The sequence below is a fragment of the Ricinus communis genome, chromosome 9 (genome assembly GCF_019578655.1).
Source record: "Ricinus communis isolate WT05 ecotype wild-type chromosome 9, ASM1957865v1, whole genome shotgun sequence".
Classification (NCBI taxonomy): Eukaryota; Viridiplantae; Streptophyta; class Magnoliopsida; order Malpighiales; family Euphorbiaceae; genus Ricinus; species Ricinus communis.
In genome coordinates, this window is record NC_063264.1 from 15,374,756 (window position 1) to 15,446,844 (window position 72,089).

Sequence of the window (72,089 nt, forward strand, 5' to 3'; positions counted from 1 at the left end):
AATTAGAATATAAAATTCTATTTAAATTAAAATATGCAACTAAACATCAAACTGAACTTTTAGATATCATAATTTTATGGAGTGTTTGTTTTTAGCACCGGTCCTTTTAAATTGTAGGAGAAATAAAAGTATGCATTAATTTCCAATATCAAACAAAATATGAATTATGTTATGATAATATTAAAGTATTTAAATTTTATTGGGTATTTATCATTATATATATAGATAAATTTTCTTATTTAAATAGAACTTTATCTCTGTAATCTTTTACATTTATGAATAGGTTTATAATTAATAGAATAATACACATACAGAAAAATTACTTTCTCTTCTCTTTTTATTTTTCTTGCTCTTATTCTTTATTTTATAATACTCTTTATTCTTGTTCTTTATGTTACAACATGTTATCAGCATGATTGTTTAAAACAAGAATCAAGGTAGAGCTATTTTTTCTTTTCATATTTCAAAAAACAAATTGTGTGAGGCTATACTCTATCTTTATTGAATTCATTATTAAGTTTACAAGGACCCATTTTGGTAGTCCTAATAAGTATAGAGTATTAATTTCTTTTATTTTGGTTTTGTGACTTTTGAGTTTTTACTAAATTTCTTTATTTTAGCCAAATACTAGTTTATGTTGCAATTATAATTTTATCTGCATACTTCATCGGATTATTATTTTATTTTATTTATTATATGGTATAAATTAATATTAATTAATTTTAATTCTTGAAGAACTAGTATTATATATAGTCTTTGAAGAACTTATATTATAAATTTTAGTTCCTGAAGAACTTGTATTATAAATTTTAATTCCTAAAGAACTAGTATTATAAAATTTTAGTTCCTCAAGAACTAAATGAAGAACTAATTAAATAAATAACTAATGTATAAATTTCTAAAGAGTTTTGACCCTAAATTCTTGAAGAACTAAGTATCTTGAAATCTAGTATCCCAACTTATTTAAAGAATTAATATTTTTATGTTTTTAAAGAATTAAATATGTTAGTTTATAAGAGATTGATACTAATTGACATGTTATTTATTTTTTTTATATAGAAAGGTAAATGTAATATTCAGTATTTTTTTAAAAATAATAATAATAATAATAATAATAATAATAATAATAATATAAAAAAAATAAAGAAAATTTCATTTCCTTCTTTTTCTTTCCCCTCCCTTTCCTTCCCCCCTCTCCCTCTTCCTTTCCTTTCTCTCTTCCTTTTCCTTCCCTCCCTCTCGCCGATTATCTCTCATCCCTCCCCTCCTGCGCGCCGTTCGGGCTGTCGACACTGCCGCCAGCTCCCTTTCCCTTTCGCCGCCAACGCCAACTGAAGAGTAAAAGGTTTTCATCGTCGTTCGGCCTCTTGCCGAAGTCCTTTCGGCAAACCAATGCTGGAAACGGACTCCCCACCTCCGAAAACCCCGGAAGTGACCTTCCTTGCCATGAAATTCCCCGCCAGCAACCCCGGGAAGCATCACCGGAGCAGCACCTTTCTGGCCGGAATTCTTGTATTTTCAAACTCCATGCAACTCAAGCTTCGCATAGGCGCTTTCGGATTCAAATTCCGACACCAATGGTAGGACCAGCTTCCGGACCCCGGTGCTTCTCGGACACCCGAAATATTACAATTTCGACTCGGTATAATTTTATTTAGACTCTAAAAATTATATTGTAATTTTAGAAAAATATTGTGGCTATTAATTAAATGTGATGGATAATTTAAAAATTAATTGAATTTTAATTAATTGTGTTGTGGTGTGTTACAGAGTCGGGATAAATAATGAAGTTCTAGTGGCCCGACTACTGTTATTTAATCACAGTATATTTGATGTGTCTTTGGCAGGTACTGGACCCATTTTACGGGGGGTAAATGTCCGTAATTTAGGGAAAGTTATGCAGAATTTTCGACAAATTTCTCGAGTCTCAATTAATTTTAGGCAGTCTAATTTAAGGGTCTAGGCCTAGGAAAAATTTAAGAATATCTATTAATTGAGTGTTTTCATGAATAAATAATTCATTCTTCCTGCGAGCTCCACCCGAGGCATAGGAGCGGACTGCGGAGCGCGTCAGAACTATGAATTAAAGTCATATAATCACTGCACTATTGTCATGTCTAAATTTAATATGATGCTTTAGTAATTTATGCTTAATATGATTATTAGTATCGCATTATAAATAATTTCATTTAATTATTAATTCCTAAGAATAATTTTAATATTATTATTAGTAAAATTATCTCGTTATTTTGATATCATAATTAATATTACATTAATGCAATTATTATTATTTCTATACACAAATTGCATGTTTGCTTTCCCCGAATTTCTAAATTTTTATTTCAGTATGTGTTGAATGATTATGTTAGACTATGATTAATATATATGTGTTATGATTGTGACATTTAGATGAGGCTATAGTAGAACATACCACCTGATAGGTTACATTAGGACCGCATGCGCACCGGTAATAATCAGAGACAGGTAACGAGGTTATTTTGGATTTTTACCTATGTCGAGTATAACTCTCTGGGTTGTGAAAGTTAACTGCCGGAGAAAGGTTTCTAGTCGAGCAATGCTCTCTGGAGCCGGCTTAGTTGGGAATCAAGTGTTCAGGTTGGATGTAAGGACCCTAGTCGAGCTTCGCTCTCTGGGTGCCAGACCTATTGGAATAAGAGAGCTGAAAGGCTGCTAGTAATTGGTGTTAGGGTTCTACTGAGCCACTCGTCCCATAAGTGTTGAAATGTATTTTATTTTTAAATTATGGTATGACTCATATTTGATGTATAATGGCATGTTATACTGAGATAATAAATATTATTTTATTGAGAGACTGCAATAGTCACAAGATTATTTGATTTTAACTCACTTCCGAGACTAACAGTCTCAGTTTTATTTTTTAGGTGACAGTTAAAGTTCTTCGCCGTCCTGCATTGTGACAGTCCGACTTCTTTCTTCGTCGAACTTATTGTAAATAATCTGTACTTTCATATTTTTAGTTATTTTATACTCTAGATCTTCCACAGTAGAGTACTTTTAATTTGTTATAATTATTCTGGTCCATGATGGACGTGGGATGTTATAAAGACCAGTTAGAATTATTTATGGCATGTCAGTCATGATTAATATGATATTTTATAAGTATTTTATTGAATTATCGGTCAGTAAGGCTTACTACGGGATTCGATGGCCTTAAGCCTACCCATTCCCTAGTACCGGTCACGGTCCCACATATCGGGTCGTGACAAAGTTGGTATCAGAGCTTAGGTTTAGTTTTCCTTCGATCTTGTTTAGCTTCCTTAACTATTGCAGAAATTAGGAAATCAAGTTTGTCCTTGTGTGTTTTGTTGATTCTAGTATTTGTGCTATACGTTAAAGAGTCTGTTGGGTTTAATAACTTATTGTTTATTTTTCAGCTCTTGCCATGCCGAGAACTCGAGCGACTACAGCTGCAGCATCGGCCCAAGAAGGCCAAGATGAGTTTTCTGCTTAGACGACCCCTCTGGCCCCAGCCTGTGGTACTAGGAGGCGAGGTAGGCCTCGAGCAGCAGCCCAACCAGATCAGGGTGAGACTCAGGAGGCACACGGTGCTGGTGAAATCCCAATGGAGGCATTATGCAGAGGGCCTTAGATCAGTTATTGGTCTTCCAGTAATAGCAGGCTGCCTAGGGTTCAGGAAGCCATGCTAGTGGGTCCGGTATCAAGAATCCGGATGATGTTTCCATATCTGAGTACACTAAATTGAGACCCATGGAGTTCGATGGGACAACTGGGGACCCTCTGGACTTCTTGGACGAGGTCGAGAAAAGGACATCCGACTTGCATTGTTCTGACAGGAGGACCATCGAGATGGTTGGATTTTCTTTGAAAGAAATAGCATCTTAGTGGTTCAGAGACTATATCCGCCCCTTTCTAGATGGATTATCGTGGAAGTAGTTCAGAGACAGGTTTGAGGAGTGCTTTATCCCTTTTAGCATGAGGAAACAGTATAGAGAGAGATTTGAAAGGCTAATTAAGGGAGACCTGTCAGTGGCTGAATACACCAGACAATTTGTATAGTTGAGTAAGTATGCACCCTATGCTGTAGGGACCGAAGAGCAGAAGAACAATAAGTACATTTTAGGACTCGGTTGAGAGTTTGTCTCCTTGGTTCAGTCTAGGAGGAGCAGCTTCTTAGAAGTGACTGATATGGCAAGACAAATGGAGATGATCCTGCGAGGGTTTGGTCAGGGGACTGATGATGGTAGGAAAAAGAATACTGTGATTGAGGGTCATGGAGGCTACTCCGGGGTGCCGACCGTACGGGCCAACAAAGAAGCCACCATATCCATAGAAGGGGTAGACACAATCGGAAGGGTAGCATAGGATTCAGACCTAGTCAGGGCTTCAGTGGTAATGGGCAGAGTTTAGGCTACAGCAGCTCTAGTTCTGGGGCCAGCACCTATTAGATGTGTGGCAGGTCACATCAAGAACCGTGCCTAGCTTTCAGCGGAGCCTATTTTAGGTGTGGCAAGATGGGTCATATGGCACGAGTGTCTCCTTGCTACTTCAGTCGGCCAACTTTTCCCCAGGGCTCGTCCACCAGTGCAAGCCGACCATCTTTTCCTGTAGCTTTGGGATATTTTTAGGGTGGATCCCAGATTGTCAACCAGCAGGGCCGTGGTTTTGGAGGTAGATCTGCAGGAGGCTGATCTAGGGGCAGAGTTCAAAGTCAAGCTTCAGGCTCTTAGCAATAAGGCCGTGGGCAAGCGAAAGTGTTCACCTTCACTCCTCAAGATGCGCGAGCCTCAAATGCTATGGTGTCAGGTACTATTCCTGTCTGCTATTCTGAAGGTAGAGTTTTATTAGACCTTGGGGCTGCCCATTCTTTTGTATTGCCTAGTTTTGCTTTAAGATTAGATGTCCAGCCCGTTAGACTTAAAGTTCCAATGTCGGTCACTACACCATTAAGTGATGCCTTAGAGACCAATGTCGTGTTTCCATCGTGTCCGGTATCTGTTGAGGGTTGAGATTTGGTTGTTAACCTAATTCTGTTTAATGTATTGGATTTTGACGTGATTTTGGGAATGGACTAGTTGGCTATGCATTTCACCATGTTGGACTACTGGGAGAAACAAGCAACTTTTTGAATCCCTAGAGACTCAGAGTTCTATTTTAAAGGTCAGTAGGTACCTACTCCATCGAATCTCATGTCAGCTATTACAGCTAGGCGGATGCTTCATCGTGGATGTTAGGCATATCTGGCTTTGGTCAAGGATACCTTAGCAGTAAAAGGTTGCGTCGAGGACGTTCAGGTAGTTAGCGAGTTTCCTGATATATTTCTAGAAGAACTACCAGGATTACCGTCCAATAGAGAGATAAAATTCTACATCAACGTGGTATCGGGTACAACACCTATTTCTTTGCCGCCCTACCGAATGGCACCAGCTGAGTTAAAAGAGTTAAAGAAGTAGTTGCAGGACCTCCTGGATAAGGGTTTTATTAGACCCAGTACGTCTCCATGAGGTGCTCATGTTCTGTTCGTGAAGAAGACAGATGGTACTTTGCGCCTCTGTATCGATTACTAGCAATTGAATAAAGCGATGATTCATAACCGGTATCCGCTTCCTCGCATCGAAGACCTATTCGATCAGCTTCAAGGAGCCATATGTTTCTCCAAGATTGATTTGCGATCGCGGTATCACCAGTTGAGGATCTGTGGTGAAGACGTGCCAAAGACGATGTTCAAAACGTGTTATGGGCATTATGAGTTTTTGGTGATGTCGTTTGGACTTACTAATACTCCTATGGGTTTCATGGATCTGATGCATCGAGTGTTCATGCGGTTTCTGGATCGTTTTGTCATTATATTCATTGATAACATCTTGGTGTACTCTAGAAGCGATGATGAGCATGCATTGCATCTGAGGATGGTACTTCAGACATTGAGGGAGCATCAGTGTATGCTAAGTTCTCCAAGTACAAGTTTTGGTTAGAAAGCGTTGCTTTTCTAGGGCACGTTGTGTCTAGAGAGGGTATTCAGGTAGACTCCAAGAAAGTGGAGGTAGTGACTGACTGGTAGAGACCGACCATGGTGACTGAAGTGCGTAGCTTTCTAGGATTGGCAGGCTACTACCGTCGATTCGTGTAGACTTTTCGAGGATAGCAACACCTTTGACTAAGCTGACTCAGAAGAATGCTAAGTTCCTGTGGACTGACGCGAAAGAAGCTTTCAGAAGCTGAAAGACTATTTGACTTCAGCTCCGGTGTTGACCTTACCCTTTGGGACTGGTGGATTCATGATGTATTGCGACGCTTCCGGAGTGGATTTAGGTTGCATCCTGATGCAAAATAGAAAGGTAGTAGCTTATGCATCTTGGCAGTTGAAGAAGCATGAACAGAATTACCCGACCCACAATTTGGAGATGGTAGCAGTAATTTGTGCTTTGAAGATCTGAAGGCACTATCTCTATGGTGAGACGTGCGAGATATATACGGATCATAAAAGCTTAAAGTATATTTTCCAATAGAAGGAATTGAATATGAGGTAGAGAAGATGGTCAGAGCTTCTAAAAAGACTATGATTGTAATATTCTCTATCATCCAGGTAAGGCGAATGTTGTGGCAGATGCTTTGAGCAGGAAGTTAGTAGGTAGTCTTGCTCATATCAATGTAGAGAAGAGATTCTGACTAGAGAGTTGCATGAACTGTACGACCAAGGGCTTCAGATGGAGATATTGGAATTGAGAGCATTGTTAGCACATTTCAAGGTTAGGTCTGTACTTGTCGACAGAATCAGGATAACTCAGGATCGGGACCCGCAGTTATAGAAAATCTTAGAAGAAGTGCAACAGGGTCGAGCTAATGATTTTATTATAGATGATGATGGTACCCTCAGGATAGGCTCTAGGCTATGTGTTCCCAATGTGGATAATCTCAGAAAGGAGAATTTAGAAGAAGCTCACTGTATAGCTTACAGTGTGCATCCGGGCTCCATCAAGATGTATCATGCTTTGAAAGAAAATTGTTGGTAGAGTGGGATGAAGAGAGATGTGGCAGAGTTTGTCTCCAAATGTCTGACGTGTCAGCAGGTTAAGCTGGAGCATCAGAAGCCGTCAAGGTTATTGCAACCGCTTCCCATAACATAGTGGAAATGGGAAAGGATTACTATGGATTTTGTATCGGGTTTACCCGAGACTTCTGCTGGTTATGATTCTATCTGGGTACTTATAGACCGATTGACTAAGTCAGCGCACTTCCTTCTGATGAATTTTACTTATTCTGTGGTTAAGTATGCATGAGTGTATATCGAGAGGATTGTCAGTCTTCACGGGTTTCAATTTTCATAGTGTCTGACAGAGGACCGCAGTTCACTTTGAGGTTTTGGAAAAAGCTATAAGAAGAGCTTGGTACCAGATTGGACTTCAGTACAACTTTTCACCCCCAGATGGATGGACAATCCGAGAGGACTATTCAGACTTTAGAGAATATGCTTTGGATGTGCGTGATAAATTTTTGTGGTCAATAGGATTGGTATCTACTGTTGATTGAATTCGCATATAACAACAGCTATCATGCAAGCATTTAGATGGCACCTTATGAGGCCTTGTACGACCGAAAGTGCAAATCTCCTGTGTGTTGGGAAGAGGTTGGCGAATGAAAGTTAGTAGGACCAGAGTTGGTTCATATCACTTCAGTAAAGGTTCCTATTATTCACAAAAGGTTAAAGACAACTTTCAGTAGGCAGAAAAGTTATGCGGATCCGAAGCGGAAGCACGTGGAGTTCAGTGTTGGGGAATATGTGTTCTTGAAGGTGTTATGTCTATAGATAGCTTTTCTTATATAAATAGAACTCTATCTTTGTAACTTTATACACCTATAAATAGATGTTACAATCAATAGAATAATACACATACATACATACACATATACACATATAGAAAAATTATTCTCTCTTCTCTCTTTATTTTCTTTGTTCTTATTCTTTATTTTACAATGATCTTTATTCTTATTCTTTATTTTACAACTAATTATATAATGTAGTTGTCTTTTCAGGGACATAATAATAGGTAGATTATTAATTTGAAATTAATTAATAGCTTACCGTGTATTAGACTGTTGTTATTATTTTAATTATAAAACTAAATCTATAAATAAAAGTTAACAAAATTTTTTATATTAAATACTTATATATAGTATTTTAAAAATAATAAAATAGATATTTTAAATATCTTAAATATTCTTTTAATTATTTTAATATTTTAAAATTAATAATATAAAAATATTATTTTAGAAATATTTATTAATTTATTTTAATAATATAAAATTAATACTATTAATATAATTGATATTATTATTTTTAAATTTAAAAATTAATATATAATTATAACTAAAGATTAATTTATGAGTGAATATAATTTAAATAAATATTACTTTTTAGAATCGAGTCATTATCTAATTTGAAGACTAATATATTAGTTAATATAATATTAAAATTTAATTAATATGCTATTTTTAAAATAGAATTAAAATTATTATTCAATTAGATAATTAATGTATTAGTTAATATAACATTAGAATATAATTAATATGCTATTTTTAGAATTAAAATCATTGTTTAATTAACTCATTAATTAATAAATTAATAAAAATTTATAAAATTATATATAAACTTTATTCTATGTGTCAAAAATAAATACATATGTTAAAATAAAAATTTTAGGTGTCAAATAAATATACATATTAAAAGAATTTATCTTTTAATATATATATATATGTTATTAAAACTTCTTATCGAATAAAATATTACTTATTTTTAAAATTCTAATTAAAATTTTTAAAATTTTGATCGTATAATTTTAAATTAAAAATATATAGTAAATATTATTTGTCATGTTCAACTTGTATACAAAAATATCCTGATGCAAAAGATAAGAGAGTTTTGAATAAAAGTATTGCTACGAAGTCATGCATGATTAATTAATAATAAATAAGATAAAAAAAAAGTAGAAAAATTAAAAGCTAATTAATATATATTTTAATTTATGCATGGGTTAAAATTTAAAAGACTATTTTTAATGAAGTCAGTGCTTAGCTAATGCTCTCAGTTGCTTTCATTATATCAACATCTTCCCAAAATTTCTTTCAAAAAGAGAAAAAAGCTATTAATTTTCTTTTACATAAGAAAAGAAATAATAATTTAACAACACTACATTTCTCTCTCTTTCTGCATGTCCATGTCTCCGACCATCAATAATTCCACGCAAACCAGACATCTTTAGTTTCTAATAACACGATGACGTTAACGTGTTTCACACATAATTTGTTTATTATAATAAATACATTTATTAAATATAATATAATATTAATTATAATTAATAATTAGAAAAGTAATTTTTATAAAATAATTATTTAATAATATATTTTAAGAAATAAAAAATAACTACTTTCAAATGATAAAAAAATAATTTTGTTCTTTCTTCAACCTATAAAAATGTATTTATTTGACTATTTCTGAGCATATATCAAAAAGAAATAAAAACTGGATGAGAAATAGTGTTAAAACTGGATAATAAAAGTGCATGAGTTCATTAAGTTAATTTTAAATGTATGAATTTATTAAGTGAATATTAATAGTCTGTTTGATTAAAAATTCTATGAAATCATATTATTAAATTATTATAATCATTTTTACTATATAATTTGTAATGATTGAGATTTAAATAAAAATATTTAGTATTATATTATAACTAAAATATATATTTATTAAAATTTATAATTTCAAAGTAAAACAATTGAATATTAATTTTGATGAAAAATGTTTAAATCAATAAATAAAAAATATCTTTCACCTTTAGTTATAATTTAGAATGCGTAAAAAAAATGCACTATTTTTTCAAGACAAAAAATGAGTAACTTTTAATTTTAAAAATAATATCAATTTAATTAAAATAATCCCATCTATAAGAATATATATTATTACTTGTTGAGGCATTATCAAAAAAAGTCTATCACATGTTTCTTAATAAATTTATCTGTCTCTCTGTTTATAATTCTTTAACATAAAAGAAATTCTTAGCCCTTATAAATACATGCCAATGGTGTAAAAAGAAAATCGCGGAATATAGTACCATACAAATTGGACTGGTTTACTGGTTCTTTTACTAAAAAACATACAAAAACAAAATAACACATCATTGTTTCACTTGGTCCAAAAGTAAGCAATTAACAAGATTTTCAAATTTAATTCAAGTTTTCAGAGTAACTAAAATAAAGGTTAAAAAGCATCGACTAGAATTGTCCAACCATTTATTTCAATGGATAAGTGAGTAATGATATTATGAAAGTAAGTATGTATTGATTGTATAAAAATGAATGTACCTGACATGTTACCTCACAGTCTTTATATAGAGATTAAAGGTCTCCTAGTCCTACAAGGAGTAGGATTTTATAAATATCTTCCAATTCTATTAGCATTAGTCTTCTTAGTCATATAACAAAATCCTAGGTCGGGTCGAATTTCTCAACTAGAGCTCAACTATGATTTGGTTTTTAAGACTTCTTGTTATACTTGGGTTTGACTTAGTCAACTCAATGTTTTTTGACTGTGACAATTCGGCATGCAATGCTCGGTTATCATTAGATGCTCAACCTACTCTTGTTTGCTCAACCTACTTTTGTCTGCTCGGTCTATTCTTTCATGGTCGATCTATTTTTTCATACTGGGACTATGTTTTGGTCAGTTATCATTAGCCCCACCCTCTAGTGAGAGAGAAGTTATGCTTGATAATTAGTAACTTCTTGAATAATCTTGATATTAAGGAGATTGATTAACAAGCTCCAAAGGATGTATTTCATTAAAGATGAACCCCTTAGAATTCGTTAATCACTTTGGATGAACTAGTATTATGTAGTTCTTGGAGTTTGTTACACATTTGGATGAACTAATCTTATACTCTTTGATGAGCTCGTGTAATTTTACTCTCCAATGAGCTCATGTATTGTTACTCTTCAATTAGCTCACGTATTGTTGCTCTCTACTAATTTCATATATTGTTGCTCTCTACCGAGCTCATGTACTCCACCGAGCTCATGTATTGTTGCGCTCCATCGAGCTCATGTATTGTTGCTCTCCACCGAGCTCATGTATTGTTGCTCTATAATGAGTTCATGTAGTATTGCTCTCTATTAAGCTCGTGTATTTTTGCTCTTCATTAAGCTCATGTATTTTTACTCTCCATCGAGCTCATGTATTGTTTCTTTTTCACTAAACTTATGTATTATTGCTCTCCCATAAACTCATGTATTTCATCTACAATGAGCTTATATACTTTTGCTCTATAATGAACTCGATGTGCTTAGATCGATTATTTTAGGATCAACACTTGTGATGAGCTTGAGACCAACACTTTTTATGTGCTTTGGTGCTCTTTCATGAGCTTTGGAGAACGACACTTTGTTATGTGCCTTGGTGCTTGCTCATGAGCTTTAGAGATCAACACTTTTGTTATATGCCTTGGTGCCCTCTCATGAGCGCTAGAGATCGAAATTTTTTTATGTGCTTTGTTACTCTCTCATAAGCTTTGGAGATCGAAACTTTTGTTATATGCCTTGCTCATCTCTCATAAGCTTTGGAGATTAACACTTTTTTATGTGCTTTGGTGCTCTCTCATAAGCTTTGTAAATTAACACTTTATTATTCGCTTTGGTGCTCTCTTATGAGTTTTGAAGATTGAAACTTTTGTAATATGCCTTGGTGCTCTCTCATGAGCTTTGGAGATTGACACTTTTATGTGCTTTGGTGCTCTCTCATGAGCTTTGAAGATCAACGCTTTTGTTATATTCCTTGGTTCTCTCTCATGCGCTTTGGAGATTGATACTTTTTATGTGCTTTGGTGCTCTTTTATGAGCTTTGGAAATCCACACTATTTTGTGCATTGATGCTTTCTCATGAGCTTTGGAGATAGGTAGTTTTGTTATATGCCTTAGTGCTCTCTCATAAGTTTTAGAGATCGGCATTATGAGCTGCTGACTTTTATACGGGTTTCCATTGCTGGTCTGAGGTCTGCTCTTCGTACTAGGCATGTTCCGAAATGAGACGTTCGGTCAAGGGCCCTAAAGGATTATGAAATGGCCTTAAAACCATCTGGAGAAGGAGTCATTACCCGATAAGATCGGGACAGTTCGAGAGTGAGGATGATGGCTTTGTACCCCTCTCAGAGAGCCTAAGTTTCCCCTCTCCCTTAAATTAGAGATTCTAGGTTTGAAAAGTTAGGTACGAATAGGGAAAGTTTTTGAAAGCATCCTTATCCGCCTAGGCGGTGAAGCCTAGCCTCCACCAGAGTAGATGAGCCTTTGTCGATCCTAATAAAATTATCTTAGCCTAAGTTTACCCTATATTCATTTGATTCATCAACCTTTTTTGTCTTTTTTAGCATGCGAGGTGAGCAACCAAGAATCTACCTAAGCCTGGGGTACTTTGGTACCTCAACTAGTTCTAGAAGGGAGGCACATTGTTGCTTTTACTAATCCCAGTCGGGAGGCACTTTGGTGCTTTAGAATTTTTCTTGGCATGCCATGATGTCCATATTACTTTCAATTTTTATCATCCAAATCTAGGTGACAGATTCATTTTAGCCTTAGCATTTGAGGCAAAAGCATGCGGGATGTAGGAGGCTACTTAATTTGGTACGCTTCCATTTTATTATTTTTGCATGTAGGGTGACACATAATTTGCTAAGTCCAATTTTATCCTTTATTTACATGTGGGGTGATCCTAAGCATGGATTTAGACATACATAGAAGGGGATAGGAGAATAGAACTAGAAAGGGATCAAGGAAAGCAGGGGTAATGAGGGGATACTACATATGCAAACGGCCCTAGTGGCCTTAGTACAAATCACAAATTAAACATAAAAAGTAAACAAGTAAACGCTTGGTCCTCCTCGGGGGCGGACCTACATAGTCTAACTACCATGCATTTATGGGTTAGAATTAAGGCATAATACTATAAAGTAAATAAAATAGATAGGTAATTTAATTAAAGTAGTAGGAATAAAATTAGATAAAAATAAAGCAACAGAATGAAATAATTTAAAAATATTCTCTGTCTCATCACAGAAGGTAACCTCGCACGAGTACAGGTTGAGTTCACGAGAGGTTAGTCCTTCAAGACACAGAAAGGGCTCACAACATCATTTTGGAGCTAATCCATTTGCTAAGGAAGAGAGAGAGTGAACTAGTGCCAGCTTAGGTTAAGCTCGTGCGAGCTCAAACCGTAAACTCTAACCATTATTAATATGATGTCGTTTAAACCTAGGATCTCTGTTTGGGTTCAAATTGTCATTGGATTCGCGTGAGCAGAGGGTGACCTCGCGCATGCTTAGAGCTAGGTCCCTGTAACACACCAAACACAACTCTAAGGGCTAGACGACGTCGATTTAAGGCCCTAGGCTCCCTGACCTCGTGCGAGCTTAATAGTGCAGGTCCCTATGGCCATTAAATGACATTGCTTTAATCAAAACATATAAGCATACAAATGTAACGACAAGCAAGCTGTGGGTGAAGAAGGTTAACCTCGCGCGAGTATAGGTCAAACGCGCGTGAGTCAACCAACCTAGAAGATGATAAAGATTGAAAATTGTAGAGGTTTAATTTTAAATAAAGTTGTTATATATATATATATATATATAATGTATGTGGATAGAAATTAAAAATGATAATGCAAGAGATATGATAAATGAATAACAATAATAAATAAGCAAGGTAAATAAAATAAAAATAAAAATAAGCAAAATTTAGATGTAATGAATGTGGAAATGGAGTTAAGAGTAATTTTTGCCCTCAAGTGGCTACCTTTGTTTTTCTTTGAGAACGAATTAATCTTCCTAAAATTTGAAAAGAAAGCGAAATAACCTTGCTCCAAGAAAGATTTCCCAAAGAAAAGAATTTAATTTTTATGTTTTTTAAAGTGATTTTTCCTTTAACAGTAAATTTTGAAAGCCAAAACAAACTTTTTTCCCCAAAAGCTTTTAATTTTGATACATACTCCCCAAGTCCCAAAAATTCCAACCTTTGACACAAAGTTCCCATTTGTCTTTTTATAGGGTTTGCCAAGTGTTGTCCCCTTATTAGAGGGAAAAATCCCGCCTAAACCTGCTAGCCAACAGATGAGCGACACGTCAGCTAGGAGCTGACCTCTGTCAAGGCTAAGCTTGCCCGAGGTCATAGCGATGACTCGCGCGAGCTCAAGCTGGACATGCAATAGCTTAGGGATGAACAGGCGCAAGGCCAGATGTAGGGCCCATGCCCCCAGGTCAACTATTCAACTCGCTCTCGTACACACTGGGCACAAGCGAGGTCATAGGTCGCACGTTGCCTGAATCGACTCTTGTGAGCTTAGGCTAAGCTTGCATGGGTAAGATCTTCTAGACCCATCACCATTATTTTTATGGTATTTTTGTTCATTTTAATATTTATTATTTTATTATTATTCTTGGGCAATTTTCCTAAGACGTTAGGGTTACGGTTCCTTTTTGTCTTTCCGTTCTACAGCCAACTAAACCTTCTCATCATCAGACTTTATATAACTCTATTCTCTGATTTCTAATGATAACGGTTTGCCACCTGCTTTGAAGGAGGAATACTTAGAAAAACAGTTTTATGAAGCACTTTTAAGAGCGTGAGTTCAATCAAAGCAAGAGTTATGAGAATCGTACATTGATTGTTGTTATGAGAATCGTACATTGATTGTTGTTGTCTTTTGCTGGATGCTTCGGTGCATTGCCGTGGACCTTCGAGAGGCACCGTAGGTGCCATACCAGGGTTTTCCGAAGGGTGCCTCGGGTGTGATCTGATGTGTGCTACTCGTGTTAGCTACAATCTAAGGCAGTGTACCAATCGATGCAGTCTAGCACTAATGGCGAGTATCAAGGTCGTATTCCTCGGGAAAGCCCGAGTTACTTCTTTGTTCTTTGTTATATTAACCTAAAATGGATGATGAATAAATTCTAAACTAACTATTGACTACGAGCTAAGTTCTAAGGGAGATGCAGGAGTAATTGATAAGTGAAATAATCAAGACAAGAAGATAAACCCAAAGAGAATCTAAACTAGTTGGCAATCAAACAAAAGATAAAGGATCGGTGAGTCTAATTATGCTACCCGTGGATGAATTCTTAACCGAATTCGGTTTCTCTCTCGAGATAACCGAATTCCTAAACCAAATAACCTAAAGTTGGAATCTCTCCCTAACGATTGATTCTTAAATTAGCATTAAGCTTTAATCCGCCCCTATTAAGCTTTGTTAATTCTTAATCCGGCTAGTTAATCATCCTTATCTCTAAGCGATTATTAACCAGTTCTTGTTATTCAAAATTCCAATTGCCAAACGGATTTCTCAATCTCATAAAGCAATCTAAACATCACAATTCACAACGTCTCATGAATAATACATAATCTTATTAATACTGAAAACAAGAAGAATACAAAACCAACTCAAACAATCCAACAATATAATATCAAACCAACATAGCAAAGAAATCCCAATGGATTTATTCAATTTAGCTAAACATGTTCATGTTTAAAACAATCTAGGAAATCAATTACAATGAAAGAATAATGAAAATAAAACATGTACACCCTTTTCTCTCGAATTGGATGAACAGCTCCAAATCTGGATCTACACTTTGATTAATCTCCCAAACTACCTCTTGAATTGCTTCCACTACGGTTTTGCACTCGGAACCTTGCGATTCCGGGATTCTTACTCCCCGCAACTCTCTCCCGCACTCAGTATTGTGCAGAAACTGAACCAGCCACTAGGGCTCAATGTCACTCTTTCTCCCCCTCTCTCTTAAGAAAAACTCATTTTTTCTTATATATTTAACTCAGCATGGAAGGTCGTCAAACTATGGATCTCACCAGTAGGGTTTCACCACGGTAGTGTTTCTCCCCGTGTTGTCCACCACGGGTCGTATTTCTCCGTGTTGGCCACCACGGGCCGTCAAGGCCGTGGTGGCTACAAACCGTGCCCAAAGTGCCAATTTCAAGAATCAAAGCCAATGGTTGAGCACAGCCAGAGTCCAGGCCGTGCTCAATGTATGCATTGCGGGCTCTTGTCCGATCTTGATGAATTCTCGTTCGTTTCCGCACGTATTGATCTATAATTACTTAAACAACGATGATGGTCCTATAAATGTTCCTGAAATGCAAAAGAACACAAAACACGGGTGATCTGGGAATAAAAGCACAATAATTGCTAAGAACATACGCAATAATATGCAAGCAAATATGTGTAAAACTATGCTTATAAAATTACCCCACACTTAAGCTATTGCTTGTCCTCAAGCAATTAACAACTCACCTCATAAAACTACAGTTAGCAATTCCTTTCAGTTTATGCCCCTAGTCCACAACAGAGATTATTCAACACATCTCAAAGGATACTCAATCATAAATCAAATTACAAATCATTAACAAAGAATGGAAATAATATTAATGCATGAGTAACTTAAATGATAACTCAACACAAACATCATGAACCAATGCCTCACAGGGATCACTCAAGTCGCTCAAAGTGTATATTAGGTGAATAACAAATCCCTTAAAGCAAATGCACAAGACCCGCTCACCATAAGCTTGCTCATAAATCATATCTTTGCTACTGTGAATAAGTAAATACCAAAATCAAAGGGTCTTTACCAAGGTTGAAATGGGGCTAAGGTAAAGGTACGGAGATTTGGATAGAAGTGTGAAAGTGCTGGAATTCGTGCGATAAACAATAGTATATGCTCAAAGGATTAAATGCCTAAGATCACAAAAAGAATCATTCACTAAAATCCCTACTTCATAGAATAACGCTCGCAAATGCTTTAAATCCAATAAAAAGATAAATAATTAAAGAGATTTGTTTATTATATATTCTTTTTTTTTCTTCTTCTTCTTTTTTTTCTCTTTTTTTTTTTTATAATAATGAACTAGCAGCTTATTAGCGACCGCTGCATACAACTCGAATAAACATAAAGAATAACAAATACAAATTGGATCAAAGGGAGCATTTAAAATATCAAAAAGATTTAGTGAATTTACCAACATAGCAACTAGCATTTTAATCCCACATAAAGTCGAACATATCACAGAAAGAAATTCCAGCATAAGGGTAAAGGAAAGATAAATGTAAAGAATGGTATAATTGAAGTGTATAGGTGTAGATTATGAAGAAAAGGTTAAGGCTCAAAAATTGGCTAACTAATGGAAACATAAGGTGGTAGGCTTTTGGTCAAATGTGGGGAATCCTAAATCGCCCAAATCATCTCATGGTATTCACAATATTCATGTAACTTCAACATGCATTACAAAGCAAGTTCTATGAGCAAAGTTAAGTACAATGCACACTCAAACAAGAAATATAAAGAGCATAAGCATAATGAATGCTCAACTGGCTCAAAATCTCACTTTCGGTGTGGTATTAGGTGCAGTTGGTTCAAACATCATTAATTGAATCATTATTTAAGAAACACATGCATATGATATTATCAACGTTCTAAGTTAAAATTCGACGATTTGAAAACAATTAAATAACACCGGTTTAACCCGGTTGATGTGTAAAACACCATAAATTGTTTTCCAAGGACAATGAACAACAAAGAAAAGTAACTACAATTCTATAAATCAAGTCATCAATCGGCTCAAAATTAGCATACTCAAGTGCATAAAAACACAATGTCCTAACATCTCCTAAAAATACACAACACCTAGCCATAGCAATTAAAAATCCATATGAGAGATTAGGGTTTACCCATAAGCACCCCACACTTAAAGAACACACTGTCCTCGGTGTAAAATGTTATGGATACCTGCATGGAATGCTCAACTAAGAGAACAAAAGCAATACAATCCAAGTGCATGACATGTATGAAAAATAAAGTAAATAAATACAGGAAAAATAAAAAGATCTAGGGGACTACCCCGATCATCCATCGAGGTACGATGTTGTGGAAATTCGGTGCCTCCTGGTAGAATATGAAAATAATAAAATAAAGAAATAAAATCAAAACTGAAAATATGAAAACTAAAACTAATAAAATGTTTCCAAAATAAAAAGGTTAAAAAAAATTAGAAATTAAAGATAAAAATTGGGGTGCCTCCCAAAAGCGCTTCTTTTGATGTGATGAGTCTTCTTAAATTTGGACTCATGGTGAAAAGCAAATGGGCATGATCGACGACCATCCATCCTTCTTCCAAGCAAATGGCTTCAAGTATCCGCTTAGAGGGATAATCGTCAATGTCCTCTTCCGACTATCAAGCAAGTCGCCAAGATGATGGGCAAGACTCGCTCTCGTATAATTGCATGTAGTCATGATGCTCTAGGGGCTCTTCCAATTTGAAAGCCGAAGTTTCACCAATTGGAAGGATTGACGGTTAGGCAATTTCTTCAGGAACGTCAATGGTTTCCTCTAGTCCTTGTCTTGGTTCACTTGCTAGAAGAAACTCGAGCTCCTCCAAGACTTCTTCATTGGATAACTCATGCTCATCTTCCATCATCGAACGGACTTGTGGAAAATCCACCAAAATTCCTCTAGCGCAACTCGGCATCATCAACTGTACATTCCGGTTGGTAGTCTTTCGGAGGGATTATGTTTGCCTCTTCCTTTCCGGTTCCATCTCCATGTTCAAGAAATCGTCCCGCACATAAGCATCATCGTCAAACATAATAGATAAACCAAAAAATTCTCACCGAACACAAAGCGACGGCGCTCAAATGTTCCTCGGATTCGGTAGCGTTTGATAGAGTTCTCGATTGCTCTTCAGCTAGTAACTTGAAGATTAAGCCTACTTGATGCTCTATGTTATTAATCGAGGCTTGTTGATCTTCAAGTATCCTCTCTATTTGTTGGAATCTATCATCAAGACTTGTAATGAACCTCATCATCGGCTCTCCTCCGACCTAACTCTTCATCTTGAGTTGAAGGTGCAAGAGTAGGTCATGTGGTTCTTCGAGATTCGGTGGTTCCGGGCCATCTAAGCTCCATCCATAGGGTGAATGAGTACTCCACTCTTGATTATAGGTGCTTCCATACGAGTCACTTAGCCAATTGCCCGTATAATTCACCTGTTCACAGTTATAAGAATAAGGAGTAAAATCAGTGCACAATGGACAATCATTACTCAAATGTAAACCACAACAAAATTCATAAAAGACTTGAGATGAAAGGATAGGAGAAGAGAGTTGATCGGTAGCCCTGCAAACGATTCCACTCGAGCATCTAAAGATGCACGGGCATCCCAATTTTTAGCACTCTCTTGGTTCCTATTCTCATTTTCCAATGCGTCATACAAAGATTTTGAGTTTAGCATTGAACCTCCTTATCATTCACTATCCGAATCATAAACTTAAGCTAAATAAATATGTACAAATAAAATAAAATAAATAAACAAATAAAAATAAAAATCATAAAATAATAAGAAAGAAAAAAAATGGCTAAATTAACAAATAGCAAATTTCACTCTAGTTTTCAAACAATTCCCGGCAGCGGCCAAAAACTTGATGTGTGCTACTCGTGTTAGCTACAATCTAAGGCAGTGTACCTATCGATGCAGTCTAGCACTAATGGCGAGTATCAAGGTCGTATTCCTCGGGAAAGCGAAAGCCCAGAGTTACTTCTTTGTTCTTTGTTATATTAACCTAAAATGGATGATGAATAAATTCTAAACTAACTATTAACTACGAGCTAAGTTCTAAGGGAGATGCAGGAGTAATTGATAAGTGAAATAATCAAGACAAGAAGATAAACCCAAAGAGAATCTAAACTAGTTGGCAATCAAACAAAAGATAAAGGATCGGTGAGTCTAATTATGCTACCCGTGGATGAATTCTTAACCGAATTCAGTTTCTCTCTCGAGATAACCGAATTCCTAAACCAAATAACCTAAAGTTGGAATCTCTCCCTAACGATTGATTCTTAAATTAGCATTAAGCTTTAATCCGCCCCTATTAAGCTTTGTTAATTCTTAATCCGGCTAGTTAATCATCCTTATCTCTAAGCGATTATTAACCAGTTCTTGTTATTCAAAATTCCAATTGCCAAACGGATTTTTCAATTTCTTAAAGCAATCTAAACATCACAATTCACAACGTCTCATGAATAATACATAATCTTATTAATACTGAAAACAAGAAGAATACAAAACCAACTCAAACAATCCAACAATATAATATCAAACCAACATAGCAAAGAAATCCCAATGGATTTATTCAATTTAGCTAAACATGTTCATGTTTAAAACAATCTAGGAAATCAATTACAATGAAAGAATAATGAAAATAAAACATGTACACCCTTTTCTCTCGAATTGGATGAACAACTCCAAATCTGGATCTACACTTTGATTAATCTCCCAAACTGCCTCTTGAATTGCTTCCACTACGGTTTTGCACTCGGAACCTTGCGATTCTGGGATTCTTACTCCCCGCAACTCTCTCTCGCACTCAGTATTGTGCAGAAACCGAACCAGCCACTAGGGCTCAATGTCACTCTTTCTCCCCCTTTCTCTTAAGAAAAACTCATTTTTTCTTATATATTTAACTCAGCACGGCCGTGTTCAATGCCGTGGTGGCTACGGAAACCGTGCCCAAAGTGCCAATTTCAAGAATCAAAGCCAATGGTTGAGCACGGCCAGAGTCCAGGCCGTGCTCAATGTATGCATTGCGGGCTCTTGTTCGATCTTGATGAATTCTCGTCCGTTTCCGAACGTATTGATCTATAATTGCTTAAACAACGATGATGGTCCTATAAATGTTCCTGAAATGCAAAAGAACACAAAACACGGGTGATCTGGGAATAAAAGCACAATAATTGCTAAGAACATACGCAATAATATGCAAGCAAATATGTGTAAAACTATGCTTATCATGATCCCGACTCTTTTAGAGGGTGCCTCAAGGACGATGCCAATTTCTTTTATTGAAAGTGCCTCGGGCGCGATGCCGATTTTAAAGGTGCCTCGAGTGCGATGTCGAGGTCTTTGGCTAGGTGTGCCTCAGGCATGATGCCGAGGTCTTTTAGAGGGTGCCCTAGGTGTGATGCCGAGGTATTTAGTTGAGGGTGGCGCAAACTTGCCCCCATGCGCTCTTAGGAGTGATACCTATTGGTGAAGTTTGGCTGCATCGTGCCCTCTTGCTTCGGGAGGTAAGGAGGAGAGCCAAAGTGAAGTAATACGCAGCCAAGGAAACAACAATGTGGAATGTACCTGAAAAAGAGAAGGCAGCCTTAGGGCGAGGCCTAGGCGAACAGTTAGGTCAAAAATTTGACCAAACTGATTTTGGATAAGCGATTGGGCGTGGACCAGGCTGAACTCACATGAGTCTGGGCCTAATCTTGTCAAGGTCAACCTTGTCCCCCGGCCTGCTCAAGCCTAAGCTCGCACAGGCTTAGCCTTGAGCTAGTGTGAATTCGAGGTTGAACCCGAGCGAGTGGAGCCAGCAACCTATATAAAAGGGGAAGAAGTCACATCATTTATCATAATCTCATACAGCTTTTCTTAGAACTCTCTCTCTAGAACTCTCAATATCTCTCAAAACATTTTTTTGCAATGGAGAAATAGTAGGACATGGCCAGGAAACCAACCAACTCCTAGTAGGTCGACCGACAACTACCTAGAGCGAGGGGCCATCCTGTAACTGTCTTAGAAGAGCTGATGCCGGTGGCACTAGAACGTGAGCAACATTGTCTGCAGGAGTGGATAGAGACCCCACTTTTGGCGACACCGACTACGCACTGCAGCGCAAGGGCTCGGGGCCAGGTACTTAATTTTTTAATGTTGTAGATATGCATGTTTAGGAAATGGCATGTTAGCTTAGGTAGTTGCAAGACAAATGTATGGTAGGTAACCTATGCCTTTTTTGGCAAAATTTACATTTAATTATGTATAGGATGAAATGACAAAGTAGGGATAAAATAGGATTGTGTCAATTAGAGACCTAGAGTGCTCAAATTTAGGTGGCTCGTAGATGACTGGAAAACATAATGAAATAAAATAGAACTAATTAAGTTTAGATGATCGTGTAGTGAAATAGAATAAAGTAAAATAAGATAACACTTGTTAGGAACATACCTTATCATTTACTTGTACATCTGGGAAAGAGGACACATCTGTCCATGGGCTGGCTGGCAAAATTGCCGGCTTATCCGAGTGGTGGGTGCAGCTCCCTTTCTATGTCAGGGAGAGGTTGGAGGTGATTGGCTCCCACACGTTCTTGGGCACCCTACCAGGTTTCAAGCCTAGGAACAATGATACCGCGTTGACGGCTTTGTTGGAGAGGTGGTCCAACACCACCCATACCTTTCTACTGCCCTTCGACAAGAGGACGATCACGCCCCTAGATTTCACCGCCCTGACGGGAGTTTGATTTGATGTGGTGCCGGTGCCCCTGGATGACAGACTAGCGCATAGCCCAAACCTTGTTTTACAGTTGCTTGGGTGCTCGCCCTTCATCAAGGACGAGAGGAAGCTCCAGTGTGGCAATCTGAAGACCCATTGGCAGCCACGCTGTGATCTAAACACCGTTGCATCATTTGCTTAAGGTCAGGCGGCCCTTTGCCAATTTTACTACTTCATAGATCGCGACTTCTGCAATGACGTGAGGGTTGGCAGTTTCACTTACTTGCTTCCGGTAAGTTTGTTAACCTATCTACTGTTTGTTGTACTTTGTCTATTTTACGACTAACCCATCTCTTTTTTTTCATATCTCGGTGCATGAGTAGCATCTGCTGTGAATTGGCGCTCCTGCTGGCATTGGGGCGTACCCCTTTCTAGACCGTTAGGTGGATGTGCGATCAAAGTTAAAGAGCTTCTACCAGCTGGATCAGTATCGACAGCGGCTGAACATGGTCACTTGGCCAGAGGTAAAAATGAGAAGTTAGTTATTCGTAATCAATCTCACAATTATTGTGTACCTATTTTTTATTTGTGTTATTCATTGATGCGTGCTTTCTGCACACGACAAAGTGCACCGCTCGTATCAAATAATACAATGATGAATAAGAATATCATTCCACTAAGGACCTAATTGTGAGTACTACCTTCAATCATATACTAATGTTTAGCAATCAAGATGTTCTTTGGGTTAATAATTAAAAGTAAAACAATCTTGCAAATAAAGATTAAAACAATTAGTAAAATTATCAAGGATAAAACCTATTTAGGTAGTGAATCCCCCTAATAAGTTAAATACTTCTTGAAACAAACAATTAATTCCAATCAATAGTTGAGTTGGCATTCCACCAAATTAGGTCTAAATCTTTCTCAAGTGATTAAAACCTTGATTCTTAAAAAGAGGGAGAGGAATCTTTTTTCAAACCTATTCACTTAAGTCATGCAATAAGAATAAGGAACTATTAAACCAAAGGATCTTGTAGATCTATCTCTAGTATCCCAATTAATCTTCAATCCCTAAGATATGATCAATTTAATAAAAATTTATCTCTAATCAGTTTATGAAAGTAAATCCTAATTAGTACGTCAACTTATAAATTAAAATAGATAATTAAGCAATCAAAAGGTCAAAGAAACTCATATAAAAGATTAATTGCATTAACTTTGAATTAATCCGTACAAAACAAATTAGGGTTCATCAAAACCCAAATAGTAAAAAAGTTAGTTCCGAAACATTAAAATAGAGAAATAAAGATTAGGGAAAGAATATCTCAAACTATTCATGGAAGAGTAGAGATGAAAATCTTCAATCTTCAAAAAAAATGAAGGAATTGACATTCTTCCTTGAGAAATGATCAATCAAAACCCTAAAAATGAAAAGCAATGAAACTTCTAAGTGTTTCTCTCTCTAGGAATAAATTAATGATGGAACTCCTCTCAAAAGAGCCTATAAGTTCCTTTAAATAGTATCTTTTTATGTTCCACACAGGACCACACGGCCGTGTGATGTCCTCAGCTCAAACTCGCACTTGAGGCCATCCTTTGGGGCACACAGGAAGATCACACGGGCATGTCCTCTTTCCATGTCATGCCTTAAACAATCTGCCAATTTTTATAACTTACACGGGAAGTCCACACGGGCATGTGCTTCCCATGTCACACCTTCCTTCAATCTGCCACTTTTTGAACTTCACACGGGAAGTCCACATGGGCAAGTTCTTTCTGTGTCATGCCCATGTGGTTCTCCATCTCTTGCTAAATAAGTGAGTCTTGGACTGATTTTTGTGTATTTAGATGCCAAGACTTCTTCTTGTCATGTAAGCTTTGCCAAGTACTTAAAAAGGACTGAAAACAAACTCTAACAAACAAATTAAACTCAATTTAAGTTGAAATCAAGATAAAACAAAGCTCAAAAGTAAGTGCTTGTAGCACTTATCAAATTTTTCCACACTTGAGCAATTACTTGTCTTCAAACAAATTGAATAGAATTAAAAATAAAAAGATGACAAACTCTCTCTTTCCAAGAAATAGATATCAAGTAATTTTAAGATTAATCATTCATGTCATCACAATCTAGAATCATTAACCAGGACTCGATTCGTAAAGAAAATACCAACTTCTAAGGTAATCTCATAATAAGAAGCACGGGGATTCAAATACTTAACATCCAAAGTTAGAAAAATGAGCATTCTTTCTAAACAACTCAAGATTTTGAAGAAAATAGAGATACAGATTTTTTCCCTAAGCACAAAACATATCCTTATAAAACACAATTACTTATTTTATATAGTTTTTCAGAGTTTCGTGCATATTTAAAATGGTCAATGTAGTCTTTTGACACGAATGTAGACATTTGTGATGCCTACCCCTGGTTACTTAACTAGAGTCACAAATTCAAATGTCTTCTCATATTCTCGAGTTTCTTTAGTTTGGTTCCTTTTTTGTTCGGACCCTTTTTTAGAATAGCGGAATAGAGCAAAAAACTCTTAGCATTTTATTTTTCTTTTATATTTTATTTTCTTAAGAGATTTCAAAAGAATAAGAAAATGCAAAGGGTATTAAATGTGTCTACTCGACAAAATTAAGAGAAATTTCAAAACTTAATGCTCATAAACATAACTAAGGGTTCAAGATATATGCGACATATATCACTCAAAAATCCTAGAATGAATACTAAGTTTAGTTCACAATCATAGCCAAATCAACTAAATCCCGATTCAATAAACAAGTAACCAATTGTGAACCTATAAATTCGAAAAAGAAAAAATGATAACAAGTAATTAATTGAATTCAATACGCTCAACAGAGATCAATCACAAATAAGCAAAAAACAATAGAACCTTCCCCCATACTTATTGGACACATTTTCCTCAATGTGTCCTTAAAAATTGAAAGAAACAACGGGGAAAGAATTGCTTTCTTGGATGTAAGGTGATTGCATAGTTCCAAGCTTAAAACTTTGAGGTACCTATCAACTAACACACTAACCACAATGACAAGCGTAAAAGTAATGGGGAATCATAAAAAAATGAGGTAATTGGAATTACTAGTAAATAAAACCAAACAGAGTATACTTAACAAAAGAATAAAAGTTTGCAGAAATTTAAACTGTTGTAATTCAAAACACAATAAAAGCAAATTAAAGCAACAAGATTTTTCAGAAGATGGAATGAAAAACATAAAACAAATATGGCATTTATCCCTCTATGCCATCGTCGTCATCATCATCGTCTTCCTCCTCATTGCTGTCATCAGAATCAATATCATGGATCATTCTACCATCTAGTTGCACTTGATAAGATCAATACAAACTCGGTAGAGGTCTCGATGGGGCATATTCTTGTGACTGCCAATAGCGCACCATCGAGTTCTGGAGCCAATCCATATTCATTTATTGACGACGCATCATTTCTTACTAAATCCAAAGCATCCCCAGCATTTGAACTTCATTATTGAGTAGCTTATTGTCCTGACATTGAAGCTCAGGTAATTGCATTTCCAATCTGCAAATTTGCTGCTCAAATTCCTTCAGTTTCTTATCCTCATTTGTTTGCACAAAGTTATATGCCATCCAATCCTTATATAGCTCACCTCTAATAGGCGGGGGATAGAAAAAAGAGGACAATGGTCGATCTACTTAGGGATTAGCCAATGCACTCGGGTATCGATAGTAAATGTTGGTGGATCAGTTGATAGATTAAAATAAAATTCATCTTGCAGATGAGGTATGTTAGGCAAAATTCATTTTTCCTTATCCATGCGCTGCAAGGTTTCTAAACCCATCGAATTTGGCAACCTATCCAATGTCAGTGCCGAAAGTCCATTAAAAACTTGCAGATTCTTAGCTAGCCTCATTATGTACATATCCCCACAGAAACACTCTTTGTCCAATTTCTTGGCATGCTCAGGCAAATATACCAATAGATCTTGTTAAGTGCATTGTCCTCTACTCTCTCCTCTACCTGTGATTATAGTAGTTAATAAGAAATGTATAAAACGCAATGGAAAAGAATCCACAGCGGAGGCCTTTGATTTAGAGGTCACATCCTAGATGCATTAGGCACCAACTTTGCCCAAACCCCTTCTAGAGTACGATTTGCGAAGAACTTGAAAGGTGCATGCCTATATTCGGTGAATTCCACTTCTTCCTTTATGTAAATATCCATAACAATGGAGAAATCATTCACTGACATGTCAAAATACTTTCTTCTCAATTGAAACTTTACTATTTTACTCATATGATCAATCCTTGAGCCAACTTCAAAACATAGGGTACACAAGAACTCGAGGGTGATTTCTCTATAAGCGAGCTCCAAAATCTCAAAAAATTTCATCCATGTCAATTGGTTCACCCATCCTCTATGTTGCTCCTCAAAGCTAATAGAACGCATAAACTCCCAATCAAAATGATGAGTTGGGCAAAATTTCTTGTTGGCTAAATTTTTAAATTGTTCTCGGGAGACATTATAGCTAAGTTGCACGGATGGATGATTTCGATCGAAAGAAACCAATGGAGCGGCTGAAGGAGAGCTTGAGATGAAGAACTCCCATTCTTTAGACATTTTATTGGGATTTGGGAAGGAGTTCACTTTTTGGATGCACTTTTCTTTGGCCCATTGTGAAGAAGAGGAAGAGAGGAAGAAGAGTGATAAGAGGAAGAGTAAAAGATGGGTAAAGATTGATGTTTAAGATGAAAAGCAGTGTTTAGGGGCAAAGGAGAGAGAAGACATGAAGAAAAGATGAAAAGATTATTTTAGAAAAAAAAGGTTTGGCAGCTAGGGTTGTTCTATGACTAAGAGAGAAAATGAGGAAACAAACCTATATATTGTAATTTTTTATTCTACACAAGAAGAGACGCGGGCGTGTGGCTCCCCTGTGGCGTCTTAATAGCAACATCATATTTGAATGTAGAATTCACATAGGAAGGATATAGGATTGTTCACTCCCTTTGTAGATTGGATGGACTTCGAGAGGTTTGGTGTGAGTTACACGGCTAGGTGACATGGGCGTGTCATCTCCCCGTGGCAATCCAATTAGCTTCGGGGGTTTTCTCAATTTCACACGGGAGGGACGCAGGCATGTCACCTCCGTGTCACATATGCATTCACTCTCGGCCTATTCCCTCCGATCCACACGGGAAGAGACATGGTCGTGTGGCGCAAAGCATTATGCAAATTTACATCTTTCTTCTGAATAGAAATGTGCAATTAACTCATATATGCCTTATTCAAGCAAAAATAAAATTGGTAATCGAAAAATCCACACAAACATGTTTAAATATCAAATAAAATTTGAATTGAAAAAAATTAAACTTATCAATAAGCACAAAAAATTAACCAAAACTATAGCAACTTGATTCAAAACCCTAAACAAAACTAAAGAATAATAAACTAAGAGAAAATTTTAATAACTAAAACTACTAGACCAAACACAATTCCAATGGCTTCCTTAGGCGTCCTCTCCCTCTCTTAACCTTAGGAGGTGGCAGAACTTTCCTTGGATGTCCTCGTCCTCTTTTGGGTGTCGAGATGACATGATCACGCTTCTTTGGACGACCTTGAGGTCTTAAGGTAGGAGGGATGGCTTCTCAACCTTCCTAATCACTAGGTTCTCTAGGATCACTCTCTATACTTGTATCAGATTTTGGATCTTCATTTATAGTATAATCTTCATAAAGATATCTCTTTTGGTAAGCTCTCTCACAGCGCTCATTCTCCACTATGTCCTCAAAAGTATAAACTTGTTCATTGATTTTGGGGTATGCTCTTTGATAAACTAATATGGCAGTAAAATCCTCTTGTCTTGGATCCCATAGTTTTTTTCCCCTATAGAATGGTACCCATTTTCTAGGGTATGTTGAATGAGGTAAGGGAAAATCTTGCTTCACAAATCTATGTAAGTTTGATGTGGGCAATCTTGATCTATACCTAGATTTAGGTGGTGATGGTGAAGGTGAAGAAGGAACATAATGCACCTGGTTTCCTTTAGTACTCATGGCTATGAAAGAAGTAGGAAGAATGAAAAATCTAAAAGGAAGGTAGAGGAGGTCCTATTTATAGAGCAACTCCCAAGAGTTTTAGTCCTGATTGAAGTTGAATATGCTTATTGGAATAATATCAGGATTCTAGCTATCCTAATGAAACTAAATTCCTACTCCTTAAAGAAAAAGGAAAAGAAAGAGAACTCTAATACAAGTACTAGCCTAATTATAATTTATAAAAACTCTAAAATCCTTATTGGCCTTAATTAAATTAAAATAGGCTTAGACCTATGAAAAATTAAACCAAGACCTAGTAGGAGTAGGGATTGGGTTCAAATCCTTATTCCTAAAACAAAAATAAGAAAATAACAATAAAAATATAATTAACCAAAAAGAAAAATAACAGTAAAACCAATTAAAAGTAAATAGTAGATTGCGTCCTACCAAGTGCTTCTTTAACGTCTTGTTAGCTGGACAACTATGTATTTCCTTATGTTGACTCGAGAAGTTGTAAAACTTCATTTTCTTAATTAACCTCTCATCTAAGAAATGGTTTTAATCTATGGTCATTAACTTTGAAATCACCCTTTTCAGGATGGGTAAACTCAATTGTTCCATATGGAAAAACTTGCTTAACAACAAATGGGTCTGATTAACGTGTGACTTTAACTTACCTAGAAATAGCCAAAGTCTCGAATTGAAGAGAAGCACCTTATCTCCAGCTTGAATTCTCTCCTTGGCTTAATCCATGCATCATTACCACCTCTTTGTGCATTCTTTGATTAGACGGGTATTCTCATAAGCATGCAGTATTTATTCATCTAGTTCATTAACCTGCAATTTCCTCTTCAAAACTGCACTAGCAAGATCAAGGTTAACTTGTTTAATAGCCCAAATGGCTTTATGCTCAATTTCAACAAGTAAATGACAAGAGTTTTCATATACTAATCTATAAGGAGTAGTTCCTAGGGCTATTTTGAATGCAGTCCTATAGGCCCACATGGCATTATCAAGTTTAATGGACCAATCCTTCCTACAATGTACTACAATTTGTTGGAGCTAATTGCCAAACATTAATAGGTGATATAAGTGCAGTACTTATTTCTTTTTGTTAGATGAACTCCTGGATGAAGTGTCCTTGTTTGTCATCATTAGCTTGTGATTTAATTTGTAGAAAAAGACTTTCAATTCTTTTCCTACAAATGGCTCCAATTGATAACTTGGTCTAAAGATGTAACCTATCAACAAGATCTTTAAATCTGACTCGAGCTCTAGTGTACCTAAAATAAAGATTAGAAAGCACTGGACGGGGTTGTCTAGCCACCTACTCTAATGGCTAAGTCTGTAATACAGTCCTTTAAATAGAGATTGAAGGTCTCCTAGTCCTATAAAGAGTAGGACTTTATGAATGTAAAGTCTCCCAATCCTATTAGAATTAGTCTTCTTAGTCATACAATAGAACCTTAATTCAGGTCGGATTTCTCGACTGTAGTCTGACTATGATTTGGTCTTCAAGACTTCTTATTGGACTTGGACTTGAACTTAGACTTAGTCAACCTCGTGTTTTTTTATTGTGACAACTCGGCATGCAATGCTTGGTTATCATTAGATGATCAACCTACTTTTGTCTGTTGGGCTTATTCTTTTATGGTTGGCTTACTCTTTCATGCTCGTCCTACTCTTGTCTGCTCGTTCTATTCTTTCATCGTCGGAATATGCTTTCATACTCGGCCTATTCTTTCATCAACGGTCAATATTTTGGTCAGTTATCAATTATCAATTACAAAATGCCTTAGATAATTATTACCATTCATTAAAAAAGATAATGGAAAAACTCAAAACCCCTAAACTATATACCTTTCATTATTGAGTCCTTTAAACTAAAACTATGTCCTAATAAGTTCTTCTAGTCTTCAGAATTATGCTATTAAGCTTTCTTTAGATAGTCTTAATAGGAGTAAAGTCTAAATGTTGTTAAAAATGACTTAAATGGGGAGTGCTAAGGAACTTTTTTTATTACCTTTCATTTATATTGTCTTTATAAAATAACTGATGTGTTATATCTTATAACTAATTTAAATTTATTAAATAAGGAAAATAAAAATGACAATTTTTATAATATTCTTATCTTAAGAGCATTTTCTTTTGACTACATTAGTTTTTTTTAATTTATTTTGTATTTTCTCTCACTTTTCTAATCTTTTCATTCCACTAGTTTTTTATTTGTTTTATTAGTATGATTATATATAAAAAAGGAAATATTTCGTTAATTCTCGTAAGTTTTCTTGATAAAATTTTTCAATCAATTGAAAATGTAAACTCTTTTAAATGTTAAATCTCACTTTTATGAAGGCAATCATTTCATATAAGAATACGTATTCCATCGTTAATAAGTCACAATATCTCTTAATCGGCTACTAATTTAAAGATATCAATGAGGTAATAAAATAAAAATAAAAATTAAACTTATATATGTTAATTTTTGATATTTAAAATTTCTTTTGGCATGCATGAAGACATATATATTCTGTCTTTGACACCTATTTATATTAATCTCTTATAGAAAAGTCAATTAAAATTAATTAAGTGTAGATGATTTTTTTTTTTATTTGAAAGTGTAGATGATATTCTTTGTTAACTTAAATAAATCAATAAGATAGCATTGATGATTTAAAATAAAATCAATCTCTATTTCTTACTCATCATGAGTTAGGTTTCTTTAGTTACATCGGTTAGTTAGTCTTAAAAGTAAATTTTGACACTAATTATTTCAAGTCTGAATTAGCTTGTCACAAGAGTTAGCTCAATTTGGATACATCAAATAAAGAAATATTTAAGTCGTAGACCAAGCTTTTATAATGAAATTTACTATATTTGAATATTATATAAATGTAATAAATATATTATATATATTAAAATAAGTCCAATGTACTCCATTATATTGAATAAATATTAGTATTATATCCCTTGCTACTAAAAAAATGAATTTCAAAATTAAAATATACTAAATTAATTTAGATTTTAATTAAAAGATTCTAAAATATACTTAACATATTTTTATATTTAATTTTTGTTTGATGCTAATTTTTGCAGGTTATAAGCAACTAATTTTGTATGACCAATTCATTGTCATTTGCTTGGCACATGACTTGTGAACTAATAATATTATATACCAAATATATATATTATAGTTTCAAATACTAGTTATATATCACGTGTATACTAAATATATATTAAATAAATATCAAGGTATGTAAAATTGATATATCAAAAATTTGAATTAAATTTTAAAAAGTAATCTCATATATTAATTTTTATATACTAATTGTATACCTAATGTATACTTAATATATATTAAGGAAAAAGTAAAAAAAAAAAGTGTTATGTAGTTTGACGCTTTTACATTTAAGAAACTGGTTTTTTGTGACAAAGAAGTACCCTTTGATTTAGTTTTCTTACATATTTACTACCTTACAAACTAATATTTTTAAATTTTTATGATTTAATATTAGTATAATACTCATTTTCAATAACAAAATCACTTATTAAATAATTAGTATATAACTAAATACATTGAATTCATATTAAATAAGAATTTGACAGTCTACGGGCAAAATTTTCTATCGGTAAATTGTTGGAAACCGTCAGTTTAACGACTACAATTAGTTGATAAATATACTGTCCATAAAAATAATCGATAATTTATTGTCTATATTCAATTAGTAACTTGTCAACAAAAATTTTAAAATAATAATTTATTGATTAAATTTTTATCGGTAATTAGTTTTGAGTTATCAATAAATTATTGTCCTACTAAAAAAATTGGAGGGAAACAATTTACCAATGACACAAACTGTTAGTTTTATATTTTTTTCATAAATAAAAAAATTTTCATCAATAAACCGTCTATAATTATTTAAATACTTTTTATAGAATAATTTTTATAAAATAAAACAAATTATCGGTAATTTGTCAGTAATTTTTAAATATTTTTTAAAAATAAAAGAAGAATTATTGGTACACTATCCATAACTCTTTAAATATATATTTTTTAAACAATCCATCGGTAATACATTAATGAAGTTTTTTCTAAATAAATAATTTAATAATTAAAATTATTAAAACAAAAATATAAATTAAAAAATAGATTTATAAATTATAATATAAATTAAAAAATAGATTTATAAATTATAATATAAATTAATAAGCTTAAAAATATTCAAAATAAGTAAGACTTAAGAATTAAAATCAAACTTTAAAATATTTAAAAATTAAAATTAAACTTTCAATATTTACCGACAATTTAAAAATTACTGACCTTACTGATAATTTAGATAAAACGGTTTTAGAGGAAAATGATTTTTTTCGTCGATTTTCTTTTGTTGTCAATTAGTCGGTAATTCCATTAGTAATATGTAAAAAAGTTATTCGAAAGTTGTCGGTGAATTGCCTTTTCTCCAATAATTTTATTATGTTGGTAACTTTTGTCCATAAATTATGATTTTCTTAGTCCACATAGAAATTAACTTCCTATGTTTGGTAAATCCATTAAACTTTTATCGATTTCCCTGACACAAAATTAATAAAAGGAAGGTTAATTTTTCCCGACATATGACATCCAATGACAATTTTCCAATTTTAGGAATATCAAATTTAATTCCTTCTAGTCCATTTAATTTTTAGAATAAGAGAAAAGGGTAAGAAGAGCACCAGACTTTGTATCCCATTACTCATTTCGGAAGCTAAGTCGAGCAAAGAGATTTATATAGAAAAAACTAAAAGATACACTATTAGAATTGTGTACATGTGATTCTTGTAGTTATGCCTTTATATAGATTTTTTAAAATTAGATTTTATCACCAAATAAATCCTATATTTTGAAATTATTTTCAAATCTAGTATTCTTAATTTTTCTTTTTAATTTTAGCAACATAATTTGGTATTAATTTTAGTTTTAGCTTTTGGTAAAATTACTCTTCAAAATATATTAATGTAATTATAATTCTGATGATAATAATAAAAATAGAGATTGAGTTAGCAGTGGAGTTGTCTCCCACAACAAAACAATGATATAATTTAAATAAAATAAAAAAATAATACTAAAGTAAATATTATTTTTTAATATTTTATTCGTCTTTATTAGGAGTCAAAATAAGATTTAGGAATCTAACTTTTTTATCCATCTTTTTATTTTTGTTGTTGTTTGTTACAATTGTTAAAAGCAACGAGTTAGCAACTCTAATATTAATTCGAATTTTTTTTAATCTCTAAAATTGTAGTGAAGTCAGCAATGACTGATAGCATCGTCGAAAGCTAAAACTGAATCATTATAAAATTATATTGCTAAAATTCAAAAAATAAAAACTATATATTAGATTTAGAAACACGTGCAAAATATGACATTTATCTCATAATTATAATTAAGCCTTCTAGTTATCTTTGTCATATTTGGACTAAAGTGATATTTTAAATAGTGTCTCCTAATTGAATTGTTCATCCATATTTTAGATAAAGTATCATGTTTGAGGGTACTAGCGATCCTTTATTTAATATAACTCCTAGTGAAATTAATATTATGTAACTCGTATTCTATATAGTTTGCTCGGTTATCATTATGTTTGATATAATCTATTCGATTGTTATTATGTATTTGACATAAATTGTTCCGGTATTATTATATACTCAATATAATACGTTCGGCTATCATTGTGTGATCGACATAATCTACTCATTATCACATCTCAATTTTAGATATCAAGCTAACTACAATCATATAATTTATAATCATATGCAGATGAAGATTAAAGTAAATAAATCTCAATAATGTGCTAGAGTTGATGAAAGGATAAAAGCTAAATAAATTATTAAATAATGGGATATCAACCAGTCCTTAAACTCTAAAAGTTTTAACTCAACATATATAATGTGTCAGATTCTAAATTCTCTATTCTATAACAAAAGATGTAAGGATTACTGATAATTCATGATTATAGAGAGAGCATCCTTAATTATATAAAAACTTCATGCTAGACTTTACATCTAATTGAAATCTTTTGAGAATTTATTTGGAAATTTTATAAAATTTTTTATAAAATAGACGTATATATTCCCTGTAAAATGAGTCTGTTACATTCATACTTTAATAAACATATAATTAGACATGTCTAATTCAAATTGGATTCTCAAGCTATATTTTATGCTCATCTTGCCACAATAAAACAACTCATCGATCCGAAAATCACAACCAAGCATAATCATACATGATCATGTATTAGGGCAAAGTCTTTGCATATATTTTTAGTATATAGCTAAATGTTTAATATTTTTCTAGCTAAGAGCAAGAGAAAATATATTATCATCCAAGTTATTATCTTTATGATACAAAACTAATTTATACTCGTAAGACGTGCTAAATTTAACTGCACCGAAGTAATATGCATAAAGATTATAGCGATCTAGGAAGTTGTATTGTATAAGATGGAAAGCTGGTACATACCTCATTATGAAAGAATCCCCTCTTAGCTAAAATAGAAAAGTGTCTTATTTTACCTAGTAATAGGCTACAGACATGTCAGAATGAAAGTGAGATGATAAGTTCTACAAGGCAAGTTATGCCACGCACCCCGGATCACTTTGTAGGTTGGTCCAAAGGCAGGGCTATATCAACTGGGTAAAGACAGCACACTCTACTCTTAATCAATTTTTATTATATGGGTATGAATAATAAATAAGTAATATATAAGAATTAAATGGATTATAAAAAAAATAATAAAAAATTACTCTTATTTATATCGGTTAGAGTGGATATGAATACCTACTAATAAACTTTTTCATTAATTTTTTACATTATTTATAAAATTCCTTTTTTTTTAAATTCTCAATAATATTTTTATATTTAAACTAAATGAGTTTGTAAAATATAATTTTTATTTGTAAAAATATCTTTTTCTCCTTAAATATCAATAAATTTGTAAAAAAAAAGTATTATTTTCAAGAAATAACATGACATGGCATAACTATTTACTAAAAATATCAAGAACACAATTCTTCTATATTTTATTCTTATACTCCTTTTTTCTTTACTCATTTTTTAAATTTTAAAAGTTTTAAACCTATCTTGTCGATATAATTATATTTTTTTCAGTTAGTCTATATTTTTAGTTAATTAAAAGATACTCTTAAGATCTTGAAGCTCTAAAATTGTCATGATGATATATTTTAACCGCTATTTATCTTTGTGCACTCTATATCTCACTTATTTATTGAATTAAAATTATAAATAAATATCTTTTCAAATTATAATATTAAATTGTGAAGCAATCGTGACACATATTTTAAAAAAAGAGAGAATAAATGAACTAATAAATATTTGGACATCATGCTTACTCTTTTTGTCATTTTCAAGATTCATTATTTGAATAATTATTGTTTATTTTTCTTTTCAATAGAAATAATTTCTTTTGATTGATTAATGAATTTAGGGAGTGTTTGATTGCTTAATAAGTGATCTTCATCATTCAATCCTAAAGCTTAACTTTTTTTGTGTTTTTCAAAACTATGTTTATTTATAAATTTATATAATCATTATTCCAAAAAAAATTATATATTATTAGCAATTAAATGCGCTTCCTTTTATAAAGTATTACTTAAACTTGAATTCTTAGAGTTTTGAAGGGATAATAATATAAATGGTTACTAAACTTTACACTTAATTTCATTTTGGTCATAAGATTTTAATTTATTTTATTTCAATCATCCAACTTTGATTTTGGTTGCAATTTAGTCACCTTGCTAATAAAAAATTGACATGTCACTTTTTTTACCTAATCACATTTTTTTTTATTGATTGTTATTGCCAGGTGTCAATTTCTCATTTGCAAAGTAACTAAATTGAAACCAAAATTAAAGTTGGATGACTAAAATGAAATAAATTAAAGTTCTATGACTAAAATGAAACTAAATTCAAAGTTCAGTGAACATTTATATCATTATTTCAGATTTTGAAATTAATTTTAGTATTAATAAGACAAAACTCATTAGTGTTTGCCACTTCTTCTTTTTCTCTATTTTTCTATTTTTATTCTTACTAAAATCTTTGTCAACTGTTGATCATCTTTTAAATCAACCATTATTTTATTTGTTACATAATTTTTGAACAAAAATTTCTAATTATAGTAGTTTTTGAAAAGTCTATCCCATATAACTAAAAGTGAGCAAAAAAATTGAAAAATCAAATTGATCGGAATCAAATATAAACGGCTTTGACAAATAGAAATTAAATTATAAAAATATTTAATAAATAAAATATATAAAATTTAAGTTTTAATGGGAAATTTAAAAATTTTTAGTTTGACAATATTTATTGTCCCTAAATAAGTAACCTTAAAGCTCACACACAAGAATTAAGAAATATACAATATTATAATAAAAAATAATTTGTATGAGTAAAATATCAATTTATTAAAATACTTAAGATTTCTATAGAATTCTTTTTCACTTCGGTGAACTTCTTTTTTTTTTTTTCTTTCCTACTCTATTAATACTTCCTCATATTGAATAAATATAAATTTAGAAAAGAAGTAATTAATACTTCATAAATTGCTTAAAATAACTTTGATTTAAAATAAAAAAATTTCTTTTAAATGATTCTTATTTCAGAATGGAAAAAGTAATATATTATAATTTATAAAGAAAATAAATAGTTAAGTAGTTTAATTAAATTTATTAAATTCTAGTTTAATAATAAATAGAAAAAATATAAAAATAAGAGGGGATTCATTGTACGAAGTTTTTTTGAATGGAATTTGTCATGTTTGTCATTAATAGAAATATACGGGTACATCTTGACACATAATTATATCACAATAAAATTAATTAAGAAATCTAAAAATAAAAAAGATAAAAAATTTCTATCAAAAATTTCTTTCGGGTCTCGTATATTTCTTTTTGATAATTTAATACAATAACAATAAAATAAAGTATTGAAATGATAACATATCAAGAAGCTACCAAAAGAACTTCACTAGAGAGAAAGTGATGCTAATAAAATTATAAGGATAAAATTAAAAGAAATAAAAAAAGAATTGCATTAGTTACATTTATTTATAATAAAAATAACAAAAATAAAATAAAAATGATTCACCAAATTTGAGTACTGATATTAAAAAAAACTAAGGTCTATAATAATAATAAAATAATAATAATAATAATATTTAAAATAATTAAATTAATATTAATTAGGTAAATGAGTGCGTAAAGGTTTATATGGGTTGTATAAGTTTGGATTCCTATATAAACTTTAAAATGAGTTACATATGGATAAATTAGACCTATTCATGGGCCGGGCTTTTTTCGCGCTCGGGGCGGGCCTGACCGGGCATAACTTTTTTTGAACAAGCCTGAGCCTCCCAGGCCCGAAGATTTTTTAATATCCCTCTACCCAAGCCCTAGCCCTAAATTCTTTAAAAAGCCCAGCTCGACCCGGCCCGCCCGACTATTAAACCTGTAAAAGAAATTCTAATTTGAAACTTCAAAACAATAATATACTAACACTAACAGTAACAATGTATAAAACACTTTCCACAAATATTCAACGTAAATATTCAAAAGCTAAGTGGTATAAGGCACTTGATTATAAGAAGAAGGTCATAAGTTCGAGTGCTATGAGAGTACCATATATCTATTTTAAAGTTATTTTTTAGTAACTATACTAGATATTGGGTCAGGCTTGGGTTTCTATATAGAATTCCAAGCCCGCCCATAATAATTCGGGCTTCTCGTCGGGCTTGGGCTGGGCCGAGCTTGTACTAAAAATAATTTATCCAAGCCCGGCCTAAAAGGGCCCGGGCGGGTACTGTGCCCATGAACAGGTCTAGGATAAATGGATTATTTAAGACTCACCCTCTTCATATTCAACCCACACCTATCCATACCCATCCATTTGCCACCTCTACCTGCGGGACAACAATTTCGTTCATTTAAAATTTTTTCTTTTAATTTGAAATTATGATAAAATAAATTATAAAAATTTATATTATATTAAAAATATATATTAAGTAAATATTTTTATATTTATAAAATTAGTTTTTAAAATTTTTACGTTGTATGATTGTCATAATTATTTTAATTTTAAAAATAATTTAAATTATGTTTATAAATAAAAATAAATAAATCTTTAATATTTTATAATTATTTATGATATTTCTATAAATAATAACAAATTAAATATTGTTAATGTCTTCCTTAATTTTTTTATTCATAAATTTAAATTCTATGTGTTAGGAATAAATACATATATTAAGATGTTTCAAAATATAGTAACATATGTGTCAACACTTTCTTTCCAGATCTAGATATCAAGGAGAAAACGGAAAATCCTATAATGGAAGTTACTGTCTCCTCGGGTCTCAGAATATGAAGGACAAGTGAATCCGAGGCTATGGATGAGGTTAATCCAATTAGAATTACCTTTTTAAAATTAATTTGGACTCAATTGTCAAGAAAAATAAAATTTGAGGGTCAAAACAGCAGTTTTCACAAATTCATAGACCCAATTACAAAGATTTTTAAGTTTGCCAATTGGCTCTAAATAGAGCCGATTGGTTCTTTTTTTTTTTTGCAATCCAATATCGTTGTTCTCGACAATTTTACGTTCAAATAAAGATTCTAGAAAGTTTTTGACGATAATTATAATTTTTATTAATAATTATTTAAATTTAAAAATTTAAATTGGATATTTTTTGATATTATTTTGAAATCTATCGTCTCCCTTAGAGTTTCCCTTGAATTTCTATCTCTATAAATACAAAGAGGTGATTAGGGTTAGACAAAAATAACTAAGAATTGAAATTTGGCAACACGTAACGACACTTAAAAAACACTAAGAAAGCAAACACATAGAGAAAAAGAAAAGAAAGAAAAGACTGTCGTTCTTATTTGGGCAGAAGATTCGAGCCACTAAGAAAGAAGCCACTGAAGAAAGAACTATTTTTGGAAACCTGTTTTCTAAATCGACAATAGTTTTTCTACACTAGATCCAACACTGGATTCCTACGCAGTCTTTGACTCAACTACATCCTCATCGCCTGAGACTCCTAAATCCATCAACTACAATGACAACCTGAGAGTTTCTTCAAACATGCATTCACCATCATCATAAAATTGGTTCATTCATTCTTTTGTTCCTTTTTTAATTTTTTTATTATTTATTTTTAGAAACATGATTAGGATTATGATATATGATTAAATATGATTAGATTAGAATTTTTTATGAATGTGCATGTTAATTGAGTTTTGAATATGATAATAAGAATTTTCGGGTTTTGAATCTGATAATTTTACCAATTAGGGATTCGAATTTGATTAGAAACATGCCATAGGATTAATGTTTATATATTATATTTCCATTATGATTAGATAACTAGACATGTTTAATATGATTGCATAATTGATTTGCCATATGTTTGTTTACTGTATTTTCAATTTATAGAGTTTTTATCAGTCTTAGGATTTTAATCATTTAATTGACTCCTATTGTTTTTAATATTTTTATTCTATTTTTTTCATATCTAATTAATTTCTCTGTCTGTGCATGTGAGATTCGGCTCTAGGGATGCAAAATACAATGACGAATCAGCGAATGCCTGCCAAGAATCCTAGAGCCGATCGATTATTCAAGGCTAGCCCCGTTTCGTTATGTTTTTGGATGATTTTGATGTATCTTTACATTCTATATAGTTCTTAGGTCTTCTTTTCACAATTATAGTTGTAGGCCGAGTTGTAATAATTAGGTCTACTTTTTGCCTTTATTATTTTTTTATTTTTTCTTACTGTGTGATTAATTAAATATATTTTATGTGATTGATTAATTAAAATGAGCCATATAGACTTAGGGTTAAAACTGGATTCAACATGAATATTGTAGTCCAATAGGCTAATCAACATTAATTAGGCCTAAAACCTTAAAAACTTTAGCGGGCCTTGGCATGCTTTAGTTAGGACTTAAGCTTAAATAGAATTAGGATCATAATAACAGACCTTATCATAATAAGTATTCCATTAGGTCTAAAGATTGGAAATCAAATACATAACATGTAATTGGGCTAGACTAGACTAGGCTAACAACTACAATATGGGTTAGGCTTGAATAAAACGGGCTAGACTTGGGTGTATTATATGTGTTATTTGGTATGCCTGTGTATAAATTGCTTGCATTTATAAGGAATAATTTATTAAATAATAAAATTAAAGACTAATATATATAAATAAGGAAGTTAGCTTCCGAATCCATCTTTGAATTTTATGGCGTAAGCTTCCTTATGAAATTTGAGAAACGCCACTCATTAGTAAAAATATCTTGGTGATCACCTGGGTGGCAACTCCCATCTTCGTGCTAGTATTAGTGACTAGTTAGTATGTTCTCGATTAGATTGAAAAGTCTTACAATGTCATAGTCATTAAAGACACTTGGATGTAGGCTCGAAACCTCCACCCATAGTGGCGACTCCACTGAGGATAAGAGAAGTTGATTCCAATGTATGTTTGTCTTTAATTTTATTATTTTAACAAATTATTCTTGCATCATAATACTTTCACACATTGTATAATTTGGTCCCTATAGCCCCAATGGCATCGGCGAGTGGTTCTTTGGATCCACTCGAATCCTAGAATTGCGACACTAGCTACCATCACTAACAAGTAATAAGTGAATTTCCTTCATTACATGGACCTTTGAGTGGGGAGACGAGCCAAGGAAGAACACTTTTGCTTATGGGAGCTTTTTATCCTTGCACAAGACTTAGCTTACAATAATGACCGTAGTAGTCTCTCCAAGGAACCTTATTGCTTGCTGTATGAGATGTTTTTCCTTGTAAGTATCTTAAGCCCAAGTATTGAAAGGCCTTGGCCTAGAAATATGGAACCAGACTCTAGGCTCAAAGTATGCAGGCTTTTATGCTTATACTGAGAAACATCGCTTTTTTGTTTTTAGTCTACTTTGAAAGCTTATGGATATGCGCATCGGGCCTACTATTCCCTATTGATAGAAAGCCCAAACCCAAAATCCTAGGGAAGAAAGACTTACCAAGAATCATGTGCAGGAGTAATAAGATTGGAAGGATGAATTATATTATACTGTGTGTGCTAAACTCATTTTCTTTTATCCTTGTGCTTTGCACGTGCATCATGCATCACATGCATCATACTAATCTTTATTCTTTAGCCATATAGACTCTCCTATGGGTTAGAAAAGATAAAACAGTAGGAGATTGGAAAGAGTGCCCATTTCTCTAAGAACTAGAGCTATATTAGAGTACCTAGAAAGACCAAGACACCAAGCTACTGAACAAATGGCCAATGAAATAGCTAATGAACAAGATATCGAGATTCTAAAAAATGCTGTCATTGATGATTTGATGGGTGTGACTTAGGAAGAGCTCCAGCAACTCTTGGCTAGGATGGCTATAAACTAAGCCCTACCTGTTGCTCCTATTATCCCGGCCAATCTTCCTGTTACTATTGACCCAGCTGTGGTTGCCGCTGTCACTGCTACTGCTACCGCGGTTAATGCTAATACCAATACTGAGGACCCAGCTAGAAGGGGAGTGCCCTAGAATTTTTGGGACTTTAATGAGTTCATGTTAGACCAGGCTAAAAGGAAGACTGCCCTTACCAGAGTGCCCAGCTTGACAAAATGCAAAGCATGCTGAAAATCAAAGGTTTGGACCCTACCTATGATTTTGAAGAGTTGATTTTGACGGGAGAAGATAAGCTGCCTGCAAAGTTCAGAATGCCCGAGATGAACAAGTTCAACAGGACTGGTGACCTGAAGGTTCATCTGAAGCAGTATGTAACCATCATAGGAACTACTCAACTGAGAAGGACCTAGATTGTCAAGATGTTTGTGCTGTCACTTGAAGGCCCCGCAATCAATTAGTACCATGGTTTGGAAAAAACCACCAAAGCTGAATGGTACAATTTATGCAATTCTTTTGTCAAGCAGTATGATTACAACATTCATTTGGAAGTATCAATCAGAGATCTTGAATCCACCATGTAGAAGCTAAATGAGCCATTTTCTGATTTCTTGACCAGATGGAGGAATAAGCTAGGACTGATAAAAAGGACCAAGTTAGTATGGTGGTCTGAAACATCCTTCCTGGATGGGTTGAAAGGTTGCATATGATGAACCCTAAAACCTTCATGGATCTATATGATGATGGGCTATAGGTTGAGGAGATAGGGAATGACAAAAGAAAGACCGTGAGAACTCGCAGAAGGCCAAACTACTAGGTGGAAGGAGAGGACCCTGGATGTGAATGCTATACAACAATTAAGGAAGTTCTCTAACTTTAAGCAACCTCTCTCTAAGATCTTTAAGAACACCATCTTGAAACCAAGTGTCCATAATCAATCCTGATTTCAGCAAAGAGGAGATCCTGAACTCTTACATAGATGTACCTCAAACTGAGCCAGAAGCTAAACCAGATAGCCTACAAAAAACCTTCACCGAGCTGGGGGCACCACTATCTTTGGCGTTTTGACACTTAAAATGAAGCAGGAAGCTTAAGCCCCAATCGCCAAAAGACAATCCTAACCTTACAATGGTCAGTATTGTAAGTATCATCAGCCCTTCGGGCATGTGATAGACTAGTGCAACCGTCTCAAGCACGAGATTCAAGACTTAATCAACTCTGAAGAATGGTAGATTGAGAAACTTCCTCGGTATGAGTGTGAAGACTTGCTTGGGCAGCCTATAGGCAAATATGACTTCAAAGTCTGATATTCGAGGCTACCCTCAACCAATATTCAAATTCAAGATATTGTGCCAAGTGGTTGGGGATCAGATGATGATCAATCACTTGCGAGCCTTATCTCTTGGAGGTCTGAAAAAGAAGTCGGTCATGGCCATCGACATCTAGTACATTTGTAAAGATGAGAATGAAGAGCAGGACGTTGAAGCCAAGGACATCTAGGCAGACAAGAGAAGGGATTAAGAGTAAGGAAGCTAGGGTACAAGAGCTAAAACAAGAGAAGCAAACACTTGAAGATGGGGATACCATGTTGCTAGAATGATGGAGGAAGGAGAAAAAGATAATCGATGTCTGAGAATTGTTAATGCATTTGTCAGACCATAGAAAGGCTTTGATCTAGGCCTTGTCTAGTATAAATGTTAGCACATTAGCTACCTCTGAGGAGATGATCAAAACGGTAATTGACAAGACCACCAGATTGATCACCTTCTCGGATGAAGACCTACCGCTTGAGGAAAGAAACCACAATAAGATCCTCTACATAGCAGCAGAAGTAAAAGGAAAGATGTAATATTCATAAATTTTAAAATTTTAATTTCATCAATTTTTGGGGGCATATTTTAGTAAATTAATATTTTCGATGTGAATTGAGCTATTGACTAAACATTTTAATAATTTGATAATATGAGTATCATTTCATTTAATATTATTCAATATTATAGTATATTGATTTTTAGTGAATTTAAATATTATTTTATATAAAGTAAGTCAATTTTATTTTTTTATTTTAGTTTATTTTAATCGGCCTTAGCGATTTTATTAAGTATTGGACCAAGGTTACATTATTTAATATAGTTTTGGATGTGTAAATGTGAATATGTATATGTATATTTATAATTAAAAAAAGAAGTGTGTGTGTGTGTGTGTGTGTGTGTGTGTGTGTGTGGGGGGGGGGGGGGGTTGTTTGGGCATTTGTTTCTCATTTTTTGAGAAATTGCATATTTTGGCCCATCCCCTTCCTTCCTTCTTCCCCGACGCCGCCGCCACCTCTCCCCACCCATCTCCTCCATTTCCACTGCCAAGACTTCCTCATCCCTTCTCCCTTGCACCAGCGTCCTCCTTTCTCTTCTTTTTCTTCTTCTTCTCCTTCCTCTATATTCACGTCGGCTTGTAGGTGGAATTACTCCTCCCCGTTGCCACCATGTAACCAGCCACCTGCCGCTATCTTTTAGCTGATCTGATGCTGGATTTGAGTTCCTCACCCTCTAAAAGCCAAGAACAGCCCTTCCTCCACCCATTATCCTTGCTCGCAATATTGTGGAGCCTCACCGGAGCAGCGTCATTCCAACGTTGACTTACCACTTTCTGGCAAGTTTTGGACGACGATTTTTGCATATTAGTACTCCACACAAGTCAAGCTTCATGTAGGCACCTTCATATTTGAATTCTGACATTCTTAACAGTACCAGATTTCGGACCACGGTGTTTTTTGGATGCGTAAAATTTCAGGTTTTCGGCTCAGTATAATTTATTTAGATTTAATAATTATATTTGGATCCAAAAAATTATTAAAAAGTTATTAAAAGACTTTTGGTACATTAATTTTTGATTATAAATAAATAAATAACTTAAGCCTATCCATTTCCTAGTGCAGATCACGGGCCTGTAGACTGGGTCGTGACAAAATTGGTATTAAAGCCTAGGTTTTTATTTCCTTCGATCTAGGTTATCTTCCTTACCTACTGCAGAGTTAGGGTCGAGTCTGTTTTTGCGTATTTCATTGATTCTAGTATTTGCGATACACGTTAGAGAGTTCGTTGTCATTTTGATATCCTGTTTGTTTAATTTTAGTTTCTGCTATGTCGAGGACTCGAGCAGTTGCAGTGGCAGCAGTGGACCAAGAAGCCCAGGATGAGTTTTCTACCCAATCAGCCCCCCAGCACTAGCCCGTGATACTAGGAGGCGAGGTAGGCCTCGAATGGTAGCTCAGCCAGATCAGGGCGAGGCTTAAGAGGCACCCGGTGCTGATAGAGTTCCAGTGGAGGCATTCGTAGCCGGCATGACTGGAATGCAGAGGTCCTTAGAGCATTTATTGGTTCTTCAGCAGCAGCAGGCTACTCAAGGTTCAAGGAGTCGCAGTGGTAGGTTTGTATCGAAATCTGGACGAAGTCTCCATGTCCGAGTATACTAAGCTGAGACCTATGGAGTTTGATGGGTATCACGGGACCCTTTGGACTTCCTAGACGAAGTTGAGAAGAGAGCATCAGATTTGTGTTGTTCAGACAAGTGGACCATCAAGATAGCAGGTTTTTCTTTGAAGGGGATAGTATCTCAGTGGTTCAGGGATTATATTCATCCATTTTTGGATGGTATGACTTGGAGATAGTTCGGGGATAGGTGCAAGGAGTACTTCATTCCCTTTATTATGAGGCAGGAGTACATAAAGAGATTTAAGAGGCTGGTTAAGGGAGATCTGTCAGTGGCAAAGTACACTAGGCAGTTTGTGCAGCTGAGCAGGAGAACAGTAAGTACATTTCAAGTCTTGGTCTAGAGTTTGTCTCCTTGGTTCAGTCTAAGAGGAGCAGCTTCCTAGAGATTACTGATATGGCCAGACAAATGGAGATGACCCTACGGGGGTTTGACCAGGGGATTGATGAAGGCAAGAAGAAGAAGACCAAGACTAAGGGTTAAAGTAGCATGCAGCCAATAGTGTATTTTACGGCATTAGAAGAACTCCAGGGGTTCTGACCAGCAAGCCTGGCAGAGAGGCTATAGTACTCACAATAAGGGCAAACACAATTGAAGGGCAACCGAGGATTCAGGCCATGATAGGGCTTCAGTGGCAGTGGGCAAAGTTCTGGTTATAACAATTCTAGTTCTAGAGCTAGCACTTGTCAGTTGTGCGGCAGGTCACATCAAGGACCGTGCTTAGTTTCCAGCGGAGCCTATTTCAGGTGTGTTGAGATAGGTCATATAGCTCGACCATGCCCTCACTATTTTAGTAAGCCAGCTTTTACTCAGGGTTTATCTATTAGCGTAGCTTGACTAGCTTTTTCTGCAGCTCCTAGTTATTCTGAGGGTGAATCTCAGTTTGCCGGCCAGCAGGGCCGTGGTTCCGGAGGCAGGGCCATGGGAGGCCGACCAGGCGGCAGGGTTCAGAGTTAAGCTTCAGGCTCTCAGTAGTGAGGCCATAGGTAGGCAAGAGTGTTCATTCTCACCCATCAGGATGCATGAGCCCCTAATGCTGTGGTGTCAGGTATTGTTGCAGTATGCTATTATGAGGCTAGAGTTCTGCTAGACCCTAGGGCTACCCATTCTTTTATATCTCCTAGTTTTGCTTTAAGGTTGGTTGTTCAACCGATTTGACTTCAAGTTTCCTATGTTTGTTACTACGTTGTTGAGTGACGCCTTAGAGACTGATGTTATGTTTCAGTCATGTCAGGTGTCAGTTGAGGGTCGAGATCTGGTTGCCGATTTGATTTTGTTGGATGTCATGGACTTTGATATAATTTTGAGAATGGACTGGTTGGCTATACATTATGCCATGTTGGACTATCGGGAAAAGCAAGTGACTTTTTAAATTTCACGAGACTCAGAGTTTCACTATAAAGGCAAGCATATACTTGCACCATTGAATCTCGTGTTAGCCATTATGGCTAGATGGATGCCTCGTCGTGGGTGTCAGGGATATTTGGCTTTGGTCAGGGATACCTCAACAGAAAAAGGCAGAATTGAGGATGTTCCTGTGGTCTGTGAGTTTTTTGATATTTTTCTAGAAGAATTACCAGGATTACTGCTTGACAGGGAGATAGAGTTCTGCATGATGTGGTACTGCGTACAGCTCCCATTCTCATGCCACCTTACCAAATGGCACTAGCAAAGTTAAAGGAGCTAAAGGAGCAATTGCAAGACCTTCTGGATAAGGGTTTTATCAGACCCAGTACGTCTCTATGGGGCACTCCTGTATTGTTCGTTAAGAAGAAGGATAGTACCTCGCGCTTCTATATTGATTACTGGTAGTTGAATAAGGCAACGATTCGCAATAAGTATTCATTTTCTTGTATTAATGATCTATTCGATCAGCTTCAAAGAGCCACATGTTTTTCCAAGGTTGATTTATGATCGGGGTATCACCAGTTGAAAATTTATAAGGACATTCCGAAGACGGCGTTCAAGACACATTATGGGTATTATGAGTTCTTGGTAATGTCATTTGGACTCACTAATGCTCCTGCAGCCTTCACGGATATAATGAATCAAGTGTTCAAGCTGTTCATGGATCACTTTGACATCGTATTTATTGATGATATCTTGGTGTACTTCAAAAGAGAAGAAAAGCATGCGTGGCATTTGAGAATGATACTTCAGATGTTGAGGAAGCATCAGTTGTATGCTAAGTTCTCCAAGTGTGAGTTTTGGTTAGAAAGCATAGTTTTTCTAGGTCATATGGTGTCTAGAGAGGGTACTCAAGCGGATCCTAAGAAAGTGTAGGCAGTGACTGATTGGTAGAGACTGACTATGGTGATAGAAGTTCACAGTTTTCTAGGATTGATATGCTACTGTCGTTGATTCGTGCAGACTTTAACTAGGCTGACTCATAAGAATGTCAGATTGCATTGGACTGATGCGTGTGAAAGGAGCTTTCAGAGGTTGAAAGATTATTTGACTTCAGCTCTAGCGTTGACCTTACCATCTCGAACTGGTGGTTTCACGGTGTATTGTGATGCTTCTAGAGTAGGTTTAGATTGTGTTTTGATGCAGCATGGTAAGGTAGTGGCTTATGCATCTAAACAGTTGAAGAGGCATGAACATAATTATCCTACCAATGAGTTGGAGATGACAACGGTAATTTTTTCCCTTAAGATCTAGAGGCACTATCTCGATGGGGAGACTTGCGAGATATATATGAATCACAAGAGCTTGAAGTATATATTTCAGCAAAAGAGTTTAATCTGAGGAAGAGGAGATAGTTGGAGCTTCTGAAGGATTATGATTATACCATTTCTCTATCATCCAGGTAAAGCAAATGTGGTGACAGATACTTTAAGTAGGAAGCCAGTAGGTAGCCTTGCTCACATTAGCGCAGAGAAAATACATCTGACTAAAGAGTTGCATAAGTTGTATGACCAAGGGTTGCAGATGGAGGTATTAGAATCAGGAGCATTGTTGGCACATTTTAGGGTTAGGTCCGTGCTTGTTGACAAAATTAAGTTAGCTTAAAGTCAGGATCCACAGTCAAGGAAAACTTAGGAAGAAGTGCAATAGGGTCGAGCTAATGATTTTGTTATAGATGATTTTATCGATAGGATGGTCGAGCTGCGTATCAAGGAAGTTCGAGAGAAGGTCACCACCAAAATAGAAGAGCTAAAGCTAGAAGAGCCTGCCACTGAGCTGGAAAAGATAAGCCAAGAGGAATTAACTACTCTTATTGAGAATAATATTATTGATGTATTTTATAATGATGTAATAACATCCAACATTTATAAGGACGATGTTTCTTTTCTCTTTAAAATCAATGATATGAATAATTTTTTTACTTACTTGTATGATGTTTTTCCTGATGGTAGTGTGCATTTTGATAACTATAACATGTACATGTTTGACATTAATTCTATACAAGTTGATTCATTTAAATTAGGCACAGACACAAATCTGCGAAACATTCTAATAGCCCATGATATAACTCTTGAAAATAGGTAAAAATTTGAGAAAATAATGGAAAAAAGCGGTATTTGCTTCGTTTTATGATGACATGCCAGATCTAGACAGGAAAATAGCAAAACACCACATTCTGATACAATCAAGTGATGGACCCTACGGTAGAGATATCAGCCAAAATGTTGGAATTGGAACAGATTTGAATATGAGAAAAGTTATTGGTCGGGTTGTCGCGCCACTAGAATTGAGGCTGGTCAATTCAGGAGAAAGACCAACAGTTGTTGATAGAGAGAAATGCCATTGGAACCTTTTAGAAAAGTCTGTAGTTCATAATAAACCAATTAGGCTGCAAGATGTGCTCAACTTCAGTAGTAATGATCTTGAAAGATTCATTGCTGAGCTAATTTCTAACAGTGAAAAATTGGGCATTCACATGGAACCCTTCTTTCTGTTTACATCGTCTAATGAATTTATTACACAATGTTGACAATCTTCATCAGCTGCTTGAATGGAGGCAAATATTTACAGATTCTTATTTGTGTGCTGGCAAAGAAGGATCATAGTTATAACAATCTCAAGTTGATATCCGAGACCAAAGTTGGCATTGTAGCTCAGTGTTGTTCATTCAAAAATGCTCCTAGAACAAAAACTCAATTTCTCACAAATCTAGCTTTAAAGATCAATGTGAGGCTTGGAGGCAGCAATATGGAGCTTTTCAAGCAGCCTCAATGCTTGCGAAGTAAAGGCCATGTTATGTTTATTGGTACTGAAGTTAATCATCTTGTCTCTTATAACTCAACATGTCCTTCAATAGTAGATGTTGTTGTCATCACGAATTGACTAATAGCAAATCAGTATGGTGCATAGATTTGTCCTTAATATCATCGTGCAAAGAAGATTCTACCCAAGGTGCTGCTAAGCTCTCAAACTTGGAAGGAAACGAGTTCACTGAGCCAATTAACATAGATCATCTCAAGAAAAAGCATGTATAAAAAAATAAAATATAATAATAATAGAAAAAATAGCTTGCTAATCAAAAAATCTGAAAAGGCTGGTCAGACAAAAGTCAGGGCAAAAGAGAGAAAATAATCAGCTAAAAAATTTGAAAAGACTAGCTGATGACAGGAGTTATATCATGAGAAATCAAAATGTACCCATATGGGCATTTACTAAATGAATAAAATTGTTTAGAACTGTTATCGAACATATATATATATATATATATATATATATTTGTTTATTATTTTACGTGCTAACTGAAAGAAAAAAATAAAACTAAAAGCTCTACGCAAAATGAATGAGATCTAAAAAGAAGCATAATCATTCTATTTTCTCATCCTCTTTCACATCTGCATCCGCATCCTTACATAAAGTAGCTAGTTCTTGAGTCCTCTTAAATGGGCAAAGCTAGGATAAGTGAAAATCTAAAGTTGAACCCAAGCCCTAAAGTTGTCATCGGTGGTCAAATCACCCATGAAGTCGAGGTTTCGCTCTACGTCCCGGTGGGCCCACAAACTCTTGATCTTATCCAAGAAATCTTATCTAAATGGGAGGCTTTTGAATTCAGGTGAAAATTTCAAGATTCATTGCTTTTGCCTATACTGGCGGCAAAGTCTCGCAGCTCGGGTAAGGGTATGCAATCACCATATACCATGAACTTGACATGCCTGATTCTCCACCAAGGGCAAGTCCAACGAATGAGTGTGTCTGAAATGCCTTTCATCCAGGAAATTCAGCCATCATTACCTCACGGGGTAACGGCAGAATGGGTTTGCACATGCTTCGACTTGTACTTATCAATATCCCTCGGGATGGTCAATATCTAAAGCTTCTCCCGCAGTCAAATTTGTAAAAAGAAGAGATAAACAAAAAGAATAAGAAATAGAAAAAATAAAAAATAAAAAAAAGCTAAGTGGAAAACCCAAAAGGGTAGCTTAGGTAAAATTAAAGTCTGCTAAGTTGAAAATCAGAAAGGGCGACTTAGGAAAAAATTAAGACAAAAGCGTGCTAAGTTGAAAACCCAAAAGGGCAGCTTAGGCAAAAGTTAAGGCAAAAGAATGAATAAAAGTAAAAAGAGACATGGCTTTGTTCCTATAAGAGAACGAGGCTGGGTAGGCGTAAGGCCACTTAATCCTGTAGTAAGCCTGACACTCACTGACTTAAATAAATCTCATCTCATTTAATATTATTGATTCCACAATTTCGTAACTATTAAATTCACACAATTAATTCGGTCTGCCAGAAGAACTAGGCTAGACCCGAAATTACAAAGCATTACAACTGATACATCTACTATTTCAACTACGAAGAATCTAAGATTTTACAAATTAACATACCAAATCAAATACACCACCCGATGATGAAGGAGTCGAGTTACTAGATAAGGGTCGCGGGAAGACTAACAGTCACAGATATGAAAAATAGTAAAATTGAGACTGTCAGTCTAAAGAGTGAGTTAAAATCATATATCTAAAAAGAGTTGCAATCACTTCAATAATACATTTATTTAATTTGAAATAAATACTAAGTCATGTAAAAATAAACGTGCCATGTCATGCTTGAATACAATATTTTTCACACATAATGGGACGGAGTACTATAGTAGACCACTAATTCCAACACTAATATCACGATCAATCTCAAAACTGACATCTCGACTAACCTCAACTCTAACATCTCGTCTAATCTCATTTCGACAGAACTGGCGCCCAGAGAGTGAAGCTCGAGCAGGGTCCTTAACTCCAGTCCGGTCACTTAATGTTCGCTATCAGCATTAGCCTCTCAACTCTTTTATTCTAATAAGACTGGCACCCAGCGAAGCTCGACCAGGGACCTTACCTCCAGTCTGGTCACTTAGTTATCCAAATAAGCCAGTGCCTAGAGAGCAATGTTCGACCAGGGACCTTTACTCCGGCAAACACACTTTACTAAGCCTAGAGAGCGATGCTCGATCAGGGCAAGTCCTAATCTTTTCTTTTTAAATTTACCTATTTATCCTTTTCCATCACTCTCGGATTTATACCGGAACACTCATCAAACTCTTATGTTCTACTGTCGTCCCATCCCGAGTCATCATGCAATGATAAGATCAATGATAAAGGAAGAACATACATGAATAGTAATTAAAAAGCATAATACATATGAATAATAATTAAATTAATAATTAAACTTGCAATAAAATAGTCACGATAGCAAATCAAAAATTTATGCATTACACGTGCATAACCGATATATGACTTTAACTCACAGCTTTGGCGACCTCCTAGCTCTGCTCCGATGCCTCGGGTGGAACGAGCCGAACAGACGGATTATCTAATCACGGAAAATAATTTATCAAAATGCTGAAAAAATTGACCATTAATCCTAGGTCTAGATTCTTAGGACTGACTGTCTAAGAATCTCGACTCGGAAGAATTCTACCAAAAATCCAGCAGAACCTCCCCTAAAATACAGACATTTACCCCCCGTAAAACGAGTCCAGAACCTGCCAGAAAAATACTTCAAATATTCAACAATTTAATACAACAACACAAAATCACGACTACGGTAAACAGTCCGACAAACAATTATTTTAACACACAAATATTTTTTAATACACAACACAATTTAATAGACATATAATTAAATCAAAGAATTCCAAAATCAACGAGCCAGAGAAAACTACCGAGACGCTTGATCGCTCGGTCGACTCGCTTCCAGTCGCCGGAGTCTGATCGACAATCCAAACTCACCATCGGACTCGAAATGACGCATTAATGATGATCCCCGCTTCTGATTTTTCGATCCAATCCCCGATCATCCGGAGAGATTTGCGGACGATCTCGGCCGTCGATTTACAAACGGAGTCCGATCGCCATGAAACTAGTGCCGTTGGAAAGCTTATGACGAGAAGAGTCTGAATGCGTGCTCATATCGTCCAAAGCTCAACGACACTATCCAGAAAAACTCCAAAAACTGAATTGTCCTGACAAGCTTCTTCTTACTGGATCTCCTTCCTCAACAACCTTCACATTTGATGCTATCCTTGAAGAAACCCACCAGCCGCTGGCCATTTGAATCTAGAACCACCAAAATGGTTGCTGGAGATGCTACCATGCTTGCTAAATCGACTGCTTCAACAGCCAGTTGCAACGATGCTGATAGTAGCTTCAAGCGGAGAGAATGAAGACAGCGCTGCGCTGGCGACGTTGGAGCACTCCTCGCCGAAGCTCGAAGCAATTGGCGACGCTGGATCACTCCTCGCTGAAGTCTGACGCAGCACGGCGACGCTGGAGCACTCCTCACCGAAGCTCGACGTTCTCCGCATGCCCTCCACCTTCACTAGCCACCTCTGGCAGCAAAAGCTTCCTCTCCTCCCCCTCGATCATCCCTTTCTCTTATTTTTCTTTTCTTCCTTTTTTTTCTTTTCTTTCTTTTTTTTCTTTTCTTTACTCTCTATATCGGCTTTTGGTCCCTCAAATTTTCTTTCTTACCTTTTAGTTCCTCAACTTTTCTAATTGCTAATAATTTCGTCCAGCAAAATTTCCAATTAGCCCTTAAGCTTTTCATTAGCCTTTCAATTAAGCCCCTAACTATTTAATTTGGGCCGAATTAGAATTATTGAAAATACACAATTACATATATACCCTTGCCGACATATTTATTTACAAAAATACCAAACATACAAATTTTCATTTAAACCCCATAATAATAAAATTATACTTTTAATCCTTATCCCAAAATAAATTTCCAATTTAGTCCTAACACACAATTAATTTAATTTATCAATTTGCTAACTATTTTCCAACTTAAGATTTAATACCACTAGCTAATTAAAATACCAATTTCCCAAAAAATTCTTTTATAAAAAATCCTTTACAAATTCTTCCATAATTTTTCAATATATAATTTTATTATATATATACTATATATACATTTGGGGAAAATTTGAATAACCAAAATATAATTTATTTCTCAAATAATTTACTTAATTAATTTCTTAAAGATCCAACTAATTGGGTATAGAAAAATAACTCCTTTAATTGTCTAACATTAAAATTCCACTTAATTCATTCCAATTTAAACCAAATAAAAATAAAATAAAATTAATTTAAATAAAAACTCATTATTAATCAATATTAATATAATCATTATTAAGAAAAAAAAATTCAGGTATTACGGCGACCAAACCATTGATAGGTTGTGCGCATGTCTAACCCAATGATGGTTTCAGCTAAGATGACTGAAATTGGATCTGCTCCATGCTCCACCTGGTCAATAATGCTAGCAATTCTGATCTCTTTCTCCTTGAGGAGAAGTCAGCAAAAATTGGAAATAAAGGAAAAAGCCCAACATCCAGATCTAAGAAGGCGTGCCCTTCTCCTTCTTCTCACAATAAGAGATCAATGAAGTAAGAGTGATGTACTCGCTGATATAATGGGAAAGGACCTCAGCTGGGGGTATGTCGAATAAATCCACTAGTTTGCTAGAAAAATGGCTTATTGAGTTTTGATAGGGCAATAGGATGTGTGAAATCTATGGGAACGCCAAGAATATTAGAAAATTCTTCAATCATGAGGCACATCTCTTGTCTATTGAATTTTAATACATGGTCTCTTGGGCACCTGAAGTTGACAACATAGTGGAGGAACCATAATCAAGCTTAGTATGTTGCATGGCCTTGAAAGATGAAAGATGGAATTTCCAAGTCTGGTAATCATTACCAGTAGAGTCCAATCGGCTGTATAGCCTCTTGATGCAATTTTTGGCCCGTTTTGGTAGTTTTTCAAGTGCTTACTTGATTTTTCGGTAGACACAAGCTCATACAAATGCAATAATAAGGAGAAATGAGCAAAATGAGATAATTCAAAAGCCAAAACCATATTTTATAATCAAGAGCTAAAAAGGTATATAAACCTCCCTCTCGTCATCTAAGTCAGAATCCATCCTTTGGGTTTGCAAGGTTGATAGCTGAAAGGTCAATGTCGATTTGACATTACTGAGTGTTAATCTGACGTTGTCGGTCATCCAGTTGCCCCTGCAACCCCTCATGGTCCTTCTATCAAAAATCCAGAAGGAGATTAGTTAGGGTATTGCATACACGCGTACATGCATACATACATATTGCATAACTCATTTTCTTACTCGCCAATCTCCACCGAGGATAAGAACTGCCTCCTCGCAGCACCGATCAGCCGATGTACGTGCTCAAACTAATCTCTCTAAACCTGTATTTGCATATATATGTCATTAACCTTTCAAAAAAATCAAGAGGTGAAAACACATAAGAGAAGGCTAGTTTAGATGACTGCAAGTACTCAGAATAAACTCTAGAGGAAAATAATGATCCATGGCGAGTCGATGCTCCATCACATAATAAAAAGATAATGCTAAGTAAATCTGAGAAAATAACTGAGCTACAACGTCATCGCCAAGAGGCATGACCCTCCACAAGTGAGGGATGAACAAGGTATAGTCCGGTCGTCGGGATTGGATAATAAGGTCTTCCGGCTCGTCATACCTGGTCAAGCACTTTGCTAGTTCATCCCCACTAAGATCTGTTGTCTAGAACATGGAAAGAGGAAGAGATAATGAGACTCGGCGCCTGCTAGGGCCTCGCTTACAACTGTAAATCCTCTCTCCTAAGTACCAAGCTCGAGAAGCAGGTATGATCATTAGGATCCTCCTTTGCTCGATGTGAGCTGTAGAAAGCATATAGGGTTCCCACTAACTGCACTCTCCCAACCAATCACTTTGAATCTGCAAATTAGAAAAGGTAAGTAACAGTATAAATGAAGCATGAATATGACTAATGAATTGTATTTACCCTATCCTAGGTCAAGCTGTTGATCCACATACGATGCACATGAACCTGAGACTAACCTAAAGTAATGGTCCTACTCGAGCCCTAATGACTCAGGCAAGGAAAAGCCCGTGAGGTGTAGATGGGCTATGAGCCCACCAAAAGGCCGATCTGCAAGGCCCAAACCTGTAGAACAAAGCATCAGCATGCACGGTATCTATAAAAACAAACTAAGGAAAAGAAGTTAGTGCCCGACTTATGTGGATTGCGTGCCAAAAATTGTAAATCCTCTTATTGCCTTAGACGGTAACGTCCATATAATGGTACAGATATGTGAGAACTGTAGATCCCTAGTTAGAAGAAGAGACTTGGTCCAAGTCCTGCAATAGTGCTAGATAATGGAAGTTTAATGAGTTCTTTGAGTCACTGAACAATGTCGTACTGAAGAGGTACACCTGAAAGGCTCGAGCCATCTGATCAAACTCCCAATCTTTTTAAGGAATGAAGCCCCGGTAGTGGCAGGGGATGCCCTAATAACTGACAAGACCACCAGGATGATTACTTTCTCGGATGAGGACCTACCATTTGAGGGAAGAGACCACAACAAGGCCCTCGACATAGCAGTAGAGTTGAAAGGGAAGAGAACCCCATGTGTGATGGTTGATGACAGGTCACCTATCAATGTGTCCATCTCGCATACTCCCTAAACTGGGGATGACTGCGAAGGACCTGAAATTATCAGACATGGGCATAAGGGCCTATGACGAGACAAAAAAGGATATAGAAGGGACGTTTTCAACACTAGTGAAGATGGGTCAGATTGAATCCTGGATGGAGTTCCCTATCTTGGACATCCCAGTAACTTTTTCACTGTTATTAGGAAGGCCATGGCTCCATGCCCTAAGAGGAGTCCCTTCTATAGTGCATCAGAAGGTGAAATCCCCCATGAAGGCGAGATCATCAATATTCATACCGAAGGTTGTAAGGTCGTCTTGACAATCTAGAAAGCTGTCAAAGAGGTGGATGCCCCTACTGGATTCTAAGTGGCTATTCTTTACGAGGACTACATGGATCCTAAAGTAGCCAACATATTTAAGAAGATGAACTTCATGCCTAGAATTAGGCTGGGAAAGAATCAGCCAAGAGGAGCTAGCTGCTCTAATTGAAAACAATATCATTGATGTATTTTATGGTGATGATGTAATAACATCTGACATTTATGAGGATGATTTTTTTTTAAGATCAATCATATGAATGACTTTACTTACTTGTGTGATGTCTTTCATGATGATAGTGTGCATTTTGATAATCATGACATGTGCATGTTTGACATCAATTCTATACAAATTGATTCATTTAATTTAGACACAGATGCAAATCCACTAAATATTTTGATAGCTCACAATATAACTCTTGAGGAAAGGAGAGAGTTTGAAAAAATATTAGAGAAAAGAAAAGAGGATTTAGTTATTCCTGCGATGACATACAAAGTCTAGACAGGAAAATAACATATCACCATATCTTGACTTATTTACACATCAAGTCGGTCAAGCAGAAGATGAAAAGACTAAGGCCATAATGGGTAGATAAGTTATGAAAGGAGGTTGCTAAACAGGTCAAGGACAATTTTCTCGATGTGGTTGACTATTTTGAATGGTTGGCAAACATTGTTCCAGTCTCGAAGAAGGATGGTATGGTTCAAATGTATATGGACTACCGGGACTTGAACAAAGCATGCTCGAAGGATGACTTTCCTCTTCCTCACATTGATATGATAGTCGATAGCGCTGCTTCGAATGCAATATACTCCTTTACAGATGGGTTCTCCAGATACAATCAAATTATGATGGCAGTAATGGACAAGCTGAAGACGTCATTCACATCGAGTAGGGGACATACTGCTATAAGGTTATACCTTTTGGACTAAAGAATGCAGGGTAACTTATCATAGAGTAGCTGCTACCTTGTTTCATGATATGATGCATAAGGAGGTGGAGGTGTATGTTGATAATATGATGGTAAATTCTAAAACAAGGGAAGGGCACTTTCAAGCTCTAGATAAGTTCTTAGCGCGAGTAGAAAGGTATAACCTGAGACTCAACCTAAAGAAGAGCGTGTTCAGAGTTACATCAAGGAAGCTGCTAGGATACATAGTGAATCAGAAGGGTATTAAGATTGACCCAGATAAGGTTAAAGACAATCAAGAGAAGCCAACACCGAAGACAGAGAAAGAAGTCAAAGGTTTCCTAAGACGTCTGCAATATATTAGCAGGTTCATTTTTAAGCTCACGATGGTTTGTGATCCCATCTTTAAACTTTTAAGGAAGCACCAACCCATTATATAGGATGAACACTGTCAAGAGGCTTTCGACAAAATCAAGGAATACCTGATGAAGTCACCAGTACTCAAGCCACCAAAGAATGGCAAACGGTTAATCTTATAGAGGCGATGGTAGGGTAGTGCGAGCCTAATGATGTGGAGCATGCAATCTATTACCTTAGCAAGAAGTTGCTGCCTTACAAATCAAAGTACAACCTCATAGAAAAGACGTGCCTAACCATGATATAAGCTACAAGGAAGTTAAGGCACTGCTTCCAATCTTATAAGGTGCAAACAATTTCAAAAATAGACCATTTGAAGTACTTATTCGAGACTCCATCTCTTACAGGAAAGATGGCTAGATAGTTGGTGCTCCTAACAAAATTCTACAATGAGCACATCACTAAGAAGGTAGTCAAGGGTAGGGTCGTGGCTGAGTTTCTAGCCTAGAACGCGATTGAAGGGGACGACCCTTGTGATATGGAATTTCCTGATGAGAATCTGGGGGCAATCGAGATCCAAGAATGGAAGATGTATTTTGATGGAGCCATGAATGCAAGAGGTGCATGCTTAGGAGTAGCTTTGATCACACTAGAAGGGGAGATGCTGCCAATAATTAAGAGATTGGATTTTAAAGTGTCTAATAACATGGCGGAGTATGAAGCATGTTTATTTGGATTAGAAGAGTTCGTGGTAGTAGGAGCTAAACATCTAATGGCTTATGGGGATTCAATGCTCGTAATTCAATAAGCCCTCAAGGAATGGGAAGTGAAAGAAGAGAGGTTGAAGCCATATGTCAACTATCTCAGGACTTTAGTGTGGAACTTCTTCAAGTGTTTCTTTGTACACTTGCCTCGAGACGAGAATCAGATGGCGGATGCACTAGCTACTATGTCGTCTATATGGGTTAATCCCTCGCAGTTGTCAATGAAACCCTTGCTAATCATGAAGTCAGGTGTACTATGTTATCAAAGGGATCAAATAATGCAAGTTCAGATGGGACCAAAAGAGATGCATGGTTCTACGATCTGAAGAAGTTCATAGAAGACAGGGAGTATCCAAAAGAAGCGACAACCAAGGAAAGGTATGCGCTGCGAGTCCAAGCTAGGAATTACATTAGCAACGACAAGTCCTATATAGAAGAATGAAGCCAGGTGTACAACTCCAGTGTATAACTAAAGTAGAAGTTCAGGTAGTGATAGAGGAAATACACAATGGAGTATGCAGGCCTCATATGAGCATAATTATGTTAACCAAGAAGATCATGCGGTAAGGCTATTACTACTTTTTCGGTCTCGAAAGGTGAAGGACAGGTGAATTCGAGGCTAGGGTCGAGGTTAATCCAGTTGGAATTAATCTTTTGAAATCATTTTGGACCTAATTATTAAAAAAATTAAGTTTGAGGATCAAAATGGCAATTTTTACAAAATTAAGGACTAAACTGCAAACTTTGAAACTTTCTCTATAGAGCCAATCGGCTCTTAATAGGACCAATTGGATTTTGACACTCTAACATCATTTTTTGAACGATTTTACATCCAGATACAGATTCTAGAAGGTATCCTTGATGATAATCACTATTTTATGGATAATTCCTAAAATCTATCGCTTTCTTTACGGTATCCTTTGAAATCCTACTCTATAAATAGAAAGAGGTGTTTAGGATTTCAAGGGGGAATTAAGAATTAAAATTCAATCTTAAGTGAAATCAAGAGAGAAGAAATAATGAGAAAGAAGAAAAGGAGAGAAAATCAAAAGAAAACATAAAGAAAAGTACTGTCGATCGTAGTCAATATTTGAGAATCCAAGTCACTTAAGGAAGAGTCAGTTTAGGAAACAAGTCATTTAAGAAAGAGCATTTTAGGAAACTTATTTTCAATCGACATAAGATCTCATAAAGCTAGATCCAAGTCTGGATTCTTAATCAGTTTTCAATTCAACTGCATCCTTATCGCCCGAGACTGGTAGATCCAACATCCACTGTGATAACCTAAGGGTTCCTTCCACCATACATCTACATTCATTATAAAAATCGGTTCTTTCATTCCTTTTTGTGATTTTTGTATTATTTGTTTTGAGAGACATGATTAGGGTTTTTATTTTTGATAAATATGGTTAGATTAGTTCATTTCATTATTTTGCATGATAATAGGGTTTTGAATATGATATTAAAAACTTTGGATTTTTTTTATGATATAATGTTTTGCCAATTAGGGTTTTAGTTTTGATTAGAAATGTATTATAGGGTTAATATTTAAATCTATTTGTCAATATGATTGAGTGATCGAATATGTTAAAACATGATTCTTCTATTTTGATTGCTTTCTATTAATCTATAAGATTTAGGGTTTTAGTGATTTAGGATTTTGATTGGCTTTTGTAACTTTTATTTTGATGTTTTATTTATTTTATCTCATTCGAATTAATTTTTAACGTCTATGCATGTGAAAATTGGCTCTAGGAATATGAGATTGTGCTGGCGATTGAAGGAAAATCGAACAAAACCCACATGAGGACCCTAGAACCGATCGTCTCTATGTTGAGTCGATTGGCTCTTCATGTATAACCGATCGGCTATTCAAGCTAGAAACCAGGTTCTGTGTATTTTTTATGTGTCTTGATGTATTCTCAGCCTCTGTATAGTTTTAGGTCTTTCTATTTTTGCAATCGCAGTTGTAGGCAGGTTGTAATAATTAGGTCTTTTTTTCTAATTTGTTTTAGTTATTTTTGTTTATTGTATGTTAACTCAATACATGACTAAATGACTGATTACTTAAAATGGGCCATGTAGATGCAGGGCCAAAAATTGATCCAATATGAATCTGGTAGTCTAATAGGCTAATCAACCTTAAGCGGGCCTGGAACCCTAAAATCCAAATAGACTAGCGGGCTTTGGTGTGTTTAGTTAGGGTTATGAACTTAGTTAGGGTTAAGATCACAATGAATGGGCCTTCTTATAACAAGTAGTCCATTAGGCTTAAAGGCTGGAATCCGAATCAGGCTAGACTAGGTGGGCCTTACACATAATTGGTTAGTAAACTAGATTAACAACTTAAACATGGGCAGGGCTTGAATAAAATGGGCTAGACTTAGGTGTATTGTGTGTTGTTTGGGCATGCATGTGTATAAATTGTTTGCATTTATAGGAAATATTTTGTTAAACAATAAAATTAAAGACTAATATACATAAATAAGGAAGTTGGCTTCCAGATCCATCTCTGGGCTCTATGGCGTAAGCTTCCTTATAGAATCTGAGAAACGCCACTCATTAGTAAAAGTGTCCCTATGATTATCCGAGTGGCGACTCTCATCTCCGTGCTAGTCTTAGTGACCAGTTAGTAGGTTCCTGATTAGGTTGAAAAGTCTTACAGTGTCGTAGTTGCTAAAGACACTTGGGTGTGCGCCTGAAAATGTCGCCCATAAATGTCCTGAATGCTCTAAGATGAGCTTGGTGCGTCTAAAGTGGTAATGGTGTGCTAAATGCTCTAAGATGAGCTCGGTGCGCCTAAAGTGGCATCATTGTAGAGTTGCACTGATGATGTGCTAAATGCTCTAAGATGAGCTCGGTGCGCCTAAAGTGGCGTCTTTGCATTGACGATGTGCTCAACAAAAATGGACTTTATTAATTAATAAAAACTAATGAGAAAATAGTAATAAAAAGAAGTTTACACATTAAAATGTCTTGGACTGGGCTTTTCCTCGGGTGTTTATTGATAGTACTTTGACTACTTTATAAAGGCCTTCCCAGTTAGGCTATAGTTTACTAATACCAGCTCTCCCTTTGCTAATGTGAGCTCTTTTCATTACTAATTCTCCTTTTGAATATGATCTAGGCCAAACTTTCTAATCATGGTACTTAGCCATTTTATGCTTGTAAGCCTCGTTTCTTACATTGGTGTCTGCTCTCCGTTCTTCTAGCAGTCTAGTAAAGCCTCATATGTTCCTCATTTTTTCTTTTCGTCAAAGCATTGAATCCTTAAGATCGACATTCCCATTTCGAGTGGTATTACAACTTCTGCCCCATACGCTAGTTTAAAGGGCGTTTTGCCAATTGTCGTTCTAGGTGTGGTCCTGTATGACCAGAGAACACTATGAAGCTCATCAACCTATCCACCTTTCCTTTCATCTAGTCTTCTTTTCAGCCTTTGAAGAATTGTTTGGTTTGTTACCTCCGTTAGCCCATTAGACTGTAGATGAGCAACAGAGGTAAACCTTAAGTTGATTTTCATGCAAGTGCAGAACCCTTTGAACTCCTTATTATCAAACTACTTTCTATTGTCAGTCACCATAGTGTGTGGAATACGATATTTACATATAATTTCTCTCTAGAAGAAGTCGGTTGTTTTCTTTTCTGTAATGGTCGCTAGCTATAAGTAGAAACTTCTTCTAACCTACTGCAGTTAGGAAGGGTCCGAGGATATCCATGCTCTAAGCTGCAAAGGCCAAGGACTAGTGGTCGGGCACTATAATGTGGCAGGAAAATAAGATACATTCTAGTGCTCTCAACCCTTAGTGCAAGTCAACACAAGCTTCTTTGCATCCTTGTACATGGTCGGCCAAAAATAACCTTGGAGAATGGCTTTTTTGGCTATGGTGCTGGCTGCTTTATAAGCCCCACAGATCCCTTCATGGATTTCTCTAAGGACATAGGCTGCTCTTTCTTTCGAAATACATCTAGATCAAGGATGTGATATTGATTTTCGATACAACGTACCATCTTGGAAAGAGTATATGGCTGAGGTCTTTACTATTTTAGTTGCAGCATTTTTATCTTCAGTAGTCTTCTTCTTTTAATATATTAAATGATATCTTTCATCCAAGGGTCATAATCTTCAATAACTAATACCTCTTATTTTGCTATACTAGGCTCTTCAAGTATGTAGAATAGGACATCATTGCTCAGTTCCCCTTACGAGGCGAGTTTGGCTAAAAAATCTGCCTCTTTGTTTTCATCTCGCGGGACCTGGATAATGCTTACTAGTATCATCCTTGTTCAATTCTTTGTAACATAGCTTTTACCCGACTTACATATTTGACTAGATCAGGGTCTTTGACTTTGAAGATCCCCATTATTTGATTAACCACTAGCTGTGAGTCACTGATTATGCTTAAATACTTAGCTCGTACTGTTAGTGCCATGTTTAAACCTGCAAGTGATGCTTTATACTCGGTAACATTATTAGAAGCTTTAAAGTTAATTCTTACCGAGCTTTTGAGCTAAACATTGTTTTGTCCCTCTAGTAGTATGCCTGCTCCTGCTTTGTCAATATTAGACATTCCATCGACATGCAACGTCCATTTGACAAGAGCTTCATCCATTATCTCTATACTTTCCAACATGCTCATCTCTGCCATAAAATCAGCTAATATTTGTGCTTTCATAGCTTTCCTCGGCTCATACAAAACATCAAAAGCTCCCAACTTAACCGACCAATGGACGAGTCATCCAGATGTCTCTAGCCTTTACAATGCCTTTCTTAATGGTTGATTTGTTCTAACTATTACCATGTGCGCTTGAAAATACTGGTTGAGCTTAGTAATAGTGGTAATGATAGCCAAGGTCAACTTCTCTATCATAGGGTACCAAGTTTCAGCTCCTTTCGAGACCTTACTTATGTAATAGATAGGCTTTTGCTCGCCATCCTCCTCCTTGACCAGCATAGAGGCGAGGGTGTTCTTGGTTGCTGCAAGATATAAATACAGATTTCCCTACTCAAAGGTCTACTGAGTAAGGGTGTCGAGCTTAAACCTTTTCATCTCTTCAAAGGCTCTCTGACACTCCTCAGTCCCCTCAAAATTCTTAACATTCTTCAAAGTTTTGAAGATTGTTAGGCATCTCTTAACGAAGCATAGGATGAACTGACCAAGGGCTACTATTCAGCCATTTAACTTTTGCACCTCATTAATATTTCTTAGTGGTCTCCTCTCCATGATTTCTTTGATCTTCTCGGGATTACCCTCTATCTCTCTCTACGAGATCATGAATCCTAAGAACTTCCCAACTTTGATACTAAAGGCACACCTGCTCGGTTTAGCTTGAGCTAGTATTTTTTTCATGATGCTGAATGCCTCTTTTGGATCTCTAGCATGATCCTCAGCCCTAGCTAACTTGACGATCATATCATCCACAGTTTTGCCGATTTGATATTTAAACATAGTGTTTACCAATATTTGGTATGTAGCACCAGCGTTCTTCAAACCAAAAGGCATCACTGTGCAATAGAAGGTACCTATGTCCATGCCAAAGGAAGTATTCTCTTTATCAAAATTATAGATCTTGATCTGATGACACCCCTGAGCAGTGTCAACAAAATTGTATACTTCATAACCACTTGTTAATCCACTAATTGATCAATATTAGGGATAGGATAACTATCTTTTGGATAAGCCTTATTCAGATTTGTAAAATCAACGCACATCCTCCATCTTCCATTTGGCTTTTTGACCAACACCACATTTGCTACTCAATCGGGTACATTATCGGCCTTTAGAAGCTTATCGACTTCTTCTGCTATAGCAATATGCCTTTCAGGAGCAAAGCTTCTATTTTTTCTATTTAACTAGCTTAAATCCTGGGTTGACATTCAGGTGATGTGAGATTATATTCGGATCGACCACAACTATCTCGAAAGGCGAACAAGTAAACATATGCTTCTTCTGTGTGAGTACTCGCTCTATGCTCTGAATCATTTGGTTGGATAATTCGGTGTCGACCTGAACTCTAGATTCCTATCCCATTTGGATGAACTTCCTCCTTTACTCCTGAGACTCAAGGATCTACATAATACGGTGACAGCCTCAAGGTTTCAAAGAATCCAAATCATCATCTTTCCCTTCTCTTCCAATTTTCTTTATTGTTTTTTCTGTTTTCTTTTTTAGAAACATGATTAGGGTTTTTTTTTTTACTATTTATGATTAGTATGATTAAATTAGGATTTCTTGTGGATCTGCATGTTAATTGGGTTATGAATTTGATAATAAGAACTCAAAGGTTTTGAATCTAATAATTTTGCCAATTAGGGTTTTGAATCTACTTAGATAGATACTGTCACGACCTGACCTATGGGCCCGTGACCGGCACTAGGAAATGGGTAGGCGTAAGGCCACCGAATCTCGTAGTAAGCCTGACCATTCACTAACTCAAACAAATTAAAATTCGGACTCAATCTAAAGCACTAATTCACAAATAATCTTAACCATTAAATTCTACGTATTTAATTCAGTCTACCAGTATAATTAGGCAAGACCCGAATTTACATAAAATTACAACTGATAAATCTATTAATTCTACTGCGGAGAATCTAAAATCTTACAAGTCAAGCATACCAAAATCAATTACATCAACCCGATGAGGAAGGAGTCGGGTTGCTAGATGAGAATTGCGGGAGGATTAATAATCACCTGAAAAATAGTGAGATTGAGACTGTCAGTCTCGAGAGTGAGTTAAAATCATATATCCCAAAAATGAATATAAACACTTCAATAAAATATTTGCTTAATTTAAAATAAAAAAATACATGTCATTCTATGCTTCAGCAAAATAAAATAAAATAAATTTTTATTTCATATCACGTGACGGAGCACCTCAGAAGAACCCTAGCCTCATCACTAACAGTCTCGACTATCTCATTCTAGCAGAACTAGCGCCTAGAGAGCGAAGCTCGATCAGGGTCCTTAAATCCAGTTCAGTCACTTAATTATCACTAACACTCTTAGCCTTTCGGCTCTCTTACTCCAATAAGACTGGCGCCTAGAGAGAGAAGCTCGACCAGGATCCTTAAATCCAGTCTGGTCACTTAAGCTTCCAAATAAGCTCGACCAGGGACCTTTACTCCGGCAAACACACTCTACTAAGCCTAGAGAGCAATGCTCGACCAGGGCAAGTCCTAAATTTACCTTTTTAAATTTACCCTTTTACCCTTTTGCTATCAGTCTCGGATTCATACCGGTGAACTCATCAAATAGCCTGTTCTACAGCCGTCCCATCCCGAGTCAACACGAAACACAAACCATAATGCAGTAAATGAAACATATATGAATAGTGATTAAATAAATAATTGAAATATTAAATTATTTAATCAGAACTATCACGTAAAAATCTTAGCATGAAAGGTGAACAAATATATGACTTTAATTCACATATCTGACGACTTCCTAGCTCTGCTCCGATACCTCGGGTGGAGTGAGCCGAATTGACGAATTATCTAATCACGGAAAATAATTTAATCAGTAACACTGAAACATTTGACAATTAACCCTAGGTCTAGACTCCTAGGACTGACTGTCCAAGAATCTCAACTCGAAAGAATCCTACCGAAAGTTCGGCAGAACCTCCCTTAAACTACGGACATTTACCCCCCGTATAATGAGTCCAGGACCTGCCAGAAAACACTTCAAATTTCCAACAATTTATTTTTAATGAGAATCGGATCCTCAAGACTTCACTATTTTTTCTGACTCCGCCATACATCACAAAACACGACCAATGGCAGACAGTCCGAAAATCTAATTATTTTAACTAACATTATTTCTAATGCTCAACACATTTCAATAAACACATAAATATTACCAATAAATTCTAAAATCAACGGGCCAGAGAAATTACCGAGACACTTGATCACTCGGTCGACTAGCCTCCAATCGTCGGAGTCCAATCGACGATCCGAACGCACCAACAGACTCGAAACAACATGCTGATGATGATCTCAGCTTCCAATATCCTGATTCGACTCCCGAAGAGATTTACGGACAATCTCGGCCGTCGATTTTCAAACGGAGTCTGATCGCCACGAAACCGGTGCCATTGGAAAACTTGAGCTGAGGAGAGTCCAGATATGTCCTCCGATCAGCCAAAGCTCGCCGGAAAAACCAAAAAATGCCGGCTGCCACCCATTTTCTCTCTCCACCGTGAATTTCCAACTCTAGCCACCATTTGCATTGCCGCTGCCACCAAAATGAAGCCCAGACCGAGGGGAGTCGATTGCCAATCGACTCGCCCGCCAATGCTGTAGGAAATGCCCGAAATGGCGTCCGGAAGCCGCTACCTCCTTCACGTTTTTCCGTTGCCAGGCGCCGCTGCCCGCTTTTCTCGGCCACCACAGACTAAAACGACGGCCATGATGGCACAAATTTTCCGCCCGCCCTCTCTCTCTCCTCGATCTCCTTCTCCTTTTCTTCCTCTTTCTTTTTCTTATCGCCATTAGGTCCCTGAAATTTTCTTCTTTACCATTTAGTCCCTGAACTTTTTTAATTACAACAATTTCATCCTGCAAAATTTCCGATTAACCCTCAAACTTTTCTTTAGCTTTTCAATTAAGCCCCTAACTATTTAATTTGGGCCAAAGTAGAACTATTGAAAATTTATAATTACTTATTTACCCTTGCTTTTAAATGTAAAATTACCAAAAAGCCCTTATCGACATATTTAATTACAAAAAAACCAAAGATAAAAATTTTCATTAAAACCCCATATTAATAAAATGATATTTTTAATCCTTATTCCAAAATAAATTTTCAATTTAATCCTAACAAAATTAATTTAATTATTCAATTGCTAAATATTTTTCAATTAAAATTTAACACCATTAGCTAATTAAAATGCCATTTTTCCCAATAATTGTTTTATGAAAAAATATTATTTACTAATTCTTTCATAACTCTCAAATATAAAATTTTAATTCGTATATTCATTTTGGAAAAAATTGAATGACTAAAAAAAATAATTTATTTTCTAAAGGATTTACTTAATTAATTTCTTAAAAATCAAACTAATTGGATATAGAAAATAACTCTCTTATTTGTCTAGCATTAAAATTCCATTTAATTCATTCCAATTTAAACCAAATAAAAATAAAGAATAATTGATTTAAATAAAAACTCATTTATCAATTATTATTAATATTATCATTATTAAAGAAAAATTTCGGGTATTACATATGCAATAGGATTAATGTTTAAATTTATATTTCCACTAGGATTAGGTGATTAAATATGTTTAATAGGATTGCATGATTGATTTGCCATTCCTTTATCACTGTGCTTTTAGTTTTTAGGGTTTTTATCAGTTTTACGGTTTTTAATCGTTCGATTGATTCTTGTTGCTTTTATTTTTATTTTTATTTTATTTTTTATCATATCTAATTAATTTATTCTCTGTGCATGTGAAATTCGGCTCTGTGAATGCAAAATACACTAAGAAAAACAAAAGACATACCTATCACCCTATAACCGATTGGCTCAACATAGAGCCAATTAATTGATTGTGCAAGGCCTAGTCCCAATTTTTTTTTGTTTTTGAACGATTCTGATGTATTGTGACGTCTGTATTAGTTTCTAGATCTTTTTCTTTCGTAGTTTAGTTGTAGACCGAGTTGTAATAATTAGGTTTACCTTTCTACTTTTAGTTTGTTTATTTTTGTTTACTGTATGATTATCAAATATGTGTTATATGATTGATGAATTAAAATAGGCCATATAGACTTAGGGTCAAAATTGGATCCAACATGAACGTTATAGTCCAATAGGCTAATTAACATTAACTAAGCCTAAACTCTAAAATCTAAATAGACTTAGTGGGCCTTGGTATGTTTTAGTTAGGATTGGGCTTTATAAAATTAGATCCACACTAAACAGGCCTTGTCATAATAAGTATTCCATTAGGTCTAAAGGTTTGAAATCCAAAGCATAATGTTTAATTGGGCTTAGACTAAATGGGCCTTATACATAATTAACTAGTAAATTAGGCTCACAACTCCAATATGGGCTAGGTTTAATAAAATGGGCTAGACCTAGGGGAATTATGATTGTTATTTGATATGCCTATGTATATACTGCTTATGTTTATAGGGAATAATTTGTTAAACAATAAAATTAAAGACTAATATATATAAATAAGGAAGTTGGCTTCTGGATCCATCTCTGTATTTTGTGGTGTAAGCTTTCTTATGGAATCTGAAAAACACCACGCATTAGTAAAATTTCCCAATGATTGTCCGGGTGGCGACTCCCATCTCCGTGCTAGTCTTAGTGACTAGTTAGCTTGGTCCCGATTATGTTGAAAAGCCTTACAGTGTCATAATCATAAAAGACATTTGGGTTTGCTCATAAAACCGCCGCGCATAGTGGCGACTCCATTGGAGATAAGATAAGCTAATTCTAGTGTATGTTTGTCTTTAATTTTATTATTAAATAGATTATTCTTGCATCATTACACTTTCACATACTGTACACTTTGATCACTGTAGCCCTGATGGTGTCAGTTAATGGTTCTTTGGTTCCACTCGAACCCTAGAATTACGACACTAGCTACCATAACTTAAACGTAATGAGTGAATTTCCTTTATCGCATGGACCCTTTAGTAGGGAGACGAGCCAAGAAAGAACACTTTATACTTATAAAAGACTTTATCCTTACCCAAGACTCAACTCATGGTAATAACCGTAAAAATATCCCCTAGGAACCCTGTTGTTTGCTGTATAAGATGTTTTTCCTTGTAAGTATCTTAAGCCCAAATATTAAAAACCTTGGCCCAGAAATGTGGAACCAGTCTCTAGGCCCAAAATATGCAGGCTTTTATGCTTATACCGAGAAACATTGCATTGTTTGTTTAAATATGCTTTGAGAGCTTACGACATATGCGTGTAAGGGTCTACTATCCCCTGTTGATAGAAAGCCCAGACCCAAAATCCTAGGGAAGCAAGAGTCATCAGGAACCATGTATAGGAGTAATAAGGTCGGAAGGATGCTTTGTATAATGACTTTGTGTGTGCTAAACTTCTTTCTCTTTGTCCTTGTGCATAGCACGTGCATCATTCATCCCATGCATTGCATGCATTATACTAACACCTTGGTTTTCAGCCATTTTAGATTATCATCCTTAGTTTGGATAAGATAAGAATGGATATCAAAAGGGCTCATTTCATTGACAATCAAGACAAGAGCCCAATAAGTAGTATTTCAGAAGTTGAAACAAAGATAGGCCACAAATAAGACATTAGTGCTATCAAGACTGCAATTATAGTTGGCCTAAGGATTATGATCCGATAGAAACTCCAGCAGGCTTCGATTGAGACATTTGGGAAACAGACTATCTAAAAGATTGCTACTTCCCCTGCAACTACTGCTGCTGCTACTCATAATATGGAAGCACGTGGTGAGCACCTCTAGAATTTAGATGACTATATATGCTAGAGCAAGCTAAGAAAGATCTGCTCTTACTGCAAAAGCTGTTATGGAATATGAGATTTTGCATAGTCTGACTGAAAGGCTCGACAAGATGCAAGATATGCTGAAAGATCAAAGTTTAGATTCAACCTTTGATTTCGATGAATTGATGCTAATTGGAGAGGACAAGTTACCTCCAAAATTTTGTATGCATGAAATGTAGAAGTTCAATGAAACTAGAGATCCAAAGGTGCACCTGAAGCAATATTCTACTGTCATGAGTACTACTTATTTGGCTAAAACCCAAATCATCAAGCTGTTTGTACTCTAATTAGAAGGGCTAGCTGTAAACTGGTACCATGGATTGGAAAGACCCATCAAGTCTGATTGGAAAAAGCTTTGCGATGCTTTTGTGCAACAATATGACTATAAAGCTCACCTAGAAGTCTCTATAAGAGATTTGGAATTGACGAAGCAAAAGCCTAATGAATCCTTTTCTGACTTATTGACTAGATGGAGAGATAAAACAGTTCTAATAAAGAATAAGCCTTTTGAGAAGGATCAAGTTTGAATGGTAGTTCCAAATGTACTCCCATCTTAGGTGTAAAAACTACAAATGATGAATCCCAAGACCTTTGCAGGCTTGTACAATGGTGGCTTACAAATAGAAGAAATGGAAAATGCTAAAGTTGGTTAGAGCATGGAAAACTTTAAGGCTGCAGAGATTGAAAAGATACCATCCGAAGATGACGAAGTTTCATAAGATTTAGCTCTTGATTTATTATGCTTTTAGGATTAATGATATAACTTTATTTTTTGCTTGTTCTATGATGTTTATCTTAATGGTATTTTGCATGACAATAATTATTACATGAGTATTTAACATTAATCCTATTCGAATTGATTTATTTTATTTAGGCACAAATGACAATCCTAGGTATATTTCTACTACACATAATATAACTCTTGAAAAGAGAGAAAGTGAGAGAACGAAAAGAAAGGAAAAGAAATTAGTATTTGATACGCACGATTGAATTCAAGGTAGCACATTGGGACAAAGCAAGAAGACCAAATTCATCCCTCAACAACCTTGAGGTAGGGATCCTTAGAGATTAGAAGATATTAAAGATTGATGTTCTAATCCTGAAACACACAAGACTTATTACATTGACTCCAAATAAAAATTAGATCGAGCTAGAAAACTTCCATATAGAAGAAAGCCAAGATTATGCTCGAAGATGTTCAAATCTCGGAGGAAATAAGTTCCAAGTCAATCTGTACTGTTTCAGATACTATCTTTTGAGAAAAAGAAAATAAAAATAGGAAAACAAATCCTGCTGATTAGAAAACCTTCATAAGCTAGTCAAGCAAAATTTAAGGAAAAAGCGAGAGAAAAATATTCTACTAGAAAATCCGAAATGACTAGTTGATAACAAGAGTAGTATTATATGAAATAAAAAAATGTACCTATTTGTGCCCTTATGAATAAAATTTGATAAGAAGTTTTGTCAAACTTGCACATTAGGTTTTATTGCATGCGCACTACCAGAAGGAGAAAACAAATAAGAAGCATAATCTATAATATCTAATGGAAGCATGATTATTTCCTTGTAGTACTCAAGTCTCCATCAGTTGACATCACACTTAATCAACAAGCCACAACCTCTCAATCTTGTCTAAAAATCATATCTCTATGGGAAACCTTCAAAGTCAGGTGGGTATTCCAGAATAAGCTATTGATGATAGTGCCTGGATTGGGTATAAAAAGTAGACTCTCAAAGTCCTAACAAAAGAACACATGCCATGTATATTCGCAGAGTGATATGTCAGATCTTCCACCAACGACAAATCCACCAGATAAAGGTGTTTGGCAGGCCCTTTATCCATTCAACTCAGTCCTCACTAGTGAAGTCAGCTTCTGGCTTAATAGTAATGCAAGTCCACATATGTTTTAGCTTATACTTGGTAATGTCTTTTGGAATTACCACCAGTTGGAGCTTCTTAAGCAATCAAATTTATAAACG